Source organism: Aotus nancymaae, unplaced genomic scaffold (assembly GCF_030222135.1).
Source record: "Aotus nancymaae isolate 86718 unplaced genomic scaffold, 86718_ANA_hifiasm-v0.15.2.pri h1tg000022l_1, whole genome shotgun sequence".
NCBI lineage: Eukaryota > Metazoa > Chordata > Mammalia > Primates > Aotidae > Aotus > Aotus nancymaae.
In genome coordinates, this window is record NW_026988435.1 from 31,119,640 (window position 1) to 31,191,728 (window position 72,089).

At 34.8% G+C, this 72,089-nt stretch overlaps 1 long non-coding RNA gene across 1 annotated transcript; it reads left to right on the top strand.

The window, feature by feature from the left end:
* The first annotated feature begins 37,231 nt into the window (after positions 1 to 37,231).
* LOC135276360 (uncharacterized) lies at positions 37,232 to 57,126 on the top strand. The gene is made up of 4 exons (XR_010343902.1): positions 37,232 to 37,533; positions 47,662 to 47,762; positions 56,252 to 56,351; positions 56,485 to 57,126. It is a non-coding gene; the product is annotated as an uncharacterized LOC135276360 (long non-coding RNA).
* The last annotated feature ends 14,963 nt before the right edge of the window (positions 57,127 to 72,089 follow it).

A 72,089-nucleotide genomic window follows, 5' to 3' on the forward strand; every position in this document is an offset into this window, starting at 1 on the left:
ATGTTTAATATGTATGAAATATAAGTAATCAGATGTGTGCATATTCATTCAATAGAATCTTTATTTTTGTTGTTTTAACAGTATTTACAAAAGTGAAAGAAAGAACTATGCAGAGAACAAGTGTTTTTTTTTTCTTCACAATCAGGAATAATGTTTATTTATGAAATCCAAAAGTAATAAAACTGTATGCATTACCTTTTAGAACAAGAATCATAATGGAACCTATGTTGGCACTTATATTTTATTTTGGGAACACTTTACAATCATTACGAGTTTTGGGGATTTTCAGAGGTACTAATGCATTGTCAGTATTCGGTAATTCTGAAAAATAAAAGTACCGACATTAAGTAATATTCACTGACATGTGGTAGATTCTCGGATATGAATGCGATGGTCCTTGAAACATGGAAAGTCTGCTGTCACACTGCATGCCACATCCTGTCAGAATTAGAGTCATACTACAAATCACTTCAATGAGGCTGGAAACCTTTCCAGACAATGGAACACGTAACTTGAAAATGAAGCAAAGAGTTGCTAGATCACTCCTTGGTCATCATCACACTGAAACGACATTTAGTGTTTAACAGTGAAGAACAGGTTAATTTTAAGTGATTAAGTGATTGGAATATAAGGTTACAAAGAAAATAATTTAGTGGCAATATTTAGTAAAAACTTCTCTTTCAACAATAAGTTTTCAAATTTCATAATTTCAAAAGGATATTTAATGAAAAGGTTTCCGCTTATCCTTGCCACAATTTCTTTAGGGGAGATATGTTTAATTTCTCATAGACGCTTTCAGAATATATATATGGTTATATGAGTAAAGTTAAATATACACTCTTAGTTTCTCAATTTTATTACACAATTACAACATATGCTCACCTATATATAATAATATATATAGTTTATGTATTATATTATATAACATATACTTTATGTATTATAGTATGTAACATATACTTTATGTATATGTTATGTATCATATTATGTAATGTATACGTTATGTATTATATAACATATATGTTATAATTATGTTATATAATGTATATTTTACATAAAACATTATATAACATATATTTTATATATAATATAATATATTGTATATATTATATATATTAAAGATATATATACTTTTTTGGAACCTTGCTGATTTCTTTTACTCTGCTATCAAAATATCTTACACATCCTTCTACTTTAATATCCAAAGACTTTTTTCCTGATTAATCATCATAGTCAATATTTATTTAAACAAACACATACATTCATCATGCTCATTTTCTCAGATGATAATTTATTTAAGTAGTTGCTTTTGATGAATAATCACTCTCCAAACCTTGGCTAGGAAAAGAAAATGGCTACAATGAACTTTTCATAGAACAGTTGTGTCTTCAATTTCAGTAGCTATTGCCTAGTCTAGTGTGTGACTGAGCTTTCAGATCTTTGCCAAGCCCCAAAGGTAGAACCAATAGTATAAGGTTTTTCTTTCCTTAATTTTAACTGGTATGATTGATGCTAAGACAATTTAAAATGACTTAGAACATAGATTGACCTTCATAAAGACAAAAGAAAAAGGAATAAAGAGAGAAGGGAAGGTAGAAAAAGAAAAAAGGAACAAAAGAAGGAAGGAAGGAAGAGAGGGAGGGAGGGAAGAAAGAAAGACATGAAGCAAGGAGGAAAAAAGATGGAAGAAAGTAAGAGGAAATGAGGAAGAGAGGAAGAGAGAGAGAAAAAAAGAAAAGAAAGAGAAAGAAAGAAAGAAAAAAGGAGGAAGGAAAAAAGAACTGAAAGAAGGGAGGAAGGGAGGAAGGCAGTGCTGTGGAACATATTTCAGGGGAGTGTGAAAGAATAAAGGGGACCCAGATGAAGCAGTGAGTGCATATGTGCGACAGACAGTGTGTTTTAGTATATCAGTGCCAGACAGTGGAGTTTAGATCCAATGCATTCAATCATCACTAGTGAAGTTTCCTGAACAGAAACACTCAAAGATGAGGTTAGTATTATATTTCAGAATTGATGGAACAAGTTGTATGTAGGGCAGCAGACATGTAATAAGAGAGATGGGTCAGCTGACATTTGCAGTCATCTTGACCTAAGGTGATATGTGTGATGAGAGATGAAAAGTAAGCAGTAGATACTACAATTGGATTTTATGTAAGAGATGAATGAATAAATTAAACAAGATTTTTTTTTTTTTAATTTTACTTTAGGTTCTGGGGTTCATGTACAGGTCATGCAGGGTTGTTGCATAGGTGCATGCAGTATCCAGCATTTCTCCCCATGTTATCCCTCCTCACCCTTTCCACCCCCCACTGTCCCTCCCCTACCACCCCCACTGCCCCCAGTATGTAATGCTACTCTCCCTAAGTCCAAGTGTTCTCATTGTTCGATATCCACCTATGAGTGAGAACATGTAGTGTTTGGTTTTCTGTTCTTGTTTCAGTTTGCTGAGAATGATGGTTTCCAGATTCATCCAAGTCCCTATGAAGGACACGAACTCATTGTTTTTTATGGCTGCATAGTATTCCATGGTGTATATGTGCCATATTTTCTTTGTCCAGTCTATCATTGATGGGCATTTGGGTTGGTTCCAGGTCTTTGCTATTGTAAATATGGCTACAATGAACATATGTGTGCATGTGTCTTTATAGTAGAAGGATTTATAGTTCTTTGGGTATATACCCAGTAATGGGATTGCTGGGTCAAATGGAATTACTGTTTCTAGATCCTTGAGAAATTGCCACACTGTCTTCCACAATGGTTGAACTAATTTACACTCCCACCAGACAGTGTAAGAGTGTTCCTATTTCTCCACATCCTCTCCAGCATCTGTTGTCTACAGATTTTTTAATGATCGCCATTCTAACTGGCATGAGATGTTATCTCAATGTGGTTTTGATTTGCATTTCTCTAATGACCAGTGATGATGGGCATTTTTTCATATGTTTGTTATTCTCACATATGTCTTCTTTTGAAAAGTGTCTGTTCATATCTTTTGCCCACTTTTGAATGGGGTTGTTTGTTTTTTTCTTGTATATCTGTTTTAGTTCTTTGTAGATTCTGGATATTAGCCCTTTATCAGATGGGTAGACTGCAAAAATTTTTTCCCATTCTGTCGGTTGTCTGTTTGCTCTAATGATGGTTTCTTTTGCTGTACAGAAGCTCTGAATTTTACTTAGATCCCATTTGTCTATCTTGGCTTTTGTTGCCATTGCTTTTGGTGTTTTAGTCATGAAGTCCTTGCCTATGCCTATGTCCTGGATGGTTTTGTCTATGTTTTCTTCTAGTGTTTTTATGGTGTTAGGTTTTATGTTTAAAAATCTATCTGGAGTTAATTTTAGTGTAAGGTGACAGGAAGGGGTCCAGTTGCTGCTTTCTGCACATTGCTAGCCAGTTTTCCCAGCACCATTTATTAAACATGGAGTCCTTTCCCCATTGTTTGTTTTTGTCAAGTTTGTCAAAGATCAGATGGTTGTATATGTGTGGTGTTGCTTCTGAGGCCTCTGTTCTGTTCCATTGGTCTATGTCTCTGTTTTGGTACCAGTACCATGCTGTTTTGATTATTGTAGCCTTGTAGTAAAGTTTGAAGTCTGACCATGTGATGCCTCCAGCTTTGTTCTTTTTGCTTAGGATTGTCTTGGCTATGCAGGCTCTCTTGGGATTCCATATGAAGTTTAAAGTGCTTTTTTTTCCAGATCTGTGAAGAAGGTCGTTGGTAGCTTGATAGGGATAGTATTGAATCTATAAATTACTTTGGGCAGTATGGCCATTTTCACAATATTGATTCTTCCTTAGCTCTTCTAGAAAGCAGTGTTTTTGTTTTTATGGAAGTAAAGGGGAACAAGTGATAACAATTGTTAGAAGAATGTTTTTCCTCTATATTAATTTAATTTATAGAGGGAACTCTTTTAAAAAATAATTTATGGTATAATATATTTAGTTAGTCAAGGGAATGATTAAAATAACTAAATATATTTGTCAATAAACTCAAGGAAATTTTTAGGAATCTTTATAGCTCTCTTCACCTCTTTAATCTCTATCAGTAACTTCCTCCTCCAACTACCCAAACTAAGTGTACAATCTATATGGTGCATTTGATGTCACTATGCACATATATATCTTTAAGATAACCTGTTCGACACCTCGTATCACAAAATCCCTAAGTTAGAATCTTAGATATAGAAATTCTGGAACCATCATTGACAAGATTGTCTTGAGAAGTATGATTTGCATCATCTTACCTAACTTTGGTTTTGGCAGTTTTACCTAACTTTTGGTTTTTATTTATGAGTAAGCTTTATGAGGGTAGGGATGTTTTCTTGTGCATTGCTGATTTCTTAGTACCTAAAACAGTACTGGGCACATTGAAGATACACTTTAAATTTAAATATCTCGACATTTCAATATTTCTGGAAGTGGTTCTCTGTATGTTGGAAGTCTAATTAAACAGTAGAACTAAGAGAAAGAAGGCATTATAAACTAAAGAACCACACATGTCTCCATAGAAAACAGTGTTTATTCCATTTTTCTTAATGTCATAGTGAGAAGTCAATGATCTGAATGGTGAGTTCTGTTCTCCCTGCAGGATCAAGCCCTCTGAATATGGTTTATATTTTTTTATGTTTTAAGTTTCTTTCTTTCTTTTGTGCAATGTAAGTTTCAAGTATCATTATTCTCATGTGTTGAATATTAGCAATCCAGTTGCTTGAGTCAATTTAAAAGCATTTAATTTTGTTTTTCTCTCACAGTTTCTGAGCCCACCCAAGTGTACTGCAATCCATCAAGACAGAAAACACTGCATTTTGTGGTCCAGAGTATTTGGAATTGATTTAGCTGTACCTGAATCCAAGTTGATTTGTCTTAAACCTCCCAAACTTAACTGTTGAAGTCTATAGCACGTTAAGCATTTAGGTCGACAGAGTCACAGCCATTCACTGAGCTGGCTCTCATTTTCACTTGGAGTTAGTATTTTTTGATTTGGGATTTGTGAAAAAGCAAAAATATTTGTCAGACACCCACTGCCAGGAATGCTGAATTTGATTTCCTAACTTCTACTGCAGAAAAAAAGTTAATTTTCCCACTTTGAGTTTTTATCCATGAATATTAGGTGATGATGTTTTCCCCAGAGTTATCTTTCCTGCTACCTTCTTTTGGCGAAACTTACATGGAGGTGAGTTTCCTCAATGTGGGCGGAAGGTTAAAGCAATAAGAACTTGCGGTTGCTGACCTTCCTTGAAGCCTGGTTTCTGAATGCATTTAAGTTGATGTGGCATCTTAGCACTCTCTAGGGGTTACAGGAAAACTTCATTCTGTTCCGGAAGCTGCTGTGAGCCAGCAGCTATGAACTTGTGGCCCAACCACAGGGAATCAGGAACTTCTGAGTTAGAGCCCAGACTCCACTGAGCCGCACTGAGTGACCTCAGGCAAGTTACTTAACGTTTGCCTGCTCATTTTCCAGCTGTAAAATGGGAAAAAAAATATATTTGCTCAAGTTAAGCAGTTTGCAAGTTGTTCCTACCATACTGTGGGTTAATTTTTATGTATGTTTTCGGTTTTCATTTTTGCTTTGTTTTTTAATAACAATTTTACGAGGGGAAAGGGGGTGTAATTTTAGTTTTTTTAAAAGATGACATATAAAAATTGCTGTAATTCAAAATGAACTGAAAAGTTGTCAATATATAAAAATATAAATGCATAACTTTTATTGAACTGCACTGTAACACTCAGATATTCCTTGACAATTATAGTGTGACTCCAATGAAGTTAAAGTTTTTTGTCATGTTTTCTGTTATAGCCCCAGAATTTAGAACAGTGCCTACCATATAAGAAATACTCAAAATACTTACTAAATGCATTTAATGAACACAGTAATGAATGAAAAAATAACACTCCAAGAAAACTATAAAAAAAAAAGTTCTTAATTTTAGTATATATAGACATTTTTTCTTAATTAACAATTAGAACCACAGACCGAAAACAAAAAATATATAAAAATTACAACTAACAATTTATGATACTATAGAATTCTTTATTGACTATTTGGCTAGCTAAAAATCAAAAATATCTGGGGCGCCTACAAAGTTTAAGTTAAAACACTGCTGTCCTATACACTTTCGTACCCAAAGAATCATTATTAATACATTCTTTTTTTGAGACGTAGCCTCGCTCTGTTGCCCAGGCTGGAGTGCAGAGGCATGATCTCAGCTCACAGCAATCTCCGCCTTCCAGGTTCAAGTGATTCTCTTGCCTCCTGCCGAGTAGCTGAGACCACAGGAGCATGCCATTACTCCCGGCTACTTTTTTGTATTTTTAGTACAGACGGGGTTTTATCATGTTGGCCAGGATGGTTCGAACTCCTGATCTCAAGTGATCTGCCTGCCTTGGCCTCCCGAAGTGCTGGGATTACAGGTGTGAGCCACTGCGCCCAGCCATTTATTAATAATTTTTAATGTTACATATTATTTCAGGAGATTGAGAGAGAAGAGAAATGTATTTGACAAAAATTCATAAAGAAAAGAGAAATGTATTTGACAAAAATTCATAAAGAATAGTTGCCTTGATGAAATAGATATTTTTGAAACATAAAAAGACTGGGAAATTTTACACAAAAGAACGTGGTAAATTAACCATTGACATAATGCCAAACCAATTTCCTAAAACTCATTTCATTTGGTGACAAAATTCTTTTTTCTCTTATTTTAGAATATTACTTTAGCATTTAAAATAATTTAACATTTTCCCGTTATAGGATTTTAAAAATTTAATTTTTGGAATTTTCTCTTTATTTTTCATCAATTAATGTGGCATCAGACAGAGTTGCTTAAAAAGTAAATAAGAAGTGTGATAGCAGTCTCACTAAACGGCAAGAATAAAGGAAACTGAAAAGAACTTAAATACAAGTTTCTAGCTTTTATTTTACCACAATCTTTGAAGATATTAAAAGGAAAAACAAATGCCTTGTACTAGATTAGTTTTGGGTTGAATAAAATATTGGCTTATTCTTTTACTTGAGGAAAAAGATGACTTTGTCAGGGATTTTACATTTTTTTGTTTCAGTTAAAGAGTTGAAATGCATTGGCAATGACTCGATTATTGAAAATAACTGAACCAAGGTGGGAGCTCATGTTGTATGATGTTGCCATTATTGTTTTTAATGAGAGCAAAGTAATTACCCTCTTTGATGTAGATATCTTTTAGCCATACTCTAAGAGTGAAGATTTCTGTGGAGATTTTTGTTCTGAACATAACTCCAAAAAATTACTCAGTTTCTTGCTAAACTTCTTTCTTTTTGGTGTTCTTTAATGTTCTTCTGAATGCACATAGCAGAAAGCCTCCATTTAGTGCTGAGAGCTTTAATGCCCCTTATCTTCCACTAATCTTTTCTTAATAATGGGAAGGAATGTTTAGAATCGCTAAATCCTTGTAATTACTTTTCTATTGCTGCTGTAACAAATTATTTGTAGAACTTTAACAAGTTCAAATTTATTGTAGTACAGTTCCACAGGTCAGAAGTTTAGGTGGGATCAACTGGATCTTCTACTCTGTGTCTCACAAGACCGATGTCAAGGTGCTGGCATGCCAGGGATTTTATCTGAAAGCTTTGGAAGATAATGCATTTCTAAGCTCATTCTGATTGTAGACAGAATCCAGTTTCTTGTGCTTGTGTGATCAAGGTAGGAGCTTCCTTCCTGGCTGTCAGATGGGGTTTGCATTTAGCTTCTTAGGGCCTCACTCTGATCTTTGCATGGCCCTCGATGACTCAGTCAGCAAAGTGTATCAAATTCTTTTCACACTTAGAATCTCTGGGACTTCTCCTTATCTCTGCCTCCAAACAGAACATTCTTTGCTTTTAAGGTCTCATGTAATTAGATTGTGTTCACTTGGATAATCCAGAATAATCTCCCTATTTTTACATGATTCACTTTAATAGTGTCTACAAAATATTTTCTGCCATTTAATATGATATAGTCACAGGTTTAGGGAGTGATCATCCTTAGGAAGACATTCTGCCCATTGCATTCTTGAATTCACTAATTGTTAGAATTGTTAGAATAAATGTACCAAAAAAAAGTGCCCTAACCTAAAGATGGCAAAATTGAACTTTTTATACAGAACTGTGGAATGCAATAGACAAAAACTCAAGCAACCTAATCTGTAACATAGAGGTTCAAACCCAAGGCCTGTTTTGATTTACTTTTCCAAGATGCTGATACCCAGATGAGGTAATTTGGAAATAATCAGACTTAAGAAAAAAATCCTCTTTAAATTAAATTAAAACCTGAAAACTAGAAAGGATAGGATGTTGCTGAAATCAAGATTATGACCAGCCCAGATGATGATCTTAGTTTCATTGTATGGATTCCAATCTGTTTTCTCCAAATAACGTCTTTACTTTTTCTTTTTTGCTTCTGTGCTTTATAGTTTTGAATACAGCTCATTTGTTTTAATCTTGGACATATTTTATTTTTGTTACTATTGTTGGTGGTGGTTGGTTGATTTTTTAAGTGTGGTTGGTTGGTTAGTTGATTTTTAAGTGTATTATGGTGAGAAATCTTCAGATACTTCCAATTTTTCATGAATATTTTGAAAAAGCACTTCCACTGTTCTGCTTCCAGTTCTTCTCCTCCCAGACGGTTCTTTTTGCTTCTTGAATAAACCAAGCTCATTCCAACACTTGGACATGGTTTCCTTCTTACGGAGGGCGCTTTCCATGATTGTCGTTGGCTGACTCCCTGTTGTGCTTCAGATTCAGTTTGTCTGTCATCATCTACAAATCAACTAGGAATCAACTAATATAAAGTATACCTTCACCTATTCAATGTCATGTTATTCTAGCTCAATTCTTTATTGCATAGAACCTGTTACCAGCTGACATTTGTTTATTTTTCATTGAATATTTTTTCCTATCTCCCCCTCTAGTAATGCAAACGAATGAATGGACGAATAAGTGCAAATGTATCATTGCAGCCCTTCATTTTCAACATTTTTCAAGACAAAATAATATAAATTACCTATAATTCCATATTTCTAGCTACCGATACATTAGAACAAAAGCTCAGAATAAAATTGATTTTGCTTTAATTTATGGATATAATATAAAAATAAGATAGTAACAAGTGTGGCTTTCCAAAACCCACTCTTTGCAAAACGCACTGCCATTTTCCATTGTCTGCCTTCTTTAAATGTCCCCATGGGGTTTTTATTGAAATCCAGTCTCCAAACACTGCCCTGTGTTTGGGGCTTACTTTTGTCCCATTACTCTTTCATCAACAAGGTCGTTGGTAGGAAGCAAACATCTCTATGTGCATTTATCAGTGAATCCCTGGCACAGAATGTTAAACCGCTCTAGGGTTTCAAGTAGCATGATATGTTTTTTCAACCACTGTATAGATTGTCATGTGTCCTGTGAAATACTACAGTGGCTATACTTCAAGTTAATGTCAGAACAAGTTTTAAGAGGAGAGGAGGGTCCTTTTTTCGTACTTTTCACAAACAGCCGTCTGAAAACTGTTACAGAAATTCTGGGAACACTTTTGCATGGCTTATCACCTCGTGTTCACTCTGGCAGACACAGAAGGCCACCCTGTAAGCCACAGGGATGGGTTTTCTGTGGTAATTGCTAAAGCATCATCTTCCTGAAATCTTTTCTTGTTTTTATGACTTCTGCATACACTTTTGATTGATATTTAGGCAATAGTGGAGATATGATATGTTTTTAGGAAGTTAGAGATTCCTTTAGATTTTTTAAAGAAGAAATCCATTATTTTCAGAGCCTTGGAATTCGTTTCCAAAACCTCAGAGTAGGAGGAAAGGGTGTAGCACTGGCTACACTGTAGTTCCTGGTAGAGTGTGGAAGATGGTGTGGTGAGCTTGATTTTCTGTTTCAGAGATTAAAACAATTTTCTGAGGAAAAACATCTTTTCAAAAATCTTTTGGAATATCCAGAGAGATTTCCTTCCAAGTGATTATTCCACAAAGGTAAGGCAGTGATTCGGCCAGATGTACTATTTCTCATTTGAATAAACTTTTGATGGTCTCTACTGAGAGACTCGAGTTTCCAACTTTCTGTACTCTCTGTCCAGTTGTTGTATTAGGGGAATGTATTTTTCAAATATATTCGAGAATATAAGTCCTTCCAAGTACTTCTCTAACAAGTGTTTCTGTAAAACTGAATGGCAATTGTGGCATCCAAAATTAGAAATACGTATCTTTCGCATATCACAATAGCACAAAGTGGAAAGACCTGTTGCCTCCTGAACTCTAGTGCTTTCCTAAAATATGTTTGAACTTCAGATGTGTTTGCTTAAGGGTGTGATGGAACTAGTATTCGTTATTTTGTGGTCGTCATTACTTGAGCACTGTCTGTGCTTTTTTTTTTTCCAAAGGAAGTACATTCTAACCATTGCTTAATATCTGGCAGTCATTTAAGAAATAGAAAGAAACATTTGATTTTTTTTGCATCATTTTCCATCCAAATAATAATATCAAAGCAAAAAAAATACCCAAACACTGGTTATAAAAATATAGAAATTGTGGCAACAGCCAGTTAGTTCCCAGAATGTCTTTCGGTTTCATAAAACTTTCCATAATAATCATGCATTGGAAAATCTTCTGATGCAAACAGGAGTCATAGTCAGGCTAGTATATTAAATGAATCTAATTTATCCTCCCATTTCCAAGAAAGAAAACACATAGTCTGAAATAGGATTCACAGAGCAGTAACAAAAGCAACAAAGATCAGTATATATTCAGTACACAGTAACTGAGGCAAGGACACTGTTATGTTCATGTTTATGTGAAGGAATTGTTGAGTGCCTGAAACATATCAACATGCAGTGCAACTCTGACCTCAGGTAGGATACAACAGAAAAAAATCAGGCAGTGTCCTCAAATTGATTCAGTGCTGGTAAACAGTGCTTCCAAGACTAACCTAAGGTTTCGACAGTGTCATTTCCAGGAAATGCACCCTCACTGGCAATATACCTTCTCTTCACTCTGTGCCATGGATAAATTTTAAACAGGGAAATTTTAGGATTGAGAAATTCTATGCTGTTTTACAGCTTCCTTTCTTAGAGCAACTTTGGGATTTTAAATAAGTACCTTATGAAGTTAAGTAATATGTATTCTGTTTCCAGTACATTCTGTGAATATATGATTATATTAATTTTGGTGATTCGATCTATATTTTACAGTGGTTGTATTTCTTGCTCTCCATAGAGACAAAGCAACATAAGGCCCTTATCACATGTTCAGTGATAGTAATCACTTTAAAATAACTTTTTGTGAAATGATATCCCGCTTGATAACTTCACATATCATATTTTGGATTTCAGACCTTGGCCATATATTCAGTTAATTTAATTTGAATTTAATACAGAGCTGGGATAAGATCCTGCTAAACTAAATACAAGTGAACTCCTTCCCTCTTCAGCCGCTCCTCATTTAAGATAAATATGTCATCTGTTTTCTGTTGGGATCTTGACTAAGACAGTGTTGTTACAAAAGTCAAAATATGGTATGTCTACTATAATTTGTTTTTGTTTTGTTTTGTTTTTGAGACAGAGTCTTACTCCATTACCCAGCCTGGAGTGCAGTAGCACAATCTTGGCTTACTGCAACCTCTGCCTATTGGATTCAAGCTATTCTCATGCCTCAACCTCCTGAGTAGCTGGGATTACAGGCATGTGCCACCATGCCCCACTTTTTTGCATTTTTAGGAGACCTGGGGTTTTGCCATGTTGGCCAGGCTAGTCTTGAGCTCCTGACCTCAGGTGATCTGTGTGCCTAGGCCTCCCGAAGTGTTGGGATTTTAGTACATGTGCTGCCGAAGCAAGCACCCAAAGTGTTGGGATTATAGGCATGACCAACACACCTGGCCACTGTCATTTGAATCAAGATATTTTGCTCTTCTTTGTCCTTCTTCCATCCCACCTCAACTAGACCCCAGAGTCTATTGTTTCCTTCTTTGTGTTTATACATTCTTATCATGTAGCTCTTACCTATAAGAGAGAATATGCAGTATTTGTTTTTTTGTTCCTTGTTAATTTGCTAAGGAAAATGGCCTCCAGCTCCATCTATGTTTCTGCAAAGGAAATGGTCTTGTTCTTTTTTATGGCTGCATAGTATTCCATGTTGTATATCTACCACATTATTCAATTTGTCATTGATGGGCACTTAGGTTGATTCTATGTCTTCTTCATGCCTTTGTGAATAGTGCTGCATTAAACATTCACATGCATGTCTTTATGGTAGAATGATTTATATTCCTCTGTGTATACATCCAATAATGGGGTTGCTGGGTGGACTGGTAATTCTATTTTATAGAACACTAAGGAATTTCCATAGTGCTTTTCACAATGGTTGAACTAATTTATACTCCTCCCACCAACACTATATAAGTGTTCCTTTTTCTCTGCAACCTTGTCAGCATCTGTTATTTTTTGACTTTTTTTTTTTTAAGTTCCAAGATACACGTGCAGACCATGTAAGTTTGTTACATAGGTATACATGTGCCTTGGTGGTATGCTGCACCTATCAAACCACCATCTAGGTTTTAAGTTCCACATGCATTAGCTATTTGTCCTAATGCTCTCCGCCCCTTGCCCCCAATCCCCAACAGGCCTCGATTTGTGTCGTTCCCTTCCCTGTGTCCATGTGTTCTCATTGTTCAACTCCCGCTTAAGAGTGAGAACATGTGGTGTTTGATTTTCTTTTCCTGTGTTAGTTTGCTGAGGACAATGGTTTTCAGCTTCATCCATGTCCCTGAAAAGGACATGGTCTCATTCCTTTTTATGGCTTCCTAGTATTTCACAGTGTGTATGCACCACATTTTCTTTATCCAGTTTCTCATTGATGAGCATTTGGGTTGGTCCTATGTCTTTGTTATTATAAATAGTGCTGCAGTAAACATATGTATGCATGCATGAGTCTTTGTAGCAGAATGATTTATATTCCTTTAGGTATATACCCAGTAATGGGATTGCTATGTCAAATGGTATTTTTGGTTCTAGGTCCTTAAGGAATTACCACTCTGTTTTTCCACAATGGTTGGACTAATTTACATTGCTACCAACAGTGGAAAAGCATTCCTATTTCTCCACAGCCTCACCAGCATCTACTGTTTTTTTGACTTTTTAATAACCACCATTCTGACTGGTGTGAGATAGTATCTCATTGTGGTTTTAAATGATATTTCTCTAATGATCAGTGATGTTGAGGTTTTTTTCATGTGTTTCTTGGCTGCATAAATGTCTTCTTTTGGAAGTATCTGTTCATATCCTTTGCCCACTTTTTGATGAGGTTTTTTTTTTTTTTTTTTTTTTTTGTAAATTTGTTTAAGTTGCTTGTAGAGTCTGCATATTCATTCTTTATCAGATGGGTAGATTGCAAAAATTTCCTCCCATTCTGTAGGTTGCCTGTTTGCTCTGATTGCAGTTGCTTTTGCTGTGTAGAAGCTCTTTAGATTAGTTGGATCCCGTTTGTCAATTATGGCTTTTGTTGCAATTGCTTTTGGCATTTTCTTCAGAAAATCAATGCCCGTGCCTATGTCCTAGGCCTATGCCTAAACCTAATCAATACGACTACATTTTCTTCTAGGGTTTTTAGTGTTTGGGGTTTTATATTTAAGTGTTTAATCCATCTTGAGTTAATTTTTGTATAAGGTTTAAGGAAGGGGTCCAGTTTCAGCTTTCTGCATATGGCTAGCCAGTTTCTCCAGCACCATTATTAAATAGGGAATCCTTTCCTCATTGCTTGCTTTTCATTTGGTTTGTCAAACGTCAGGTGGTTGTAGATATGCGATGTTACTTCTGAGGTCTGCGTTCTGTTCCATTGATCTAAATGTCTGTTTTGATACCAGTACCATGCTGTTTTGGTTACTGTAGCCTTGTAGTAAAATTTGAAGTAAGGTAGTGTGATGCCACCAGCTTTGTTCTTTTTGCTTGAGATAATCTTGGTTATATGAGATCTTGTTTGATTCCATATGTAATTTAAAGTAGTTTTTTTCTAATTTTGCACAGAATATCAATGGTAGTTTGAGGTGAACAGCATTAAATCTATAAATTATTTTGGGTACTATGGCCATTTTTACAATATTGATTCTTCCTATCCATGAGAATGGAATGTTTATCCATTTGTAAGTGTCCTCTGTTTTTCCCTAGAGCAATTGTTTGTAGTTCTCTTTGAAGAGTTCTTTTAGTCCCTTGTTAATTGTATTCCCAGGCATTTTATTCTCTTTGTAGCAATTGTGAATGGGAGTTCATTCATGACTTACGCTCTGCTTGTCTGTTGTTGCATAGAAATGCTTGTAATTTTGCCTTTTTTTTTTTTTTTTTTGCTTCAGTATGTTTTATTAGTGGCTGGTAATGGTTTTTCCTTTCCATATTTAGTGCTTCCTTCAGGAGCTCTTGCAAGGCAGGCCTGGTGGTGATGAAATCCCTCAGCTTTTGCTTGTCTGGAAAGGATTTTATTTCTCCTTCATTTATGTAGTTTAGATTGGCTGGATATGAAATTCTGGGTTGAAAATTATTTCTTTTTAAGAAAGTAAAATATTGGCCCCCACATTCTTCTGGCTTGTAGGGTTTCTGCTGAGAGGTCTGCTGTTAGTCTGATGGGCTTTCCTTTGTAGGTTACCTGGCTTTTCTCTCTGGCTGCCCTTGATATTTTTTCCTTCATTTTGACCTTAGGGAATCTAATGATTATATGTCTTAGAGTTGATCTTCTTGTGGAGTATCTTAGTGGCATTCTTTGTCTTTCCTGAATTTGAATGTTAGCCTGTCTTGCTAGGTTGAGAAAGTTCTCCAGGATAATATCCTGAAGTGTGTTTTCCTACTAGGTTCCATTCTCCTTCTCTCTTTTAGGTACCAATCAAGTGTAGGTTCAGTCTTTTTACATAGTCCCATATTCCTCAAAGGTATTGTTCATTACTTTTCATTTATTTTCCTCTAATCTTGTCTGCATGCATTATTTCAGCAACATTGTTTTCAAACTCTGATATTATTTCTTCTGCTTGATTGTTTGGCTATTGATACTTGTGTATGCTTCAATCTTGTGCATATAGCTAGCCACTTAGCCCAGTACCATTTATTGAATAAAGAGTCTCTTCCCCATTGCTTGTTTTTGTCAGCTTTGTTTTAGATCAAATGATCACAGATATGCAGCCATATTTATGCACTCTCTATTCAGTTCCAATGGTCTATGTGTCTATTTTTCTATCAGTACTGTCTCGTTCTGTAGCTGTGTAGTATTACTTGAAGTCAGGTAACGTGATGCCTCCAGCTTTGTTCTTTTTGCTTAGCACTGCTTTGGCTATTCAGGCTGTTTTTTTGGTTTCATATGTATATTAAAATAGTTTTCCTATTCAGTGAAGAATATTCTTGGTAGTTTGATAGTAATAACATGAATCTCTAAATTGCTTTGAACAGTACAGCCATTTTAGTGATATTGATCATTCCTATCTACAAGCATGGGATTTTTTGTTTGTCTGCATCTTCTCTGATTTTTTTGAACAATGTTTTATATTTCTCACTGTAGACATCTTTCACCTCCCTGGCTAGCTGTGTTCCTGGTATTTTATTATTTTTGTGTATAAGCCACAGATTAATTAATATAGCTGGTTTTGGCTAGTAATGTAAATCTGTAGTGTCAAAGGGGCTCTGATCTAATTACTTTAACACTTTGAAATCAAGAAAAGTATATGGCTTCTATCTTAGGTGAACTATTAGGGTACAATTCCACAGACTGTCAGAAGTACAGAGAGGTGTATGTGAGTGTGTGTGTGTAGGGGTGACACTTTCAGAGAAGTTGGGAACTCACCTGGGTAAAGGGAGATTATACTAATTCTTCATGGTAATCAGTCAATTCCTACTGAGGGGAGCAGGTAATCAGTCAATTCCTATCTAGGAATGGTTTAGGAAAACAGGCTGGATTAACAGTAAAATACTGACTTAATTGCATTCCCTGATGATGGCATCTGGAGCCCTCCTGCTTCTAGTATTTTTCGGAGCTTGAGGTACTTTCCACCTGCTCTTGCCTTCACATTAAGTCTTTGAGGGCTTTTAGGCTATAGTTTCATTATTATTTTGTCTTCTGCTTTCTATGTTCCACAAACTCCTCAGTATTTCCTTTTATGTTCATGACATAGTTACTTGTTTTTCAGCACTATTATAAAATAATTTGTACTACACAATTTTTTTTTGAATTTCAAGATTTCGAGGCATAAATATATATTCAGTCTTCCATCCAAATCCAATCTGAAGTGCATTTAGAGAACATTCTGAAAATCTCTTTGGTAAATAAGTTATATCTCAATATCTTTAGAATTTCCAACTACTAAAATGTAAACTTTATATAAATCATAAAAAATATTTGAGACCAATAGTACTAATGAAAAATATTCTAAGTAGCCATTTTATTTTTTAAATATTATATTAATATCAATATATTAATTTTTTGTGTTTGTGAAATTTATTTGAAGACTCTTTTTGCAAAATGTGCTGTTTCCTGTGATATGTATTATTGATTAAATTAATATTTGCTATTTTTTATTTACCCATATTTGTAGAGTTTTTATAAAATATTACATATTTTGTTATGCATAGGAAACATAAGCATGAGTGTAAAATAGACACAAAAATACTGTTGGCTAATAGTTCTTAAACACTTACAATGTAAAATCATGATGCTGAAGAGTTTGCAAGTTCTTCCTCATTTACTATCACACACTATGAGGTAGAAATTATTACTCTCTTCATTTTGCATATAAAAATTGGCACATTAATGTTTAACAAGTGTTAAACTGTTTATACACAAAGGATAGTGATAATAAAAGGGAAGCACATTTCTTATAAATAAACACAAAAGACTTGGATGTTACAGAATGAGGATTTGCCAAACAAAAAAAATGAATGGAAATAAAAGTTATCTCCAAGGAAAAGGTCAGGGGATCCCCCTTATAGAGGTTCAAGTGCTTATTAACATTTAAATGTGGCTGGATTCAAGACGCCAACAGATTCCTGGAAGTGAAGCTGACCATGGCCACATCATGAGTTCTGATCCTATTTAATAGATGAGCAGGAAGCCACACAAAGCTATTTATTATGGTATTACCATAATACCACATTAAAGGCTGAGTTTAGAATAAAAACTTCAGTGATTTATACACAGCTTAATGCAGCTTATTTTGAGATGTCTTTTCCTTGTTTTAAATGCAAGGGGATAGCTGAGTTTTAGATTAAAACTTGAGTTTCAGAATAAAAACTTCAGTAGTCTATGCACAGCTTAGTGCAACTTATTTTAAAATTTCTCAGCCTTTTTTTTAACATAAGGAAATAGCTACGTTTAAGGTGCATACTATGTTCTACACATCTTAATAGTTTCCATAGTTATGTTGTATCATTCCCAACATTAGTAGAGTAAATTGCAGTAGACTCATTTTACAGGTTGGGAAAGTGAGTCACAAAAAGGATGTAAAAATGTTCCTGGATTACATAAGGGGGGGGGACCAAAATGTGAAATTATCAGACTCTAAACCTTGGCCAGTATGTGTGAGAAGTACTCAAAGTCAGAGCCCTGTTCAATATATTTCTAGGATGTAGTAACGTAAGTTTAGTGTCACTAAGTATTTGATAAATGAACAAAAATGTAGTGTAATGTACAAAATGTATTTTATTTGATAGTAACTAAATTCTTGACAAGTAAAAGAATCAGCTAGTATCAATTGGCTATTATTTCCAGTTTACTTTAAATCATAAACTGCCGTAAATAGGCAGAAAAATTCCTCAAAAGATTTCTAAGGTTATCCAAGTTTGAGAGTAAAAAATTTTACTATTGAAACAAGAAAGAATCAGTGTTCAATCGTATACAGATATTCAAAAGCTTAGATGCTGAATTTTGTTCCCAAATTTGTTTTTGTTTATATTTCCTTTCATCATTGTATTTACCATTTAAATCTCATGTCCTGTAGTAACTTCCTCTTACCATCCTTTCCCCTTAGATATGGAAAATCTTTAATATCATTACATATTTATTTAACCAAATGTCTGTGAATTTTGTGGTGGTGCATACCTGCAAGTTAATTAGCGTCTGGAGAAACACTCTAGACTGAAAGGAATTTCATTTTCGTCAATGGTCTGAGTGGACTAGTTTTCTTTTTCTCCTCCAAGATACACATGCAAAGCTTAAAAACATACGGAAGGAAATTGTACCATGCTTTATTTTATATCCCTAATATCTTGCACTGGAGTCGTATAAGCCAAAGCTCAGAATAATGTCAGGAGAAGATGTGAGCACAGGAACCTTGCATTCTATAGTCATGATGGCCATTATTGCTTAAGGCCACTGAAAGCAATGCACAGGTGAGAAGGAATTTCAAAAGCCTGTTTGCAAATGGCTACGGCCAATAACCAGGTTCTTAGAACTACTTTAGCAACCATGGATTTTACCTTAAAAGGTTAATCTCTTAGCGATTTTTAGATCACACGACTGAAAGTATTGCAAACATTTTTGCTTGTCTGTCTTACATTCCTAATTATACTGCTATTAACTCTGGTATCAACCACTGTTAACGCCAATCATCAACCCCACCATCAACCCCACTACCATCACCACCACCACCACCATCAGCACAAACGTCATCCAAATAACAGCAGCAACACCAATATCGTCATTATTGCTACCATTACCATTTTCAGCACTATAAATTTCACTCCTAATAACATCAGATTCACTGGCACCACCACTGACAATGCAAAACTTACTACCAAGAGTAACAAGTACTTAGACTTTAAAGGCTTCTTTTTTTTTCCCTCTTCTGCCCTGCCATCTCCAAATGTGTAGAATTCAGTCTGTGTTTCATTAAGTCATTAAAATATCAAGTACTATTGTAAGACACAAGGAGTGCCATTGAAAAACATTTATTGCTGTATTAAACAGAGCTGGTTTTCACTACTACTGGTCTAATTTTTATAGAAAAGCTACAAAATCTACTCTATGTGAGACTGGGAGATTTAATCAGCAGCCACAAAACAGCACTCAGTCTAACTTTTAAGCACAGAAATAAACATTGCATATATTCACGTAGTTCAGAGAGCAATGTAAGAATGTGATTTATGTTTAATCATAAAAATCCTTAGGTTTAGTTTGAAGAAATTAACAACATATAAGAGAGGGTTACTAGTATACTAAACTTACTTGTTATTATCATAAACTAGCATTTTTGTGGCAGCTTTAATATTTGAGACTTCTTTTATTTTAATTAGAATATATGTTGAAGGTGGAAAAAGTTAAACTGAACATCAATAATAAACACAAATACCAGATGGAAAGGTGGAAAAAGTTAAACTGAACTTCAATAATAAACACAAATACCAGATGGTTACAACACTATTTGTGAATGTTCATCACTGAAATTTTAAGTAGTTGGAAATATTAGTTTGAGAATAAAAGGCATAAATTAATGCCTTTATTCTTCTAGTAAATTTTAAGAACTGTTTTAAAAAATGTACAGAAAAATTATGAAGATAAGCCAGGGAGTTCTCATAACCCCCAAATCCAGATTCCTCTATTACTCATATCTTATACCAGTATGATGTGTTTGTTACAATTAATGGGCCAATGCTAATACCAATCATTCACTAAAATCTATAATTTGTTTGTTTATGGTGATCTGGGTAGGAATTAAACTTTGTTTATTGTGTGCCATAGGCATAGGTACCAGAAGCTTCAAATTTCTTTCGTGGGTTTGATTTTGTCTTCCCTGTTGTCTCTGAGTTTTGCTAAGAATTCATCCTTATGTAAAGTCTTGTCATGCAGCAACTTCATCTGTAATCCACTGTTGGTAACTTGGATCCTTACTGGTTTTGGGGTAAGGTGTGAGGAGGGTAAGTTTTCTATAATCTGATGATTAAATCTCAGTATTTTAGTTAGTATCTCACCTTCACAATTGTTTCTTGGTGTTTATTTCTCCGTTAGGAGAAATAGGAAGGCTAGAGTGGGCTGGAGTAGGGCAAATACGCTTTCTACAGGATGGATACATTTCCTGTAAAATCCTTTCCCATGGAGAATAGGTTTTTGCTGTCAAAAAATTCTAGATATATATGACAATGGCTCCTTTTTTTTATCCCTTCTTTAGCCACATATGAAGATTTCTTGAGTCTTTACCATAGGAAGCAGGTGGGGTTTCTGGAGATAGAACCTGTGAAAATGTAGGAAACTCCTGAGATTGTGATTTGCAGGAGTTTCTCATTCTCAAACTAGTCTACAGTCAGCCTCTAGGAATTTGTCTTTATTATCATTCACGTGTTCCTACCAGTTTATGGCTACAGATGCGTCTTCCCCCAATAAAGTGATCTTCTTTTTTTTTTTTCTTTTTTTTTTTTTGAGACGGAGTTTCGCTCTTGTTACCCAGGCTGGAGTGCAATGGCGCAGTCTCGGCTCACTGCAACCTCCGCCTCCTGGGTTCGGGCAATTCTCCTGCCTCAGCCTCCCGAGTAGCTGGGATTACAGGCATGCGCCACCACGCCCAGCTAATTTTTTGTATTTTTAGTAGAGACGGGGTTTCACCATGTTGACCAGGATGGTCTTGATCTCTTGACCTCGTGATCCACCCGCCTCGGCCTCCCAAAGTGCTGGGATTACAGGCGTGAGCCACCGCACCCTGCCCGATAAAGTGATCTTAATTGAGACTTTGGATTTCGTATTTCTTTGAATTTCAGGGTAGTGGTTTTCTTGTAATCTTGTTTATCTGATGAGTCCAAGAAAAGTTATTAGTTTTCAGTTTGTTTAGTTTTTTGTGTTGTAAAAATGTAAACAATTTCCAATCTCTTTACATATTGGATTTAACAGTGGAACCACTTTCTTTTTAATATCATTAATTTTGATGGCAAAATATGATAGAGGAGATAAAATAGCATTGCATTGTTCAAATATATTTTCATTATGGTAGTTTTTATACAAGTTTATATTAATAATATTAAATGGACACTAATGTTAAAACTTCATGACTATCAAGTGAATAGACAGAAGACTTTTTAAATGAACACTAAGATATAGTCACATTCCTTACATTAATATGAACTACCTTAGAATTGCTCAAAGATTCAAAAGAAATGCCATATAAACCTTATTACAAATGGAATTCTTCAATGTGAATTATAGAATAATGTGAACTATTATTCTAAATATGGATTTCATAAACCTATGTTTTTTTCTTTTTTTTCATATGTTTAGTTATAAAAAAGTGACATGCCTAACTTTATTTGATAGTGATGGGATCAGTCGAGTTGCCCTTTGCAGTATTACTTTTTTCAGAAAGACATTAGAAAATTATAAATCTACCTGAACAACATGGAGAAACCCCGTCTCTACCCAAAATACAAAACATTGGCCTGGCATGGTAGCACATGCCTGTAATGCCAGCTACTCAGGAGGCTGAGGTAGGAGAATCGCTTGAACCTGGGAAATGGAGGTTGTGGTGAGCTGAGATGGCGCCATTGCACTCCAGCCTAGGCAACAAGAGCAAAACTCCGTCTCAAAAAAAAAAAATTATAAATCTCTGTTTGTATATATGTATATAGACTTTTAGAATGTGGAATAAGTAATTATGTTGCACTGAAGGGAGACTGAATATATTTTTCAAGTTAGAAAATTAGTAAACTATGTATTGTATGTATCAAGATCAGTAGTTAACAAAACACCGGCCTATAGTTTAATCCAACTCACAGCTTTCTATTAGATAATGTTTTACTGAAACATAGCCACCCCATTTATTCACATATTGTTTATGGCTTCTTTCAAAACTGAAAACGCAGAGTTTAGTTGCAATTGAGACCTTGTAGTCTACCAAGCTAGAATATCTATTATTGTTCCCTTTGCAGAAAAAGTTTCTCTATTCGTATTCTACATACATCTTCATTTAACACAATGCACCAGAATTTAAAATTTAAACATAGAATATGTTGATTAATTAACTATTGGAATTTAACGAAAAACATTTAAAACTTCTAAGAGCATATTTATTTTTCTAAAGAATGTGCAGTTATACTTCGGTTTTTATTTAATACTGTTTTCACAACATAGGAAATACTTATACATTGGATCTAATTTTATGATACACTAAAATGTTTTCATCATTGCACATAACTAATTAATCCCAATGGATGTAACGAAAGCAAAGGAAAATACTGATATGACATGTTTAGGGATATCTGGTATTTTATTTTATACAAAAGTTCATAAAATAAAACATCTGAGAACCTTCTTTAGCATTAAATAGGTATTAAATAATATCACACATATTTTTTAATGTATACATATTTATGTATGTATATTTTTAAAATATGTATGTCAAGGGAGTTAGATTTAAGGACTTTGGTTTTATCTAGTACATATCTATTTCTTCTTTATATGTAATAGATGAAATTATTTTCATTGATAAGTTTGCTTTTTTCTTCCTTTCCAAGCACTAGCATGATAAATAAACAAATTCAAAGGGAACTTCTAAATACAGCTTTTCACATGAAATTAAAAAATTAAGTGTGACTCAAATCTGTGCTCATGGGCCATTTAGTCTTTTTCCTGACTTGTAACAAGCTCACATGTGACTCTGGAAACCTGTACTTGTCATGATTTTTTCTTTCCATTAGGTTGGTGGATGCAGTGAAAATTTATTCGTGAAAGTGGGGAAGCAGTTAATAGGCATGGTACGGTCAAGTCATAAACAACACTCTTTCACTGAGACCAAAAGTTTGGTAGTCTGGCTTGACTCTAAATTATACTCAAACAAATCAAGGAACTAAAACAGCAAAATTCCAGTCCTGACTCAGTGTTCACTGGAATTCATAAATGTAACTGAGAACAAGAGCTTTCAAAAAATGTAGACAAGGATGTTTTGGGGATTTCTTTCACTATAAATGTTTCAATCTACTTTTTAAATGATGCTAAAACCTAATATATATTCTGTTTCATTAGATGCAAAGGTACAGTTTACCTTCACATTGCTTGTTCTAAAAGGTATACACATTAAAAAAAAAAAAGCTTTAGTACAAATATGTCAAATTGTTGATTTCTGTTTCAGTTCTCCAACTATCTTCACCAACTTTAAGCATTATATATCTAAGTATAGGTCACTTTTTGGGATAAACACAACTTGAGTTAGTCTGGACCCACACATCCTTCTTGTCCAGGTTCCCAGGTGGCCACTGCCATCTTTCCCAGTCACAATCAAGTTCTTCATTGCCCAAGAGTATATAGAATTTAGTGAAATAAAAAGGTTTTATTTAAATTTGGAGTTCCACCTACCAAAACATATCAGTCCTTTGTGCTCATTCTCTCAAGATTTTTCTCTGTTTCTATTACAGGAGCCATTGAATATTTAGTGCCTTTATGGAATTTCTGTACTTTGACCAACCAGAAGAAGGGCTATTTTTGTTAAAGAATGTTCATCTGAGCCATTCCAAACACGCCATGGAAGCAACTGCCTTTTGAAAGGAACACCCTTGCTTTGACATTTTATAACAATGCTCTATGTAATACTTAAGACTTTTAAAATTTGAGATAATAGAAAATGTAACTCAAACTAGTTTAAACAGTAAAGTGAATTTATTGGCTCATCTACCAGGAGAGTACAGAGGCTTGTGCTTGTTTATTTGATGTTGCTACTCATCAAAGATTCTTCATTTAGTCTACTCCGCTTTTCTCAAACAGCCTCATATTAAGGCTGGGTTCAGTCTTTTCAGGAACGAAATAACCACAGCAGAAGTTACATTTACACCTTGCAGCACTTCAAAAGGTACAAAGAGAGAGGACGCAATTCCAGAAATGTTTTTCCCCATTTCATTAGCTGAGGATTGATAAAGTTCAGTGGCTTCTCATTCATATTACGCCAGTTCGCTCAGTGCTGATACATGCTCCACCATAAGACACAGATGTGAGAAGGAAATGTAAACACTTGAATTAAAAAATGGGGCAATTATCAAGCGAAGGTGTTATGATTGGTAAGGAGATGTGACTGTTCATTTTATGTGTCAACTTGATTGAATCATGTGGTGCTTACATATTGGCCTAAAATCATTTTGGTGCATATCTGTGAAGGTGTTTCTGGATGAGATTAGCATTTGAATCTGTAGACTGAATACAGTTGATGCTTCTCCTTAATGTGTGTGGGCATTGACCAACCAGTTGAGGTTCTGAATAGAGCAAAAGGTAGAGGAAAGGTAGTATCTTTTGATTCTCTGCCTTACTGCTTGAGATGGGACATCAGACTTCTCCTGCCACAGGACTTAAACTATTGGCTCTCCTGGGTCTCAGGCCTTCAAATGGGGACTGAAACTACAACATCATATTTTTTAAGTTTTTAGCTTGCAGATGGCAGATAATGGGATGACTCAAGCTTCATAATCACATGAGCCAAAATCTTATAATGAATCTTATAGTTATGTGTGTACGTGTGTGTTATTTATGTATACACATATGTTTATATAGCTATGTATAGTTTCTTTTATCCTATTGGTTCAGATTTTTTAAAGAATCCTGATGAATACAGGAAGTAATGAGAATGTCCACGGCATTCTAAATCATGAAATGACGCTTAGAACCTAGAGATAAATTTTAACTCTGTTTCTTAATCTTATGAGTCTCTATTTTACCAAATAATCCAGTCAACCAATCAAAGCCATCATCAACTGAAAGATTAAAAAGTTTTTCACTTTCAAGTTATCAAAGGCACTTTCAATCATTCATGGAAAACTCACTTCAGCTAACACATAAATTGGTATGTTTTTCTCACTAAAGTAGAAGAAACCAGGAGGAAATATTTCAGTTTGATTACACAAGGAAAATGGTTTCTGTATGCAGAAACAAACCTCTGAACTTATTTTTAAAAAGATCAATAGTGCAATTCACTCTACTTATTTTGAGCTACTTTATCTGAACACCAAATATTACATTAATGATTAAATTAATGGAAAGCATGATGATCATAATGAAAAATCAATATTAAAATATAGAGACAAATATCTCTTTTATATTTATGGTAGTGGTCTGGGAATCAGTTAAAAAGTTCTATCAAGGAAAGAATGATATTTATCTTCTGTGTTTTCAATAGTGGCATTTTTAGTTTACTCTTAAACAAAATTTTCTAGAAGTCCCTAACCAGTTTTAATTGTTTTTACCTTCTTCACATATGCCTTTCTGAAAAAATAATACCCCATTTGATTGAAGCCCATAGTCATGTTTAAAATTACCCTGTTCTTTGTGTCCATTTATCTATTCATATTTACTGAGAGCCTTCTATTTGACTGGCATTGGATTTTAAATGAGGAAACAAAACAGAAGAAAATGAAATATTTTCTGAGGGAATATAATGTCTAATGATGTATGCCAATGGAAAACTAGGAGAGGAAGGAATAACTTTTGTCCTGGAGCACCACACAACATCATGAAGGAGGTGAGGAGGCCAACTAAGGCAGCTATGGCTAATTAGAGTAAACCATATAGTGAAGTACTTGCGCATAGATGCATGAATCAGCCTGAGCTACATAGAGAAACGGAAAGAGAGAGAATCGCAAGAACTTGGATATGTGTGATTCAGAGAACTACAGAAAGTTAGAAAGGAAAAATGGTTAACTTAAATGAGATAAGATATAGGCCAGATCACAAAAAGCACTGGATCCTATGAAAGATGTTTGGGTTTTAATTGCTAAGAATTTCAAACTGAGAGTGGAAATAATAGATTTATTTCTCATGTTAGAATAGTCCGTCTTTATCATTATGAATGGGAGATTGGCGTAGGAGAAACAGAGAGTGAGGTGCCTGGGGCCTGAAGGAAGGAGATTAAGACGAAGAGGCAATAAGAAGGATCTAGGCTAGAAGCTAAACGCATGATGAAGGGTGAGAATGCTTACAGGAGCACAAAATATTTCCAGGAGGAAGTTGTTTTGATGTGTGGGAAGAGGAAGAAGTTCAGAAACACATCAAGGTATGTCAAGCTATTAGAAACCACTTGCAGGAAAGGCAAGAAGGGCAGGGTTCTCTTAATACTTCTTTTTATTTCTCCTTTTTGTTTTATGCATTGGCACAAGTAGAAAGAGTCCCAGGGCTCTGGGTATTTCTAGTTATACCTCCCACTTCCTACCCACTCTCATAGCTTCACTTTAACAAACTCTCTAAAAATCTAAAGAATTAATTCCATCATGCTCTACTTCTCTATTTATATCAGTGCCACAAGCTCAAGTTTCCCAGATTCTTCTTTGCCTGGAATCCTAACCATTATGCATGGACATGGATCTCTGAAATTCTAAACCACACTGGGCCCTAAGGGAAGTCTTCTACTTCCTCAAGCTTTTATCAAACATGCCCTTTACCCTCTTATTCTAATTGAAATCTTTCTCATTTCTGTGGAACTGCTTTTTTACATTTGTTATTTTTTTCTGTCATTGTCTTTGTAAGACTGGACATAGAGGTGGAGTAAGTTCCCTATTTGCTCTTGATACCATTTTACATCTGTCACGCCTTTCTTTTTCTCAAACTCCCACCTTTGAAACTCATACTCTCAGTCTATGCTACCTATTACAACTCCTTGCTGTAATTATTTACAGGTTTGGGCTCGCATCAAACCCTCATTCCATGATGATTTCTCTACCTGCTTTATTTTCTGCTTTTCAACGTGTTTTATAATATATATACATATATTTGCTATAAATGCCACTTAGAAAATTATTTTATTCTTTAAGACCCCCAGTTCATGACTTACTCTCCTGTAATCACTTTGTTTTCCATTCCAACTCTCATTTCTTATTATAGACTTAGAATATTGTTTATTCAAACAAGAAATTAAAAAAAAAAACAAAATAAAATATTTCCTGGAGGAACATAATGTCTAATAATGAATTATGCCAAAGGATAATTGGATGGATAAAGATGGATCAAAGACTTAGACATGAAGCCATAAAAATTCTAGAAGACAACATTGGAGAAACCCTTCTAGACATTGGCTTAGGCAAAGACTTTATGACTAAGAACACAAAAGCAAATGTAACAAAAACAAAGATAAATAGATGTGATTTAATTAAACTAAAAGTTTTCTGCACAGCAAAACAATCAGCAGAGCTAATAGGCAACCCACAAAGTGGGAGAATCTTCACAATCTATACATCTGACAAAGAACGAATATCCAGAATCTACAAAGAACACAAACAAATCAGCAAGAACAAAATAATCCTATCAAAAAGTGGGCTAAGGACATCAATGGACAATTTCAAAAGAAGATATACAAGTGGCCAATAAGCCTATGGAAAAATTCTCAACATCACTTATTATCAGGGAAAAGCAAATCAAAACCACAATTCAACACCACCTTATTTCTGCAAGAATGTCCATAATCAATGTTGGTGGGAATGCAAACTAGTACAATCACTATGGAAAACAGTGTGGAGCTTCCACAAAGAACTAACAGTAGATCTACTATTTGATCCATAAATCACACTACTAGGTATCTACCAAGAAGAAAGGAAGTCATTATATGAAAAAGATACTTGCACTTGCAAAAATACAGAACCAGTTCAAATGCCCATCAATGAATGAATATATATATATATATAAAAATCCACTTAGAGTAATAATTTCCTAATATATATCTAACCTATCTAATACATATATAATATATAAAATAATCTCCTAATACATATTATGTATATATTAGATATATGTGTGTGTGTGTGTATGTGCATCTGAAATTGACAAATGAGATCTAATTAAAATAAAGAGCTTCTGCACAGCAAAAGAAACTATCACCAGAGTGAACAGGCAACCTACAGAATGGGAGAAAAATTTTGCAATCCATCCATCTGACAAAGGGTTAGTATCTAGAATCTACAAAGAACTGAAACAAACTTAGAAGTAAAAAACAAACAACCCCATCAAAAAGTGGGCAAAGGATAGGAACAGACACTTTTCAAAAGAAGATATTTATGCAGCCAACAAACATATGAAAGAAAGCTTATCATCAGTGGTCATTAGAGAAGTGCAAATCCAAACCACAATGAGATACCATCTAGTGCCAGTTAGAATGGTGATCATTAAAAAGCTGGCAGACAATAGATGCTGGAGAGGATGTGGAGAAATAGGAACACTTTTACACTGTTGGTGAGAGTGCAAATTAGTTCAACCATTATAAAAGAAGGTGTGGTGATTCCTTAAGGATCTAGAACAAAAAATACCATTTGACTCAGCAATCTCATTTCTGGGTATATACCCAAAGGATTATACATCATTCTACTATAAAAGCACATGCACACATATGTTTATTGCAGTACTATCCACAATAGCAAAAACTTGGAACCAACCCAAATGCCCATCAGTGATAGATAGACTGGATGAAGAAAATGTGGCACATATACATCAAAGAATACTATGTAGCTGTAAAAAGGTATGAGTTCATGTCCTTTGCATGGACATGGATGAAACTGGAAACCATCATTCTCAGCAAACTAACACAAGAACGGAAAACCAAACACCACAGTTCTCACTGGTAAGTGGGAGTTGAACAATGAGAACACATGGACACAGGGAGGGGAACATCACACACTGGGGCCTGTCAGGGGTGTGGGACTAGGGGAGAGATAACATTAGGAGAAATACCTAATGTAGATGACAGGCTGATGGTGCAGCAAACCACCATGGCACGTGCATACCTGTAACAAACCTGCACATTCTGTATATGTATCCCAGAACTTAAACTATAATAAAAAATAGATTAATTAATTAATTAAAATAAATAAAAATAAAATAATAAATAATCCAGGGACAAAATTTTTTGTAATAGCATTTAAGCATTGGGGATATAGAACAGTATCTGAAAAAAAGGATCATAAATGATTAGAGATAAAAACAAAAATTTGTGTGATTAAAGCCAAAAGAATTAAGAAAAAGGTTACAAAGAGTCAGTGTTGTGAAATGCCCAAGAGACAAAGTTAGATAAAAGTTTGGATTTACAAAAAGGGGATTCTTGGAGAGCTGATTAAGGCAGGTTTAGAGAAATAATTGGGGCGGAAGCCAAGTTACTATACATGAAGCCAAGTTACAATGGGAAGAAAGGAGATGAAACTGTGAGCACAGATTGCAGGTATATTGTTCTTGGCCATTAAAGGAAGAAAAAGTAGGCGATATACAGAGGAGCAGCTAAAATGGGCACAGAATAAGACATTGAAATTCATCTGGGAAAGGATATCTAAAGACGCTAAGAAAGTTCAATCATTTGAAGATATAGGAGGGGATACTTGATAGGATGGGGTCCAGGAACAGACAAGGTGTCTACAAAATCGACATCAACAAAAACATTTATTTTATTGCAACTGACCAAATGTTCTCTTATTATCAGTTTTATGAAGTTCTTAGTTCTGTGTATTATTAAAATGTCAGTCACTTTCTACAAAACAAAAACAAAAACAAAACCTCTGAAAGCTCCAACCTGATGGGTTTAAACAAAGTAATGAGGAACAAAGGTATCAGCTATATAAAAAATATATGCTTCTTGGCAGGGCACGGTGGCTCATCCCTGTAATCCCAGCACTTTGGGAGGCCGAGGCGGGTGGATCACAAGGTCAAGAGATCAAAACCATCCTGGCCAACACGGTGAAACCCCCTCTCTCCTAAAAAATACAAAAATCAGCTGGGCGTGATGGTGCGCACCTGTAGTCCCAGCTATTCAGGAGGCTGAGGCAGGAGAATTGCTTAAACCTGGGAGGCGGAGGTTGCAGTGAGCCGAGATTGCCCACTGCACTCTAGCCTGGTGCCTGGTGACAGAGCAAGACTTTGTCTCAAAAAAAAAAAAAAAAAAAAAAAAAATATATATATATATATATATATATACACACACACACACATATATATATATATGCTTCTTTACGACTAGTGATAACTAGCAAAACCAGAGGAGGACTCTTATTTCTGCACATTCTCTCCCTGTGGGAAAATTAAAAGAGAAGCCCAAATCATATTAAAAGACTTGCTCAGTGTAATGAGTCATTGTTGGTAGAAACAATGGTGGTCGTTGGCCTTCCTCCCCAGTAGATGCTGTGACTAAGTGAACGTATTCTCATGGAAAGCTAATTTTAGAACCTGCTGAGAATACAACTGCACCTAGATGGATTATAGTTGCGAGTGTATCCGTGAACGCACATAGAATTTAATCAAATCCATAAAAATACTGATGATATAAAACTGGGGAAAAGTTGGAATGTTTCACTAGCAGGCAATGAATAGTCTCTTGGTAAAGAATAAAAACTTACCTTACTAATAACCATGAGAAAGCTCCTAGGTGTTGAAATTATGTCTCAATAATGAAGTACTAAAGCCAGTTCTTTGCACAAAAGAGAAGTAGAGGTACAAAGGAGACAAAAGGCAAACATCTTCTAAAATTTGCAGGTCTTGGACAATAGTACAAATAGTGTACCACATACCATATGTACGCATATTTGAAATATTTGTTACTAGTCATTCCCTAGGTCAGTTAATCTTAAGCTTGGTCATACATTTGAATCATATGAAGAGTGTTTTAAAAGGCCTATCCTGAACCTTTCAACTCTCTGAGACTTAAATGTATTTATTTGGTGCAGTAGTTAGTATTTTATTATCAACTCCTAAGTTGATGATAATGTGCACCAGGGTAACAAAATTCTTCAAAGAATAATTATAAATGCCCTGGCATGTGGTCTACTATAAGGATGACACTCACCTAACTTCACTCTGTGGAATATTAGAACACCATGAATCAGTCTCTCATATTTCTGTTTTGGGCCAGAGGGTACATTTGGCTGCTTTTTAAATTCATTAAAAAACTGTGTGGGAGGAAGACTGCAAATCTACGGAGTGAATAAATACATGTCCAAAGAGGCAGTTTTTTGAAAGGTCAAGAGGCACTTGAAAACACCTTGAAACATACATACAAATTATCTATTTTCTGAATGAATCTTGATGTGATTAGTTTCCTCTGAACTAGAGATCACAAAGATAAATATTTCCTGGATCTAAATTTTCCAGGGCAACTAAATAATCTACCAAAATAACGTGAGTATTTTGAATAGATAATTTCCTGTTCAGTTTAAGTTTACTTAAACAAGCGTGAGGAATCATTTATAGTTACTATCGAGGATAAGTCTGCAGCTAAGTAGTAAAGAAAATATTCTATAGGTAATTCTTACCACAAACATTTTACAAAATGTAGTAATAAATGCGCTCTTTATTTGGAGGCAAACTTGTAGATTTAGCAGAGAAACTTCAAGAATGACAATGTTTTCAATTCCTTCTTTCTGATATAACTGAGATAACACACTTCTAGAAAGCCTAAGAAATAGTTTTTATTTGGTGCTAATTTTTTTCTTAATCTTAGCGTTATAAATCTATAGTAAAATGGGATGATTTATTCAAATTAGCAAAGAGTTAATTCACCGATATTAGGGTCTAAATTTTTTATGAAAATTTTTAAGACAAATTACAAAAATGCATTAGTAACCTGTGCAAAAGCACTTGAGTATTTGCTTTTCTTTAATACAGGGCATAATATTATTTTGAGTTATTTATATATTTACTTATTTCAGCTATTTATATACTTATATATATTTATTTAGTGACATCCTGCAGTCACTAAACTCCGAGAAGTTTACTTGCTAGAGAAGTATGCATTTCAGAAACGCATTCGTTAGGAAAATCTTGGCTTCAAATGAAACATTATTTTCTGATAGAACACATTTTTTCGGCTATTGATAGCCATATATTCTTAAAGCACAGTAGTTTTATACATTTATACATCTTATATCAAGCTTTATTTTTATATTTTTTGTACTATTTACTCACTTTAAAAATATTTTTACTCTTAAGTTTACATAATGGAGAAGACACCACTAATCATCAGGCAAATGCAAATCAAAATTGCGGTGAGGAATACTCTCATGCCAAACAGGATAGCTATTCTCAAAAGGACAAAGAATAACAAATGCTCAAATGCTCATGAGGATATTGAGAAATGGGAAACTCATACATGTTGTTGGTGGGAATGTAAACTAGTATAGCCACTATGGAGAATAGTTAAATACTCCTTTGAAAACTACCCATAGGACTTCCATATGATCCAGCAATACCACTACTTGACATTTATTCAAAAGAAAGGAAGTATATTGAAAAGACATCTATACATTCATGTTTATTGCAACACTATTCACAACAGCTAAGATATGGAATCTACCTAGGTGGCCAGCATCAGATAAATGGATTTTAAAGTGTGGTATATATATGCAATGGAATACTATTCAACCACAAAGAAATAAACTCTTGTCATTTGCAGCAACATGGATGAAACTGGAAGGCATTATGTTAAATAAAATAAGCCATGTTCCCACTAGTGTGTAGAAGCTAAAAAAAAAAAAGTAAAAGTTGGCCTCATAGAAGCAAAAAGTGTAACAGAGGATATTAGAAGCCAGACAATGTAGAGAAAAGAGGGATAGGGACAGATTTATTAAAGAATATAAAATTACAGCTAGATAAGAAATAATTTTTAGTGTTTTATAATACCATAAAATAGCTACAGTTAACAATAATATATTCCATAGTTTCAAATAGTTAGAATAATAATAATTAGTGTTCCCAACACAAAGAAATAATAAATGTTTGGGATGACAGATATGCCAATTACTCTGATCTGTCTATCTGAATATGGTGATCTGTAATGACATGTATCACAACATGGCTATTTAGCTCATAAATATGTAAGATTATTATATTTCAAATTAAAAATATATATTTAATAAGTGTTACAATGTTCAAAATGAAAGAAACACTACAATGCCTTCAGAGATAGATCTTTCACAGTTCTATTCTTAATACAAATAAACACTGGTACTTTTCAGATAAGAGGATGCAAGGCAACCAAAAACAAAACAATATCATGCAAATACATTGAGATACCTGCCACTATTTAGTACACATCAAAATATTTAAAAAAGCTCATTGTTAGTGTATATGTTCTTTCTCGAAGTAAATTGAAATACTATTTGAATTAGCTTAGCCAAAAGAACAAATTTTAATGATAATGAGCTATTTTCCAAAAATGAGACTAAGAAAGTAATAAATAATAATTTACTGTGTATCCCATAAATGTGTACAATTATTACATATCAATTTAAAATGTTTGAAAAAGAAAAAATATCAGATTACTCAAAATTAAAGAAACAACATAATGCCTTCAGGGAACATAATAAGGGGATCTTGTTTTTACAAGGACTCTCTTTAGGTCAGGGTGTCTCAAACTTAGCACTATTGACATTCCAAGATGGATAATTCTTTGTGGTGGAAAGTTGTCCATGTAGGAGTTTTAGCAGCATCCCTGGCATTTACCCACTGGATACCAGGAGCACTTTCACTTAGTTGTGATAGCCAAAAACTCCCTGAAGGCACAATTGCCCCTCGTTAAAAACTGCTGCTATAGATACACACACAGCTTTTCAGGTATTAGATGCATATAGACATTAGATGCAGACAATTACGTATGAAGATGGAGACATAGTATAGGTAAGTACTACTTGCTTCTCATCATGACTTTCTTTTCAAAGTGATAAATGTGAACATTGAGTCACAATTTAAACTGGACATAAAACAGTTTTAGACATTTTTCTCATGCCTTGTTCAAAAATCCCAGAACTAATTGATTCTTTTTGGTTCACTTGTCTCCCCAAGATAAATCAGCTTTACTCAGAGTATGTGGAGTAATAAAAATACAATAAATCTTAACAAAATACATAAGGATAGTGTTGTGAGAGGAATAATTACAACAAAGAGTTAGTGCTGCCCCCCCAAAACAGAAGATTACAAACAACCTAAATAAAGTGGAATAGGGAACTCTATTAAAGAATTTAATACAGGGGATTTTCCTGAAGAGAAAGCAATGTGAAAGGGCTTCACCAACCTCCTAGAAAAATTAACAAAAATAAATACATAGGTTGATGTCCAGCATATCACCTCAAAGTATCAACTAAAAAATTTCAAAAGACAAGACAGTTTACCTACAAAATAATGAATATTAATTTATATTATTAATCTCAGAGTAGCTCAAAATATAATAAAATGGAGGTTTAATTTTCTGTGGGAAATAGTTTTCAACCTATAATATCTATCAATCAATGAAAATAACTGTGAATTAAAGATATTTTAAGAACTCAAAAATTTCATCCCACTTCATCCAGTTTAAGGATTTAACAGTGAATTTATTTGTAAAAATAAGCAGTAAAAGAAAACATGAGGAAGGAATAATGGATTCAACGAAGTAGAAAAGCAAAGGGAAGACACAGAAGAACAATTGTGCTGAAAACTTAAAGTGTAACAAATCCAAACTAAAACAGGACATAGCCTGCAAAGCAAAACCTTTGAGAAAAGTATCTTTCATGTGAGGGTAGAAATAATATTTTAGATAATATTGAAAATATGACAATATAATGTTTAAGAAAAATAAAGATCATCACTAGCTCTAAAGAAAACAATACAGGAGGATGTGAGGCCTGTAGAAAGCAATTTAAAAGGAGTCATAATGTTAAGCTGTTGCTGGAAAATTCATAGAAATATATTTCCCAATATTCTCCTTTAACTGGCCAAGAATTTGTAAATTTGAAACTACAGAAAACAAACCCATGAATTTTGCAATGAATATTTTTCTAACCATAATATTCTTTAAAAAAAAGTCAATTTTTCTCTTTTTGGTTCAGATTGGTTGAATAATAATTTACATATATTAAAATTTACCTTTTTTATAAATGTACAGTGCAATGAGGTTGATAAATGTATACAGTACTGGAACCAATACAACAAATAAGCTATGGAATATTTGCTTCATCTCAAAAAGTTCGTTCATGTGGACATGTGGGTTTGTATGGTTCCCCTCGCAATCACTGATTTCATTTCCATTCTGTTATTTTTTCAGAATGTCATATCAACGCAGTGATACAGTGGACAGTCTTTTCTTGTATATCTTTTTCACTAGAATACTGTCTTGGGATTTATCCTTGTAATTAAATATATCAGAAGTGTGTTTCTTTTTTATCACTGATAAGTATTTCATTTTATGGATGTACAAGTTTTTTTGAAGTATTCATCACTTGATATGTACTTAATTTATTTTCATGTTTTTGGTAATGTATCTCTCAGGTTCCCAGTGGAAGACAGAAACCTCACAGTAATTTCAACAGGGGAATGTTAATATAAAAATTGTTACCATGGGAATTAAAGCAATGGAAGCAAGGTTAGGAAAAAAGGAAACAGGGCTTGATGACTTGGGAAATTCTCAGCCTATCCAGATTGCAAAGGCACTACAATTAGGAGATTCATCATCAAGAAAGCCTGTTCTGGAGAGAAAGCCAAGGTGTGGCTGGACAACCTTTTGCTAGTACTTTGGAAAGATCAAAAGATCAGAGTATTCAGTTACACTCATGGCCTTTTGAAATGATTAGACAAGTGACTCATGGTTCCCTTCAGTCCTCCAAGCAGAAGCCAGGAATAGAGATGGTATTATAAAAGAAAGATTTGTGGATGAGTCTCTTGTCTAGTGGAGAGAATCCCTGAAACAAACAAGGGACATTTGCAAATTTCTTAAGAATGTTGTGCCAGAAGACATACTCCATGTCAGCTTGAACAGAACAAAATGATGGTAGGCTATTGAATTTCCCAAATTCTACATGTAGAAAACAAAATGATAAAACTACTCAGCTGCAAACACGTAGAGTCTCTACAATAGCCGCAGAGCCAGGAAACACAGAGAATAATTCTCGGGCCTTAAAATCCAATGTCGAATGCAAAAATAGATTTTGAAATGGCTTAGGCCTGGTCATTCCTTTTGTGAATTAGATATCTAGTCATGTTATCTAATGCCTATCTCACCATAGTATTTCAGGAGCCAATATTATGTTTTATAGTTTCACAGATCCCCCGATGGAGAAGAATTTTGCCCCAGAGTGGACAATACTGAAAGGCTCACCCATGACTAACTTAGATAAATTAAATGATAAGATTTGGGCCTTCCATGATAATGAGACCTATATCTTCATCCCTGGAGCCTGTGAATATGTTACATGTAAAGTAGGAGACTTTAGGGATATTAAGTTAAGGATTTGGAGATAAAGAGATTATTCTGGATTATTTGGGTAGACCCAATGTAATCATGAAGGTCCTATAAAAGGGAGGCAGGAGAGTGAGAATCAGAATAGACAATGTGATTGAAGATTGGAACTGAGAGAGAGTGATTAGCAGATATTTGCTGTTGGCTTTGAAAATATGAGATAGGCCACTTCTGAAAGCCAAGAGTGAAGAAAGTGTCTAGAAGCTAGAAAAGGCAAGGAAACAAATTTTTCTGTAAAACTTTTAAGAGGAGTGCAGTTCTACATATCAACTTTAGACTTCCAGCCCCCAGAACTGCATGAGAATGCATTTGTATTGTTTTAAGACACTAAGTTGTGGCATCCCCTTCCTAACTCCACCCTTACCACCACAGCCACCTTTTCCCTCTCCCACTCTCCTACCTTGGAGTAGAAAGAATAAAGGAAAAATAAACAGAAACCAGAAATTTTAATGCAATATGGAAAATTTATTATATGGAGTTTTCAGAAACTTGAAACAATTAGTGTTTCAATACAGGGTTTTATCAGAGTTCTTAGATTGATGCCCCATTGGTGTCTTTATTTCATTGGAAAGACGTAAACGGAGTGTACATTGGACCACACAGGCAGTGGATTAAACTGGTGAGTGTCATTCGGGGCTCTATGTCCCATTCTGCAATGTAAGGAACCTCCATGTTAGAAGAAGGTTAAGTAATGCTCTCAGCTTTACCAGTCTGGCTAAAAGTCATAGTAGGAGAGAGACCCAGGCAAGGTATCCTTTTGGAAAAGACTTGAAGAGGAGGCTTTCTCACAGCAAAAGTCTCCAGGTCAATACAGGCAAATTTGTATTGTTTTAAACCACCAACCTTGTGGCAATATTTTACAATAGCAATAGGGTGCTAATATACCATATATTCTATTAATCTAGTGTGAAAGCAAAATTAAAAAATAGGGTGCTAATATATCATCCATACTATTAATCCAGTGTGAAAGCAAATTAAAAATAATCTCAGATATAGACAGATCCAAAAATTGATTTTATGTACTCTTTTTCCAGTAGGATCTTGAAGGGTATGTCTTCCAAACGGAGCAGAGCTCCAAAGAAGAACACATGGTATCCCAGTAACCACATGTACAACACAGGAGATAGGCAAGTTTCTTATTCTTGTAGGATACCATTTCCTTTGGCTTATTACAAAACAACAGGATGTCACAACTTTATCAAAGTCTATTTATTTGTCTACTAAAAGGTCATGACTATAAATTTCCAACTAGAACATCTGAAAAGCAACGTATGGAATTCTGACAAAAACCCAAGAAGAGATCCTATGAAGTGTGACATTGATTTACACGTCCTGCTTATAGAACAAGAAAAATAAGAACAAGAGTAAGAACAGCAACAACATTTGCAGCGAGTCTGCTCTCTGCTCTCTGTCTATCAATGAGCTAAATTATTAACACATACACATAAAATGGGTTTGATACATTTAGTTATTAATCACATGTATAGATTTACAAAAGTGACATAACATGTCAATGCCATTATATTATTGACAAAAGAGATTAAATGAGAATTGATGTATTTCTAGTTATAATTTAGGCTACCGTGCCAGTTTCATATTAGACACCATCAACTCTTATCATATGGGGAAAAAAAATCCCGTTTTACTTAAAAAAGTAAGAAAAAAAAAACAGAATTAATCACAAAATCAAACAATATCCCCATTTGCCTAGCTAAACTCTCATGAGTGTTACAGTCATTTTAAACATTTAAAATAAGACCACTCACCTGGAGGTAAAGGGCCATAGCATATTTACTTGTCATGAAAAAAGTTTTTCTTATACATAATGCCTAAAGAGTATGGAATTTGATTTCCTTTTTCACAGCTGGAAAGGCTCAGTAACCAATTCACTTTTTGTAGTGCAATATCATCTTGTTTTAGGCAGTGCCAGAAAATAAATGAAAAACAACTGGGCAAAATATATGGTTTTAAATGAATGTAAACCGTGTGCGTGGGTTTCATATCAAATTCCAATTAGAGTCGTTTGAAGTAAGCATCCTGACTTCTGTGGTAGTTGTCTTGAGACTTTCATCTAATATTTTAAAAGAAAACTGAGTTAGGACAGTATATTCTATGCAAAATGTTTAAGGGAACTGACCTCAATAAGATGATGGATGCTAATAAGTGGATGGATAAATTCATTTTGTTTTCAAGGAGATAAAATATTTTTAAAATTATTTATTACTGTTTTGGAGCAATTAGAGAGGCAAAAGTGCAATTGCAAGTAATACTAAGAACATCAGAGTGTCACATGAAGTAGGTTGATTATAATAAAGGTGTTCTGGAAAGTTATAAAAGAGCTGCTGCTTTTGCTCCCAAAGAGCTAAAATATTTAATGAATTAGAAAGAAAACACGTTAGTTAAGTGTTAATTTCACTCAATTGTTTATTCTTAATTTCAATTTCCAGGGGGAAATTATTACTTGGTTTACACAGCAGGATTTTTTTTAACCATACAGAACTATCAGGAAATTATTTCTTAGAAGTAACGTTTAGACTACTAGTAGAAGGTGGCAGATTGAGGGTAGGAATTTACCTCCTTCCCTTCCAATATCCTGTGGAAATGAAGAAAAACTCATTTTAAGGTATGTAAATACAAAACATAGTTCTGGAAAGCAAGAAAGTGTGCTATTAATTCACTGCAGTAATTTTGAGGACTTTCCAGAGCATAACACTGATATTGGATTAAAGGAGCAACTGAGTAGAACCAGCGTAATCCAAAACAAACACATGATCACCGTATTGAAGAGAGTCATCCTTCCCAACTCTACTCCAGAGAAATTAAACTCTAAGTGAACATTCATGAAGAACAGGGAATGGTCCTAGGGACATTTAAATGCAGAACCACCTATAGAAGACCTTAGGCTAATGTAACTCCCCCTCCTGATCACCAGCTATACAGATGAGTGAGATATTCCTTTGTAGGCTACTTTACTGATCTCTTACCATCGACCCAAGCTTTATATTACAGCTCCATAGGGCTGGATAATATGCTGTTTATTATTCTCTATCATCTGTCAACTTGATTTAAACTTTCCTTATTACTTAAATATCATCTATCTTTTGATGACTTCCATTTTTCAAGTTTTCAGCTTATGGCTAGATTTGAAGTCAACTTATAGCTAGATTTGCCTACTGACATGCCTACTTTGATGTTTCAGCACTTCTGCAGTGACCACTCATTGGTCAGGGTTCATTCACCCATTTTGTAGTAACAATCCCTCAATCGCCCTTGAGAGAATCAGTAGTTTTCCAGTCTTTCCATGTGGTTCAAATTAGGTTGATTTCTTTATCTGCTCCAAACATCAACCTATATTCCAGATTTAGCCAATCACATGAATCAATTCTGATCAATGAGAGACAAATAAGTGTTATTTGCAAAAGGTATTCGAAACAAAAGAAAACATTACTGGAGTGGACAAGTGAAAACAATATAAACACGGATTTTAAAGGACACATGCATACACACACACATGTGGGCACATACAGACATAGGGCACAGTGCAGAGATACGAAGACAAAATTGTTACAAAACTATTTGAACTTCATCTTCTAATATCTTCCTCATATCACCACATTTTTGTCACCTTTAAGATGTTGCCATGTAGTTGCATTTCGCTTTACCAGGAATGCTCTGTGACCTTGATCTTTGCCTAGCTTTTTCCTTCTCAAACTTCAGGTCTCAGATTAAATACTAACCCAAGAGAGATTTTGCTTAACTTTCACTCCAAATGGCACCATCAGTATTCTCTATAAAGACTAGGCAAGATGTGGCTGCTAAGTCACTGTGTAGTGGTTTCATTAGTTTATTTTTATTATCTGTCTTTTCCTTTGAAATTGAAGCTCCCAGTCAGCAGGAACCAAGTCTGTGCTGTTTCCTGTTATATTCCTAGAAGTTAGATTAGTGACTGGCACATAGTGTGCTCAATATATGTGTGTGTGTGTGTGTGTGTGTGTATTGCTCAATGTGTCACTATATGTGTGTGTGTGTGTGTATATATACACACACACAGAGAGAGAGAGAGAGTGAGTGAGAGACGGAGTTTTGCCCTTGTTGCTCAGGCTGGAGTGCAAAATGGCATGATCTCTGCTCACCACAACCTCCGCCTCCTGGATTCAAGTGACTCTCTTGCTTCAGCTTCCCAGGTAGTTGGGATTACAGGCATGCACCACCATACCTGGCTAATTTTGTATTTTTGGTAGAGAAAGGATTTCTCCATATTGGTCAGGCTGGTCTCAAACTCCCAACCTCAGGTGATCTGCCTGTCTCGGCCTCCCAAAGTGCTGGGATTACACGTGTGAGCCACATGCCCGGCCTCACTAAATATTTTTGAATGAATGAATGAAAACAATAATTGTGTAACTACCAAAACTTGGGAAGTTGAAGAAAGAGTAATGAAATTATAAATATACTAAATTCCTCATCTTACATAAAAAGGACTTAATAAAAACTGCATAAAACTGGTAAATTTTTAAAGAAGGTATAATTATATCGATGTTAGGATAGCAATCAGCAGAATAATTTATACAGAAACTTAACAAATGTAGAACTTGATTAATCATAGTGTGTTAGTCTGCATAGTCTGGTATTTTTTAATATGCATGACTAAGGGTGAAGGTAAAGAAAGGAAGTTTTTAAAATTAACTAGATATGCTCCTGCTTTATTTATTGACTTTTTCACATGTATTTACTTTTTTCACAAGTTTTAACTACTATAAATTACAATAATCTTCATATCAATTTAGTTTAATTTGCACAATAAATTCAACTCATTACTAAAATCTTAAGTATTCCCTATATTATAAATTGATAAGCTTGTTTTACAATATAAATGAAAATTATTTAAAATATCTTACTAAAATTCTAAAAATGTGTTTCATAAAAGTTGGATAATAAATCAGTATAAAGTACAGACGTATTTTATGTCACTGTTTTCAAGACACTAGCATATCTAGGGATGATCAATACTTTGGTCCTTCTCTAAGAGAGAAGAAAACAGAAAAAATCTGACATTCATTTATCAGGTACCTGTACATGGCCCTCTGGTATGTCCTTGTCCTTCATAAATTCCCACAACAACCCTGAGAGAAAATTTTGTAGTGAAAGGGACATTCAGATATTGGGAAACTATTCTAAGTTTCTACACTTAAACATGTGACAAAACTAGGATTACACTTTTTTTATTCAGGCCTATTCTATTTCCCTAAAGCATACTGTTTTTATTACAAAAACATGAACATTTTGAAAATTTGTATTTAAAAGCATAATATGCTCACTCACTTTAATGTTTATTTTCATTTTATACTATTTCTGTTTGTCATTAAAATATGTGATGCTTCTTTATATTTATGTTGACCTAATATAAATGTATATTTTGGAGAAAACACCTTTTATACTTATTAGGTAGGTATGTATGTATTTATCCAATTTATTTGGAGTGAAGTTGAACACATTCCTTAATACTTTTTTCAGTGAAAAATATATAACTGTCTTCAATGGTAAAAAGGTGAAAAAAACAAAAATGGTTTTGAAACACAATGTTTCAACAAACTTTAAAAATAAAATTTACTTTGGGCAATGATATATCTTGATTGTGTGATATAGACAGATATTTTTGAAGATGGATTTGGCTTTGGTAAAGGGAAATTCATTCATAATATTTAAAATTGAGTCATTATAACTGATTATTTAAAACTAATTTGACTTTTTACTTATGCCAACACTCAGATACTGAAGAAAGCTCAGCAACATTGCGCAATATCAATTATTTCCTACTCTGTGCATAAACAGTATTTTTTCCATTTGCAGGATTTGCAAATTTCCAAATGCTGGATTTGGATATAGTCATACTCCACTAACTAAAAACAGTTCTGAGTTTTTCATGAGCCCTATAGCAATTCTTACATTGGAAGATGTATATTGACCACTGATGGTGTGGCTCTGTGTCCCCACCCAAATCTCATCTTTAATTGTAATCACCATGTTTTGAGGGAACAACCCGTAATCTTCACATGTGGAGGGAGGAAGGTGATTGGCTCACAGGACCATTTCCCCCATGCTGTTCTCATTATAGTCAGTGAGTTCTCATGAGATCTGATGGTTTTATGAGTGGCTAGTATTTCCCTTGCTTACAATTCTGTCTCCTACTGCCATGTGAAGAAGGTCCTCGCTTCCCCTTCCCCTTCTGCCATAATTGTGAGTTTCCTGAGGCCTCTACAGCCATGTGGAGCTGTGAGTCAATTAAACTTCTTTCTTTTATAAATTACCTAGTCTCTGGTGTGAGAACAAACTAATACAACCATATAATCAAAAAATCAAATATGAAGGTCATGTTGACCTGGATTGTTTACCAAAAGCAAAAGAAAGGTATAAATTAATCTGTCTCCTTTACGTTTGTCCCCTAAGAATGATGTGGTTTTGAGATTTCCTCAAGGAAAACATCCATGTCATATTAATAATGAAAACTTATGTCTCAGTAAATTTAAATTATTATGTTTATTTAAATATTTAGATAACATTGCTTCATATCACTGTAAGGCCAGTTGCCTCGCTGGGGGCTCGGACACACCCCCTCCCCTCACGGGGAGTTCGAACGCACCTCCTCCCCTCGCGGGGACCTCGGACACGCCCCCTCCCTCGCGGGGACCTCAGACACGCCTCCTCCCTTGCCGGGAGCTTGGACATGCCTCTTTCCCTTGCCGGGAGCTCGGACACGTCTCCCCCCCCACCACCAGGAGCCCGGGAAAAAAGCCCCATCAGAACCTACCTGTTACCATCTTGTCCCATCCAGGCTCCACTCCCTGCCTACTATTTTGTCCTATCTGGGCCCCCACTCCTTTCCATCCGGGTCCCATTCCCCTCCATTTTGTTTCATCCGGGTCCCACTCCCCTCCATTTTGTCCCACTCACCTTGGGCACAGCCAATCAGACGCCTCCACTCCCTATAAAACCCCGTGCCTGAGAGGAGTCCGTGCGACTTCTCCGGCCCCTCCTGTCTGGAACGCACAACCTCACCCGGGAGCCTGAATAAATTCCCTTACATTGGATTATTTTCCTGCTGACCTCAGTTTCTTCATTTTAAACGTGGCAGAACCCAAGAACAAACCTTACAATCACTAGTTAATATCATTCAAAGTTTATTGATATTTAATTTCATATGTGCTTGTCTGCAATAATTTGGAAAAGCTTCTTTCAAATTTGACAATCTTCAAGTTTAAAATTAGAGGTAAAGCAAATTTTTGTGTAACTACGTAAAAATTATTTTTTTTTACATAAAAAATAAAGCCTGTGTGTGTGTGTGTGTGTGTGTGTGTGTGTGTTTGCTTGAATTATGAGGACTTTTGACATTTATCTTTTACAAAAAAATTTATATTATTTAATTTTTGGTTTAGATTCTGGGATTTATTGCCTCAAAATATTTACATTGAGTTTGCTATGTAATTATCCTTTATGTTAGAGATATGGTTTGGAAGTCAGAAAAAGAAATCAAGGAGAGTAGAGGACAACATGTATTCAGTTTGTGTTCTCTCTTTATAAATAAGCAATTGAACACTAAGTACCTACAAAATATTTCTATAATTTGCATCCTGTATTAGTCTGTTCTCACACTGCTAATAAAAACATACCCAAGACTGGGTAATTTATAAAGGAAAGAGGTTTAATTGACTCATAGTTCCACATGGCTGGGGAGACCTCACCATCATGGTGGAAAGTGAATGAGGAGCAAAGTCATGTCTTACACAGCTGCAGAGAAGAGAGTTCATGCAGGTAAACTCCCATTGATAAAACCATCAGATCTTGTGAGACTTATTCACTATCAGGAGAACAGTACGGAGGAGATGGCCCCCATGATTCAATTATCTCCACCTGGTCCAGTCCTTGACACGTGGAGATTATTACAATTCAAGGTGAGATTTGAGTGGAGACACAGAGTCAAACCAGATTAGGTGTTCAAAGTAAATGGTCCCTGAGAAACTCCAAGAAAACCATTGATTAGCATTAAGTACTTATTATTGAAATAAAAAAAAGCTATCCTTTTATAATTAAATAAATATTTAATGTCTCTGTTTATGTAGAAATATATACTATGTTGTAAATTTATGTGCAGGAATTTTTAAAAAAATATTTCAATTAATTTTATACTTGAAATTTTAAATTATAGTCTTAAAGCTGAAATAGGTAAATAGGTACTGAAAGTCATTATGTTGATTTATGCTGAGTGTGTGTTCCAGTTACCAACTATTGCATGACAAATAAAAGCAAACTTAGCAGTGTAAAGAATGACTTCTTCATTAGGTACACAGATTATGTAGGTCAAGAATTCAGTGTGCCAGCAGGAATGGCTTGTTGTTTCTGATTCGTGGTATCTGGAGACTTAACAGGGAAGATGTCAATGGCTAGGAGTAACTGCAACTTAGAATAATCTGAAGACTTTTCATATACACGACTGACAAAACTGGATTAGGAGGATTCGAAGACCAGGCTCGGCTGGGGCTGTCAACTGAGGATCCTACCCTGGCTCCTATCACAAATTCCATGTGGTGTGGACCTACTTGAAGCATGTCACATTACAATAGTTGGTCTTCCTATATGGAAGCTTAAGGCTGTACTGTGGTCGGAATTCTTGTATCTCCTCATAATTTGTATGCTGAAATTCTCAATTTCAAGGTGATGGTTTACGATATGGGCCTTTTGGAGGTTGACTAGGTCATGAAAGAGGACCCCTCAGAAATGTGATTTGTGCCTGTACAAAAGAGGCTCAAGGGAGTTCTTTTCCCCTTCCCCCATGTGAGGATATAGCAAAAGGACATCATCTATGAATAAAGTAACAGGCCCTCAACAGACAGGATCTGCTGGCATCTTGATTATGGACTTTCCAGCCTTTATAATCATGAGGAATACATTTCTATTGTTTATAAGCTGCCCAGTTTATGTTAATTTGTTATAGAAGCCTGAATGGACTAAGACAGGCTTCTGAATAAAGTGTTTCAGTGAATACAGCAGAAGTCTCATGGCATTTGATGACATAGCCTAGGAAGTCAAATAGTATCTTCTGCTACATTTTATTGGTTATGACAGTCAATTCAAGGGAGAAGGATACATCTCTACCTCTTGCTGGAAAAACATCAAAGAATTTGTGGCCAGGTTTTAAAATACAGAGTGTGCCTTCTGTTCACAAATGATTTGCTTTCCCTCCACATGCAAATTTACTTCTTTCCAAGACCACTCCCACCTAGTCTCATTTCATTTCAGTATCATCAGGTTCAGACTCAATGTTTGAAATCTCAATCTCAATCAAGTCCAGGTATAATTGCTCTTGATGCACAAAGGAAACAATGTATCTTCCTCTCCCCACACCCAGCATGCAATAGTGAGAGAGTCAAGGACAATGTAATAGAAAAAACCTATCAGAATAATTGCATTTAATGTAAAGTTATTCAGTTATTTCTGCTATATGCAAATTCCAATGATTATATTTTAATGTGACCAATTTTGAAATGTAATTTTAAGTATTTCATGCCTATAAATATCTACTCATCATCCAAGTTGGCACATTATCAATAAGATGTCATTATTTCAAAGTGGCAAAGGAAGATATTCTAAAACTGTGCTCAATTTCCCAGAAACAAGAAGATGAAGACAACAACTAGATGATCAAACAGTTTTAGAAATATTTCCAATGGCTTGACAATACAAGACATGTGTGGAAGAAAAAACATGCTGAAGCTTGAATTGTGTCTTCTGGGCAGTAAAATCAGCAGTGACTAATTGCCACAGGATATTGGGAATTGCAGGTGCCAGGTTGTTTCACAAAAATGGGGAAAAAATAAAACTACTAATCTCAGACACTTTGCCTCACAAAATAAAAGCTAATTCCTTTCATCTTAAATATTATAATCATCACAATTTATCCCGAGGTAAAAAAAAATAATGCTATGCAGTGATTATGGGATGATAAAAATAATAGTAGGTATATGCTACAATACAAAGCCTTTGGTAGAAAGCATTCTAATCTGGAAATCAATGACACAAAGGCAAAATATTGCAATTCTGAGCAGGCAATAAAGAAATACTTTTTACTGTTCTTTAGTTCCAGGAATAGTAACAATAGAAATAGGGTGATTATGTAGATTAAGTCAATCAAGATTTTTTTTACAGTGAGATTGTATAAGTACTTGGAATATACAGAAAGTAAATTACAAGGAAGATTAAACTTCATGGCCTGGAGCTTGTGAGAATTCTCTATTGTCTCCAGTCAGGTGTTTGAATTAAACCAATCCCATCTCTGTTCCAGTTCTGCTATCTAGAAGTCAATAAATTTTTAGTCTAAATTTTAAAGTTACAGTATCAGACTGCATTTGATAATACAGGACATTTAAACTCTGTCCCATTTCCAGTATTTTACATTCCTCCATTGCTATACTTACAACATCTTTCTTGAGTACCTCTATCTGATTTGGCTTGGTGTATATTTCACTGGCATACTCACCTGCTCACATGATGATTCTAATAACACGGTCTCCAAAGAATGGACAGGAATTCTTGGAAAAAGGGTGTGCTCCTAAAAATTTAGTAGAATTTTCTTCCTGGGATTGCCCTGGCAAAAGGAGGTAAGAAAGGGGATTCCCTGACAGTGTATGGGAATTTCCACTGCATTTCCTCACAAGTGCAGGAAAATCAGAAACTTCTAACAGTCATTCAAGTGTAGAGATGAGTAAGGGGAATATAACAGTTCACCAATATTAAAAAAAAGAGGCATCTTATATAGTTCATAGGACCTAGCAGTAATCAAGTCAAAAAATAAGCACATAAATAACTTGACTCTATCTACTTATCTATCTATCTATCTATCTATGTAAACTTTTTAATTCCAGAGAACAGAAACTGATTTGTTTTTTTGTTTGTTTTCTCCCTGGAAACATTAATGGCATTGGAATGTACTATGGTTTAGGCAACTAAGACATTTCTGAAAAGGAATTGCTTAAATGAAATTACAGTAAATTATTTGTTAAAGGGAAATTTAAAATGAATTATATTCTATGAAGTAAATAATTCAGCTCTCCTATGATGGTTTTAAATCAATATTTGGTTTTATATCTTAGGTTTTCTGGTAGTAAAACAATTTGATTAGAGAAATGATAGATAGATAGCTGTCATTAAACAATACAATATTTCAAATAAAATTCCACACAGTGAATATTAGCAGATTTTACATAATATGAATTTTTCAAACATAATTTTATGAACATTAAAACTAAAGATAAAGTGGTAAGTATTGTAGTTCATGACATTCTTTCCAAAACATGCCTTACTACACTGTAAGCACACACACTAAATACTCACTGTTGTAACTTAAGGTGATAGCTGAACACAAACACAAGAAAGAGTTTTGAGACAATTCCAAAAGTACCTAAATAAGCAATATTTACATACTATGGCCCAGAGAACAGATATTAACAAAAATTATCCTCCCTCAGGCCACTGTCTAGACCACAGGAAACCTGGTCAACAACATATGGGATGTCACCAGATTCAGACTCAGAAGTTTCCATAACGCTGTGGCCAACTGCTAGACACAGTGAGTCATGGCTGGCCCAGTAACCAAACTCTCATCACACACAGACTGTTTAGATAGTGATGGAACTAACATCAAACAAAATCAGGCCAAATAACATCTTAAGGTTCTAAAAAATGATTTTTGATTCAGCAGAGCTTCTAAATTCAGCAGAATCCAGAAAGTTTTGCCAGAGCAAGAAAAGTATAATGAATTAGAAACAAGTTACTTTTCACAACTCAGATTGCTTTGAAAAAGAAATGATTAGATAAAAGAATTTAATCTAGACAGTTACAGGTAGTCACATCCATGTCAATATTTGTATCTCTGTCTGTATAGTAAGTTTGATATCAGTGTACGTCTGTCAGTGAATAACAGTACCTATCTCAAATTAAATTAAATTAAATTAAAAATAAATGAGATACTACAATTAAAGTTCATTAGCATGTTAGTTGTGTAAACAGGCATATGTAAGCACAGGTGTGCACACACTATTTTACTGGGTCCTTATATTTCTTGGAAAAAATTACATTTATATTTACCGAAGTAGCAGAGTTATAAAACATAGCAATATGCTATTTCACATACAGAAATAGGCATGTCTAGGAAGGCACACTAGATCAAAAACTGATATATAAGATGGAGTTTAGAAATCAACTGTAATTATATCTCTGGAAAATTCAGGCACTTTAGGGAAATCTAGCTCCTGCCAGCTTTATTTGTATGCTTTGATTTATCTTAAAGTAATGTCATGCCTCATGCCAGTGACTGATTCAACACACAACATTCTCCAAATCACAGGAGTCGTTTCAGTAAGGACAGATATGTCACCTTGCCCAGCCAGGGACAAGTGAGGAATCAGTGTTTAGGAATATGGGTAAATGCGTTTTGTTGTTATTGTAGTTTCAGGGACTTTTCTCTCTTTTTCTGATGTTTCTTTTTTAAGAGAGTTCCAAGGAAGTAAGTTTTCCCTTTTGCACACTACAATTGCACAGTATTATTATATATATGCCTGCACCTGTTACCAGCCTGAGAATAAAACTGCCTTATTGAAAAATGCAGTGAAAAGAATTTTATAGATGGAGCCAGTGGCTTGGCCATGCCTGGACTCTTATCACTGTGAACTTAAACCAAAAATTATTATATTAGAGTATCCCAGCCTCTTTTACCCTAAATGTATTCAATTAAATACTATAAGCTCATGATCCCACTTGACTTTATTCTCTTCAATTACATCCTTTTGTATCTCAAATGTATCCTACTCTTGTTAGTTATTTTTTAAGTTTCCCAAATACCTCACCTGCATGTTATAACTGATCCAACTCTGTAAAGAAAATGCAAATTTATTTTGAAGCATATTGATACTGAATATGTTTTATTTAAATAATAAAGGAATAGATACATAAATACTACTTTATCAGATTTAAAAGCTTATTTACATATTTGTACATATTTTACATTTGTATATACTTTAACAGAAAGGTAAATAGGATGGTTCTGAATATAGTTTGTTATTAAAACTACTTTGTGGCCGGGCGCGGTGGCTCACACCTGTAATCCCAGCACTTTGGGAGGCCGAGGCGGGTGGATCACGAGGTCAAGAGATCGAGACCATCCTGGTCAACATGGTGAAACCCCGTCTCTACTAAAGATACAAAAAATTAGCTGAGCATGGTGGCGTGTGCCTGTAATCCCAGCTACTCGGGAGACTGAGGCAGGAGAATTGCCTGAACCCAGGAGGCGGAGGTTGCGGTGAGCCGAGATTTCGCCATTGCACTCCAGCCTGGGTAACAAGAGCGAAACTCTGTCTCAAGAAAGAAAAAAAAAAACTACTTTGTAAGGTTGGAATTATGGACCATTTTTACACCAGTTATGGCTTAGCAGTAGGGTTCTTACAGATCACTGATCAAGAGGAAAATATCAAAATATAATACATTCATCAGCTATTGAGGAAATCTATTAAGTGTTAGATTCCTATAATAGTTTCCCACATACAGGTTGGTGAAAGTGAAAGAAAACTAAAAATCAACACACAAACCAACTTAGGAGAGTTTCTGCGGTCAGGGTGAAAAACTTTAGGGGACAGAGTGAAAGACAATGAAACTATACTGTTTTCTACTGCGAACCATGCCTACTGTGGAGAGAAAGTCCTGCATTATACTGTGAACAACATAGTTGAGTTCGATTCTTCCAAAGACTCATCATGCTCTTTCTGTTGCTGAAGGATAGAAATCAGGAGTGGTTAGACTAATGGTTAACAAAATGGCTTTATGATTTGTTGTTGTTGTTGTTGTTGTCGTGATATACAAAAGAAAAGCATAAACTTTATTTTAAAGAAGAATGAAACAATAGGATTTAAGGGTTAGAAGCTCAAACATAAGAGAGGAAATGGAGGCCTACCTGAATGTGGATATATTGCAGCTCGTGGAATGAGAGTTGATGGAACAGGGGTTGAATAAAGACTGTCCAGAATATTCAGTGGTAAGTAATGGAAGGCAAATACTTAGGACAGATACATCATCTATTCAATCTTAAGTAGAAGCTTGTTTTATTTTATTTTATTTTATTGTTCCTTGTATTAGTTCATTTTCACACTGCTCTGAAGAACTACTTGAAACTGGGTAATTTATGAAAAAAAGTTTTATTTGACTCACAGTTCTGCAGGCTTAACAGGAAACGTGACTGGGATGCCTTAGGAAACTTACAATCATGAAAGAAGGCAAAGGGAAAGCAGGGAGCTTCTTTACCTTGTGGAAGGAGAAAGCAAGAGAGTGAGGGAGGATGTGCCACACACTTTTAAACCACCAGAGATTGTAAGAACTCACTCACTATCATGAGAACAACAAGGGGGAAATCTGCCCCCATAATTGTCACCTCCCACCAGACCCCCTCCTCCAATTTCACATGGGGGAAGAATTTTGGCAGAGACACAAATCCAAACCATATCAATCTTGCTTTTACATAATCTGGGAAACCTTTGTTACACAGACTTTCAGTAAAACTTTGCCTCATATATCACCAATGTGTTCAGGGCACAATGGGAAGAAAAATATTTCAAGATAGTGTTTTGAAAGGGAAGAACAAGTTCAAAATAAATGAATCGGATATAGATACTAGTCAGGAGAAAATGAACACACTGGACAAACCTGGAAATATCGAGGAGGCTTTTTACACATGGGGTGGTGATGATGTTTCATGAGTTGGATGAGTTGGATGATATGAGTTAGATGAGTTGATGAACTGGGTGATGTTTCGTGAGTTGGATGAGTAGAGAATAAACATAGCAGATCTAAGGAAATGGGAACACACTGCCTGGTAATTATGCACATACAGCAGCTATAAAATATAGTTTATCCAGTGGGAAATAAGATTATTTAAATGTAAATATTCTCTAAAAGGCACATTACTTACCTGAAGTTTTTCTGCTTTGAACGTATGTGTTCTTGGTTGCAATTATTGGTTGAGTCACATAGTTTATGTATACATGTATATATGGGGTTTGAAATGAGAAAATAATAAAGATAAGACATGTATATAAATTATCTTCTGTATACAATAAAACTAAATATATTCCATTATACAACTCTTATATACATCTAATGTGAAACAATACAAAAATGTTGTAACTTAATGCACTCACTACTCACCATAGAGATGATGAGAATCCTAATCTAGAAGAACCAATAGAAAAATAAACTAGTAGTGCATTATACTCATCTTCTCTTTTTGATATCATATCCTCTGTTAATTCTTACACTTTATAGCATTATCATCGCATGTCATCTGCAAAGCTTATAGTTTCCACTGTAACTATAACATAGTTTGATTTTAGAGTTGTAAAGCACATACATCATTTTAAGTAGAGTATTTACGCAGATTTATTTCTCTCTACTATGACATGCAAAATGTCAACAGCATGCTTTCCTGACTAACCTGGGAGTAGCTTTTGTTTTTCTCTTTGTCCCCGCAAAGCACTTGGTCAGATAAGTCAGACACTGGTGTTCCATGAAGTACCTAGTTGGGGAGTATATTAGTTTGTTCTCACGCTGCTAATAAATACATAATTGAGAATGGGAAATTTATAATGAAAAAGAGGTTTAATGAACTCACAATTCAACATGGCTGGGGCAGCCTCAATCATGGCAGAAAATGAAGGAGGAACAAGGGCACGTCTTATATGACAGTAGGCAAGAGAGTGTGTGCATGGGAACTGCCTTTTATAAAACCTTCATATCCCATGATTCAATTATCTCTTACCATGTCCCTCCCACAACATGTGGGGATTTTGGGAGCTACAATTCAAGATGAGACTTGGGTGAGGACACAGTCAAACCAAATCATATCAGGGAGTATATTTAATTTTACCTGACCTGACTAAAGTTTTCCTCTCCTTTTGTTACCTAAGCTGGATGTGTATTTATTTTTTCTTGTTGTTCTATGACACTGATGAACCACATTCTTAAATAATAGTAATTGACTAGTATTAGTTTAAGAATACTGTTGTTTTCTTATTATACATTCAATATATTGTAGGCTGCACACATGCTATATTTAAATTATATTTTTTCTCCTCCCCTTAAAAAAAAAATGCGATAAAAATACAAGTGCCTTTATTTGCCAAAGTAAATTTCTTGCAAAAAAATGACAATCTATCTTTAACCTTTCTATGGCATTTTATTTTTAAAAGTGGTTGATGAACTAATATCAGAAGATACTCAATAAACATATATAAATGAATGGAAGAAAATTAATATCATAGTGAACCATAGGGTGTTGTTGCATGTTCCCCTCTACTATAGCTGACTTAACGGTGATTTCTTTTTTTTGAATAGTTTTCAGTGTAACCAAAAGGTCTGTAAATTATAGCCAAGGTCTGTAAATTATAAACTTCACTCAATTAATTTCTGTTGTTTCTTCACAAGATATCTAGCTTTGGAATTTTATTGAAATCTATATTACTAAAATATATTTGCAAAGGTGAGCTATAAAAAATATATTGATGATTTCATTTCATTGAAGTTTTTTAGAATACACAATGAAACTTCTAGTGTATCTTAAAATGTTGTACTAAGTTGACCAATATATGTTGCATCCAACAGCAGTACTGGAACAAACAAATTAACAGACAAATATATTTACAAAGCCAAGATTTAGACTCTTATTTTGTTAACTTCAGATCCTTCTGGAGGATCACTGAAAATATATGTAATTATTTCAAATAATATTATCTCTTAGCCTTGCAAGAAATACAGTAGGCTCTTTTTTTTTTTTTTTTTTCTTTTTTTTTCTCTGTCACTTAGGCTGGAGTGCAGTAGTGTGATATGGGCTCACTGTAACCTCTTCTTTCCAGGTTCAAGCGATTCTTCTGCCTCAACCTCCTGAGTAGCTGTTACAGGCACCCGCCACCATGCTTAGCTAATTTTTGTATTTTTAGTAGAGATGGGATTTTTCCATGTTGACCAAGCTGGTCTTGAACCCCTGACCTCAGGTGATCCACCCATTTCAGCCTCCCTAAGTTCTGGGATTACAGGTGCAAGCCACCATGTCCTGCTACAGTAGCCCTTCATATCTGCAATTTAACTTTCTGTCCTTTCAGTTATCTATGAGCAGCTAACTATAGTTCAAAAACATTAAATAGAAAATTCCAGAAATAAACAATTACAAAGTTTTAAATTGCATGTCATTCTGAATAGCATGATGAAATCGTGTGCTGTCCCTCTCCTTCTTGCCCTGGATGTGAATCATCCCTGCATTCGGCAGATCCATGCTCCAGACACTCCCAGCCTGTCACTTAATAGCCTTTTTCAGGTATCAGATTGACTGTTGCAGTAACACAACCTTGTGTTCAAGTCACCCTTGTTTTATGTAACAATGGTTCCAAAGGTCAAGAGCAGTGATGCTGGCATATTGTTATAATTGTTCTATTTTATTATTGTTGTTGTTACTCTCTTACTGTGCTTAATTTACAAATAAACTTTGATATGTATACATAGGAAAAAAATAGTGTATATAGGATTTGGTAATTTTGGTGGTGTCAGGCACCAAAAGGTGTCTTTTAATACATCCCGCTAAGACAAGTGAGGACTCCTGTAACAAAATTTGTTTTCTATTTACATCACTCCCATTTTAGGAGACAGGTGGAAGTGGAGAATGGCAAGAAGGAACATATTCTACATTTGAAAAAGTATTTTACACAATTCTGCCCAGACTATAAGCACACTTCCCAGGAACTCTTGTTTTTAAACAAGTGAAAAAAAAATAGTGACAGTAATGGAGGTGAATGATGGAATAAACACACCATGGATACATAGCTGAGGGTCTTCTCTACCAAATTATGCTGAGATTGCCTATGTTGATGGACTTAGAAGTACCAACTTCAGTTAAAGCACCTACATTAATCAGCCACATTCCCTCTGAACTAGGGCCTAAACTTAGAAAAATGTGAAGACAAGTAGGACTGCACAAGAAGCAAGAAAAACAAAATATGATTTCTAACTTTTCCATTCCTTCATGTTGGAAATAAAAAATTATAAATCATTATTATTGATGCCAGATTTGGTTTAAAGAGGTAATGTTTATGTTAATCAAAATAGATTTATAAAGCTTTCAACACTGCAGCTTGGCCTTAGAACCTTTCCTGAGATACCTCCTTTTTCTTGTTAAAGTAGATGGCACACACATATATATATGCAAATGAAAAATCAACTTTGGTTATAAAACAAAAAATAAGATTCAACAAGCTCAGCTTAAATTATTAGCTCAGTACAGGTGAGTTGACAGTAGCTATCATTAAATTCAGACCAGCCCACCATTGTAAGAAAGACAGGGATAGTTATGCAGTATCTGCAAGGCATTTTGAAACCATTACATAAAAATGTGTGCTTGGAATACTATGCTATATAGTAAGCATTATGAGAGTATGCCCACTTTTACCCTGAGGAGTGTAATTAAGTGAAATGCTCAAATGAATAGTTTGCAGTGACATGTATTATCCTCCGATGCTGGCTCAAAAGAAGCTCTGAGTCTGTGCTATAGCATTCGCTTCAACCTATCTTTAACATACATTATGTTCCCTTAAGCCTCTGGGGATGATTCAATGGAAATGTGTTGCTTGCCTCAGTTAACATTCTCTTATGTCAGCCACAAACTTTCTATTGTTTTTGCACAGATTCTCACTTTTCCTAATTGAAGTATAAGACCCTTAAAATGAAGAAGAAACAACTAATTGAACACTGCAGGTGATTTTGTCTAAGTGTTCAAAGCTGCCTCAATTTGACTTCTGCACAGTTACTACTTTAAGGAGTAAGCTGAGAACATGAAATTGCATGTCTTCAAACAGTGTAATGACATCTATAATTCCATAATAGTTTGGCTAAAATCACTGCAGGATGCGTAGCACAAAATTAATCTTATACAATGAGGGCATATTGACATTTTCAGGTCAACTTAGGCTAATGAATTTCTTGCATTATTCGATGTGGAGGTTACAATTGAATTCTAAGCAGTATGGTTCCTTTTATTAATAATATAATTCCTAAGCCCATAAATTTGGGGATGAAATATATCACTGAAACATCAAAGATATTCCTTTATAAAAGTAAACTCATATCAGACCTACTCAGAAACCCAGTTAATTTATAAGAATGTGTGAATCCTACGTTGGTGTTAAATGGAGACTAGGAAGGGTGGAGTGAAAGGAGAGTGAATGATGAGAAATTACCTAGGGGGTACAGTGTATGTTATTCAGGTAATGGATGCATTGAAAGCTCTGATTTTATCACAGTGCCATAATCCATGTAACAAAATTATCTTGTACCTCACAAATTTGTACAAAAAAACAGTGTTATATGCAGCAAGCAACAGCAGTGAAATAAATAAGAATTATAAATCCCAAATTTTTTCAGCATTTCAACTAATATTTTAGGAGTTCAAAAATATTGTAATATATTGTTTAAAAGTTTAGATTAATTTATATAAAAATGTATCTCTATGATAACATTTACTCTCTTAATATTATGAGTTTAAGAAAGTAAAATATGGGTAAGACCAATCATGTGATAAAAATCTGGACTATTAAAAAAAAAGAAAAACATGACAGTACCAAATCTATTTTTCTGGTACAAATAATTTGATTATAATTTACTTCCAACACAGTAAAATAATAATTTAAGGGAAAGATGCTTTACTTTTTAAATTTAGGTGTCTTTATTTAAAGTTCATTAAAATTTCTTGTATGCTTCCAGAATGTATTATATTTACAAGTGACCATGTGTCTAAACATCTGGTTAAATACTGTTATTGTTTCACTATTAGTATTTTCTTGAGTTTTATTTAAATGACTTTCTTCATCGTTTTTCATAAATATGTGTAATCCTTTCCTGCGAGAGCATTACAGTGTTCATGCAGTTGAACTCAAATGTAGCCATATGACAAGCTAGCTTTACACAGTAAAGTGTGAATGGAAATGACATGCTCACCTTATTCTTGTGAATTGACACCTGTCATTGTTCCAGAGAGAGTACTCTACATGTGCTCTAGTGAAGATGATGAAGTCAGAACTATACCTGAGCTGTGATGAACATGGAAAGTGAGTTGGAGAGTTGTACTTTTTTGGTAAGAGCCAGTTACTTGAACATCATGGGCAAATGATTTCTCTGCTCACTTTCTGTCATTTCTAGCTCCAGCTGCTGTTTACCAGATATTTCTCAAATTTTCTCGTCCCACTGCTGTCATATTTTTTTTCCAGAAACCTGCGCCTGAGAACTTGCTTATGGATCATTTTGTTTGTAATGCCAGGAAATGGAATAGAGGACTGGGAAGAGTGAGAGAAGAAAACAAAGCCAGTAGGAGAGTATGTTATGAGCTGTGAGTAATTAGGACTTGATTCCACTGATTGCCTTTGAAGTATCTGAGAATTTGCCTCCAGAGTTGTCCACCTGAAAATGATAGAAAGGAGAATATTTATCTATTGAATCTTCTCTTCATCTTGCACTGGTCAAGAGTTGTCCTATGGGATATTAAGACAGTTGCACTTTCAGGTTTGCAGCAGTGTGGGAACTAAAGCATCCAAAAAGCCCTGAGGCAGGAAGCAAGCTGAGGCAAGGTGTTGGTGATGATGGTACCTGGATGAAACTGACTTTAGCAGCAATAGTTGCTGAATAATTTTTTCATTTAATCTAAGTTGCCACATTCATCAGTATAAAATTGTTAATGATATTCTTTTAGAACGTGGAGGGTGATAGGAAGGAGAGGAGCAGAAAAAATAACTATTGGGTATGAGGCTTAATACCTGGGTTTTGAAATAATCTGTACAACAAACCTCCATGAAACAAATTTACCTGTATAACACGCCTTCACATGTCCCCCCAAATCTGAAATAAAAGTTAAAAACAACAAAGCAAGCTAAGAATCTCTATTTCTTCTCTTGCATGCCTGATATTGGCAATGTGTCTTCTCATCACATTTTTCATGATCAAGTCTGCAGGGGAAAATTTTGTCAATCTTTTCATATAATTCACATTTTATTTTGTTAATTTCTTAAATTAAATTTTCATTTTCTTTTTTAATTTATGTCTTCTTATATTATTCTTTCCTATGACTTTTGGTTTGATTTGTTCCGTTTTCCTAATCTTTTAGTGGGGAAGTTTCAATTATTTGTTTTTAGCAATTGTACTTTAATAGTATTATGAGTGATTATATATAAAATAAGTTAGTGTATAAACTAATATTTAAATATTTAAATTATATATTTATATGTACAAAAGAATTATAGAGCTATAAATTCCCTTTAAATACTTTATTAGCTGTATTTTACAAATTTTATGTGGTTTCTATTAATATTCATTTTGAAATATATTTAATTCTCCTCATGTTTTCTTTTTATTTTCAGTGTTGCTAGAATTTATTGTATACTTATTATATATAAAATACTTTGTATTTATTCATTCAACAGATTTTTTTTTACTTTTCTTTTTAATATACTTTAAGTTCTGGGGCACATGTGCAGAACTTGCAGGATCGTTGCATAGGTACACACATGCCATGATGGTTAGCTGCCTCCATCCCCCTGTCACCTATATCAGGCATTTTTCCCAAGGTAATCCCTCCCCAACTTCTCCACCCCCGACTGTCCCTCCCCTACTGTCCCACCCCCCACCAGACCCCAGTGTGTGATGTTCCCTTCCTGGTGTTCATGTGTTCTCGTGTTCTCATTGTTCAACACCCACCTCTGAATGAGAACATGTGGTGTTTGGTTTTCTGTTCTTTTTTCAGTTTGCTGAGAATGATAGTTTCCAGCTTCATCAATGTCCCTGCAAAGGACATGAACTCATCCTTTTTTATGGCTGCATAGTATTCCATGGTATGTATGTGCCACATTTTCTTTATCCATTCTATCATTGATGGGCATTTCAGTTGGTTCCACGTCTTTGCTATTGTAAACAGTGTCACAATGAACATATGTGTGCCTGTGTCTTTATAATAGAACAATTTATAATCTTTGGGGCATATATCCAGTAATGAGATTGCTGGGTCAAATGATATTTCTATTTCTAGATCCTTGAGGAATTGCCACACTGTCTTCCACAATGGTTGAACTAATTTACACTCCCCCACCAACAGTGTAAATGTGTTAATTTTAGATAGTATAAAACTTGGTTTTGTTTTTGAATTCATTTTGAAAATATGAATTTTACTTCGATTAATTCATTAACAATTAATGTAACTATTGATATGGTTATGTTGTGGGTAATATCTTGTTTTCTGCTTTTTTCTCTGTCTTAACTTGGTTCCTTTTTTCTTTTTTTTTTTTCTTTTTTAGGACTGAGTCTTGTTCTGTCTCCCAGGCTGGAGTGTGATGGTGCAATCTCGGCTCATGGCAACCTCTACCTCCCAGGTTGTAGTGATTCTCCTGCCTCAGCCTCCCTAGTAGCTGGGATTACAGGCACCTGCCACCATGTGTGGCTAATTTTTTGTATGTTTAGTAAAGATGGGGCTTCGCCATATTGGCCAGGGTGATATTGAACTTCTTACCTTAGGTGATCTGCCCGCCTCAGCCTCCCAAAGTGCTGGGATTACAGGCATGAGCCATCACACCTGGTTGGTTCCTTTTTCTTGTAATTTTTTTTACTTGAACAAAATTTTAGATATTACTTATATTTTCCTGTTGGATTTTTAGCTACTTTACTTTCTATCATTACTTTTCTCAGTGCCATAGGCATTATAATGTGTATCCTTAACTCTTTATAGTTTAATAATGTGCAACATTGCTTAGAATATCAAACTCTTCTGCATGTAATTTCATAACACCCTCTTTAAGTTATGGTTATTGTAAGGCCAGCTGCCTCGCCCGGAGCTAAATGGACACGCTTATCTCTCCCCGTGCCGGCTTCTCCATGCTGGCTCCCCCACACTCACTCCTATCAGGCCACTCTATGCTGGCTCCCCACACCCACTCCTATCTGGTCTCTCTATGCAGGCTCCACACACCCACTCCTGCATTCCTCACTCTACCCCTTCAAAATTTAAAAAGCCCGCCAAAGATGTGTCCAATGGCAGCTTAACATTGACCTCCCCAGCCAGTCAGCCCACCGGTAGTCCCACCTGGCAACCAATGGCAGCTCACCCCATCAGCACCTTGACTCCCCCTCACCAATGAAACTGTCTGCTCTTTGTTTCCCTAGTAATCAATCTGTCTTTGTTTCCCTAGTAATCAATCAAACCCCCTCATCAATAAAACTCACCAATGAAACTGTCTGCTCTTTGTTTCCCTAAAGACCAATCAACTACCTCCATTCCCTATAAAACCCCACGCCCTGAGAAGCCCAGTGCGACTTCTCTGGCCTCTTCCTGGACCACAGAACCTCGCCCAAGAGCTGAATAAATTGGATTCTCATTTTCTCACACTGGCCTCAGTTTCCTCATTTTTACTCGGCAATATACCTTACAGTTATATTAAATATACATGCATATAAATCTAAAAGCAGCTATATATATATATATTCTTTTACACACACATATATTCTTCAACAGTTATATGATTTCTCTAAAAATTATAAAGAAAATGGCCAAAAAGATAACTTTTTCATTTACCCAGATATTTTCTGATTCAGATGTTATTTTCTTGTTTTTTTTGAGAATATGTCTTTTCTTTGCTATCATTTTCTCTCAGCCTAAAGAATTTCCCTTAACATTTCTTGTAAGGCAGGTATGTTGGTGATGATGTACCCTTAATTATTTTATGTGACAATATTTATATTTTACCTTCACTATTGAAAGATGTTTTGCTGAGTATAGAATTCTGGGTTGACAATTTGTGTGTGTGTGTGTGTGTGTGTGTGTGCATTTTCAACACTGTAAAGATGTTATTTCTATTTTTTCTTTTCTCCATAAATTCTGGTAATAAATTAACCATTAATTAGAATCTTGTCTCTGGCATGTAACATATTGATTTTCTCTTGTCACTTTCCAGATATATACTTTATCTCTGGCTTTCAAATATTTGACAGCAATTCACCTAACTTTTAGCTTAATTTTTACTTGATATCTATCAAGCATCTTATATCTGCAAATATATATCTATCATAAAACTTGGAAAATATAAAACAGTTTCTTAAATAATTTTTCTCAATTTTCTTTCCTTCTACTATTATAATTACACATGTATTGAATTGTTTGATATCAAGATCATCTAACAAGCCCCTAAGTCTCTGTTCATCTTTGAAAATGTTTTTCTTACTGTTTTACATCTTATATAAATTTAATTGATTTATCTTACTTTCCTCTCTCATACTTACTCAGTTATCAGTTCCAATCTAGGAAAATTCCTTTACTTCAGAAATTTTATTTTTAGTTCTAGAATTACTAATTAATTCATTTTTATTGTTTATTTTTCCCCATTTGGCATACCTATTGTGGCACAGAACCAGTTTCCAGGATGAAGCAGAAAACCAGGAATATATACAAAGGGAACTTTGAGAGAAAAGACAAAATGCGTTTTTACAGAGGTGGTTATGTAATATTTGTGGATAGTTTTGCCCATGTATTTGGCTATGATAACTTAGGGCAACTTGAATGTAATAGTAAAATATTATGGAAATGCTATGAAACATTTGTTACTAGGTAACATAGTTCACTAACATAACTATTGTTAGTTCTTGGAAGGTGGCCATGTTATGAGCTTATACTCAATTATCTAATTCATAAAGAATCTTAATTAAAAAGGAACTTTGGGGAGTGTTCTCTAGATATGTTTAATGCCATCATGGGACTACTGAAATAATTTTCCTGTTATCATAATATTATGGAAAGGTACAGAAGCCTAACAAGGGACTACTGAAATAATTTTACTGTTATCATAATATTATGGAAAGGTACAGAAGTCTAACTAGAAAAGGTAGAGAAGTGTTTATGTAAGTGCTTAAGAGATGTTCACACAATGAAGCGTTGCATACATATTACACATAGCAACAGATAAAGTATAGCAGTATTTAATGTGTTCCTTAGTAAACAGTGACAGGTAAGATTAGGTTGACATATGTTTATTGCTAATTGAAGAATTTTAACTATTGAAATACCTTAATAATAAAAACAATATTGCAATTCAGTTATGTAAAAACATTTTTGGTCTTATATTAGATATACTGGTAATGTTCTGGAACAATGCATGAAAACATACATATACATCCTTGTTTCTATACAGAACAGTGCATTCAAACAGCATTTTACCTGATAAGTTATCTCATTTTCCTCAACATAGAATTAAGCCAAAACACTCTGTGCAGCCATCATAGAATTTTCATAAGCTAAAGCTCCTGTACATCCATCATGGAAGGATGTCCCATATACATAAGCAGTATCTGATTATGCAGAATTCTGAAAAGTTCAAAATGTATTTGAAATAATTTGGAGAGAAAGGGATTCTAAAGTGAGTTTGTTGACTACTTCAGTTAAGACAGCAAAAAATATCACAGTATAAGCATACATACAATAACAAAAATTAGAACAATAAAGATGAAAAGACAAAATCATTCTAGACAGGAAAGGGTATTCTGTCAAGCTAGTTCCCAATTCTTCTTCTTTTCTTTTCTTTTTTGAAAATATTAAATTGACAAATAAAGCATACATTTATTATGTATAACCTGTTTTGAAATATATAGAGAGTGAAATGGCTAAATTTAGCCAATTAACATATGGATTACCTCACATACTTATTTTTTTGTGGTGAGAATACTTAAAATCTACTCTTTCAGCAATTTCCATAATGTAATATTATATTATGATAAACTATAGTCACCACGTTGTACCATAGATTTTCCAACTATTTTCTACCAAATTTTATTTATCCTTAGGTCATTGAGTTTTACTTTTATTTTCTTTATTTCACTCAACTTTTAAGGATTCCTTACTTTCCTTCATTGACTTCTGGTCTACAGTGTAATAAAGAACATTTTCCCATTAGTAAAAATAAAGGTAAATTGTGATAATTGTCATTATAATATTATATGTTTTTTTTTTTTTTTTTTTTTTTTTTTAAGAGAGAGAGAGAATAGGAAGGAGGAAAAAGGAGGAGAAAGAGAGAGAGAATGGGGAGGACGGAGAAGGAAAAGAAAGAGGGAGAGAGAATGGGAGTATTGCTTTCTTGCCCAGGCTAGAATGCAATTTAGTAATGGGTATTGAAAACCTCTTTTATACTGATAACTATACTTAATGATGTAGTCAGGAAGGAATAAGGGAAGAAGATAACAAACAAACAGCCAACCAATATTTAATTTAAACCTATGAAATGCTATGCGATTACTGAGGAGTGATTTACTTCCAATTATATAGTCACCTTTGGAATAGGTGTGAGGTGGTAATGTATGTTTTGTGTATTTGAAGTGGAGAGTTCTATAAATGTTTATTAAGTTTACTTGTTCCGGGTCTGAGTTCAAGTTCTGAATATCCTTGTTAATTTTCTATCTCATTGATCTATAGAATCGTTAGCTCTTCTTGTTGCATTGATCCTTTTGCCATTATGTAATGTCATTCCTCGCCTCTTTTGATCTTTGTTGCTTTAAAGTCTACTTTATCAGAGGCGAGAATTGCATCTACTGCTTTTTGTTTATTAGTTTATTTTTACTCTCTGTTTGATTGGTAAATCTTCCTCCTTCTCTCTGAGTCTTTGTGTATTGTTGCATGTAAGATGGGCCCGGATGCAGCATACCGATGGGTTTTGGCTTTTTATCCAATTAAAATATATATAAGTTTAATACCGGCGTTTGATGCTAGCTGGCTGTTTTGCCCATTAGTTGATGTAAATTTTTTATTGTGTTAAAGTTCTTTGCTTTTTGATATATTTTTGGAAAGGCTGATATTGGTTGTTCCTTTATATGTGTAGTGCTTCTTTCAGAAGCTCTTGTAAAGCAGGCCTGGTGGTGGTGAACTCTCTAAGTACTTGTTTGTTTGCAAAAGATTTAATTTTTCCTTTGCTCATAAAGCTTAGTTTGGCTGGATAGGAAATTCTGGGTTGAAAGTTCTTTTCTTTAAGGATGTTAAATATTGGTCCCCACTCTTTTCTGGCTTGTAGGGTTTCTGCTGAGAGATCTGCTGTAAGTCTGATAGGTTTCCCTTTATGGGTAACCTGACCTTTCTCTCTGGCTGCCCTTAGTATTTTCTCCTTCATTTCAACCCTAATAAATTTGGCAATTATGTGCCTTGGGGTTGGTCTTCTTGAAGAATATCTTTGTGGTGTTCTCTGTATTACCTGGAGTTGAATATTACCCTGCCTTGCTAGGTTGGGAAAATTTTCCTGAATGATATCCTGAAGAGTATTTTCCAACTTGGATTCATTCTCTTCATCACATTCAGGTACACCTATCAAACGTAAATTAGGTCTTTTCACATAGTCCCATATTTCCTGGAGACTTTGCTCATTCCTTTTCATCCTTTTTTCTGCATTCTTGTCTTCTCGTTTCATTTCACTGAGCTGGTCCTCGACTTCTGATATCCTTCCTTCTGCTTGATCAATACGACTGTTTAAACTTGTGCATGCTTCGCGAAGTTCTCGTGTTGTGTTTTTCAGCTCCATCAATTCACTTATATTCTTCTCTAAATTGTCCATTCTCATTAACATTTCGTCAAACCTTTTTTCAAGGTTCTTAGTTTCTTTGCTTTGGGTTAGAACAAGTTCTTTTAATTCACAGAAGTTTCTTATCACCCACGTTTTGAAACCTGCTTCTGTTATTGGAACACACGTGTAATCTATTAAGCCTTGTTCCATTACTGATGAGGAATTGCAATCCCCTGTAGAGGGAGAGGCATTCTGATTTTGAGTATTCTCTACCTTTTTATGCTGGTTTCTTCCCTTCATTATATATTTGTCCGTCTGTCGTCTTTATAATTACCGACTTTCTAACTGGGTCTCTGACGTCCAACTTGTTGATTCCCTGCGCCGAAATCTGAGCAATCCACTGAGCCGGCCAAAACAGCGGTGTTAAGATTGATGGTGCTTTTCTGCCCGGGAATCTCCGGACTCTGCACCAAGAACTGGCGTGCTAAGGCACCAGCAAAACCGCCACGTCGGCCACAAGAGTCGCCCTGGCGACCCGTGGAGCTCCTCCACTGGGAATCTCCTGGTCCGTGAGCAACTAATATTCGTCTGAAAGTGTGGCATCCTCTCGTTCTTTGCGCTTTCACTGGGAGGTACGTGCCTGAGCTGCTAATCATCAGCCATCTTGGATCTCCTGCATTACTTTTTAATGTATAATATTATATGTTAGGCTTCTTCTATAGCAAATAATTAAGATTCATCTTTACTAAATTAATACCCCATCACCAAAAAGTTTTGTTTGTGTTTTTCGGGGAAGCAGTTACTTATTTCATTAACTTAGAGGGTCAGAGAGTCAATTTCAGTTCTAACTCTTCCTAATAATTCAACTGATATCAGAAAATCCTTACTCTGCTCTCCACTGTTTTTTAAAAATTTTTTTAGTCAAATTTTATTTGTTACTAAAAATAGCTACAAAATTTGTATGAATAAGACTTCAAAAGCACAGAAAATAAAAGTAAAACTGGAAAAATTGAATTATGTCAAACTAAAATGCTTTTGCACATAAAAGAAGAAAATCAAAAGAATAAAGAGAAAATTATTGAATCAAACAAAATATTTGCAAACTGTTTCTCAGACAAGGGATCAATACGCAGAATGTTCAAGGAACTTAATACAAAAAATTATTTTTAAATAGGCATGAATAGATATCTCATTTTAATATGAGCTGAATAGATATCTCTCAAAAGAAGACAAGCAAATGGCCAACAGATATTTTTTAAGAGCTCAAAATTACTAATCATCAGAGAAATGCATATCGAGACCACAATATTTTCTGACACTAGTTAGAATGACTGTTATCAAAAGCCAGAAATTACAAATGCTGGAGAGAATGTGGAGAAGGGTAAATTCTTATATGCTGTTGCTGGGAATGCAAATTAGAATGGGCATTATGGAAAACAGTATGGAAGTTCCTCAAAAAATTAAAAATAGGGCTACCATAAGATCCAGCAACTTCACTACAGGGCATATTTCTGAAGACAACAAAATCAGTATGACAAAGAGCTACCTGCACTCGAATTTTTACTGTAGCACTATTCACAATGGCCAATATATTCAATCAACCTAAGTGTCTATCAACAGATGAATGAATAAAGAAAATGTGCTATCTATACACAATGGAATATTATTCAGCCATTAAAAAGAAATCATGTCATTTGGAGCAACACAAAGGAGCTTGGAGAACAGTATGCTAAATAAAATGAGACAAGCACAGAAAGATAAATACACCTGTGTTTTACCCATATGTGGAAGCTACAATGTTGATCTCAGAGAGATAAAGAGCAAAATAGTGGTTACTAGAGGCTAGCAAGTGTGTGGGAAGGAGAGATGGTGAGAGATTGGTTAACATACACAAAATTGTAGCTTTAAAGGAGGAATAAGTTCTAGTTTTCTATAGCACTGTAGGATGAGTATAATTAACAATAATTTGTTGAACATTTTCAAATATCAAGAAGAGCAGATATTAAATGTTCCCAACACAAAGAAATTATAGATGTTTGAGATGATGGTGATACTTATTACCCTGATTTGATTATGTATATATGCATCAAAATGTCACATTGTGCCTGCAAAAAGTATAGTTGTTATGAGTCCACTAAAAATAATAATAAAGACAGGCCAGGTGTAGTGGCTCATGCCTGTTATCTTGGCACTTTGGAAGGCCAAAGAGGGTGGATCACTTGAAGTCAGGAGTTTGAGACCAGCCTGGCCAACATGGTGAAACCCCATCTCTACTAAAAATACAAAAACTAGCTGGGTGTGGTGACACATGTCTGTAGTCCCAGCTACTTGGGGAGCTGAGGCAGGAGAATGCCTTGAACCTGAGAGGCAGAGGTTGCAATGAGCCAAGGTTGCACCACTGCACTTCAGCCTGGGCTGTTAACAGAGTGAGACTCCATCACAAATAATAATAATAATAATAACAAAAAATAAATTAAAGGAAAAATTAGCATATTAAAAAGTAATAAATTTTATTTAAAGTAACCCTATATATCATTTTCATGCATGAAAGCAATAGTCAGTCTGAAAATGTTCTAAACCAAAAGACAATATTTTTGTAGTATTTTATTAAAAATGGATTAACATCAAGGAGTAAAATTTAAAAGCAACAAGAATAAACAAATATATGGTAAAATGAAGGTAGTAAGGTTGGGCACAGTGGCTCATGCCTGTAATCCCAGCACTTTGGGAAGCTGAAGCAGGAGGATCTCTTGAGTCCAGGAATTCAAGAATAGCCTGGGCAACATGATGAGACCCCAACTCTACAGAAAATAAAAAATTAGCTGAGTATGGTGGTGAGTGCCTGTGGTCGCAGCTAATCGAAAGGCTGAGGTGGGAGGATTCTTTGAGCCTGGGTGGTTGAGGCTCTAGTGAGACGTAATCACACCACTGCACTGGAGCCTGGGCAACAGAGTGAAACCGTGTCTCAAAACAACCCAAAAAAAGGTATAAGTAGTAAATAAAAGTACAAAAGTTATAAATTATGAGCATAAAATAAATATATTTTAAAAATTATTTGAGAGATTAAGAACAATAACTAGGAAATCATTTGAAAATTGTGAACATTAGGGATGACTTTACATATTTGCAGGAAGAAATCCTGTTACATGTGTTTATACCTTAATAAGAAAATGCTGGTTTATATATATATCGGTTGCAATGATCATAATAAGAGGCATTGCTTTTTAAAACTGTCTTTATTACATTCAGAGTTTTGCTTACAGTTAGATCAAGATATTTTCTGTAGGGTGCTCAGATACTTAACGAAAGAACAAGTAAAGAGATGAATATATGTAAAAACTGTAGACAAAACAAACAAAAACCATTCAGATTACATCAAGTGTCTCAAAGAGCCATTTCAGAGCCAAACAAAAAGTTGGGAGCTCCAAATAGTCTCTGGACAGGGCCAGAGGGAAATTCCTCTTTGCTACTTAAATAAATTTATGCTTAGGACTCAAGAGGCCCCAAGAAAGTGTGAGTGGAGGCCGCCAGAACCCCTGAAGAAGTGGTGACTGAGAATCCAGGCTGAGTTATTCTTTCCCTGATCTTAGTCCTATCTGCCCCTTCTCCTCATATCTAGCTTGGATCATGCTTCCCCACAGATATCAGTGTGGACTTTAAAAATATGCCTAAATGCCATATTTGGTTAAGAATTAGTCTCAAAGGCCTGTTACAGAAATACAAAGAACAAAAACACATTTGTGTGATCAGAAAATTCATCTGATGGTCATGAACCCTTTTGTGTTTTACATTTTGTTTTATATATATATATTTTTTTCAAGACAGGGTCTTGCAGTGTCTCCCAGGCTGTAATACAGCAGTGCAATCATAGTTCACTGCAGCTTCAAACTCCTGGTATCAAGTGATCCTCCCGCCTTGTCCTCCCAAAGTGCAGGATTACAAATTTGAGCCACTGTGTCTGGCCTCATGAATTCTTATTATTCAAATCTGTTTAAATTATTTTTCACCAGACAGATTTGTGAGAAGGGAAAGTTGAGTAGCTAATGGGTAGGGAAGGAGAGCTGGGAGAGACACAGGCAGACACTGAGTAACGAAAAAGCTTTTGTAGTAACCTTGATCCAAGTCCTTGACCAAAAATAACAACTAGGTTCTAGTCTCATCTTACTCCTCATCACCTCTATGATTTCAGGTAAAGCAATCATCAATCTCAAGCTTTAATTTTCTCATCTCGCAAAAAAAAAAAAAGAGGCAATATTTTGAAATAACGCATGTGGACATGCTTTGTTGTTTCAAATGCTCCAAGGTTGATGTTAGTGTTATTATCAAATGTTTATTAATGTCAACCAAAGCTGGCTCCCAGTTTTATAATGGCAATATGATAATCAATAAACCCTAGCCAGACTCGAGCTGTTTACAAGCTGTGTGGAAGATTAAAGGATCAAACTATAGCAGGAGCATTGTTGTAATTATTACCATTATGTCAGCTAAGCAGGCAAAAACATTTTAATTTTACTTAAATTGCTACAATGAGATTCGAAAGAACACATTTTTGGAAAGGATAATATTAGAAACATATAAAAACCATTTTCCTGGAGTTGACTAAAATAAATGTTTAACTGGCTCTCTATGATATGAATTATTACTTCATAGACTTTTACTAAGTCAGTAAGCCAGTTACAAACTCTATTACTGAAGCCAGTCTCCTCTTAAGTTTTTCTTCTCACTATCTGAGTGAACCTACATAAAGTCTTCAGCAATATAGACTTCAGCGTCTTTGTCTACACTTTGACTCTGTTGGATTAAATGCCTCTGGTGTTATTATTCTATGATTCTCTCACTCTTTATTTTGCATGGCTAAACTTAGACCAATCACATAGAGAGAGGAATAACATGGGATTTTCCAGTAGATCTGATATCCTAAATAAAGTCTTTAGGATGACCACCCTTCATGATTATAGTGCTGCATCTGTGATGAAACAATTTTGTAATTAACTTGGAATTCTTAATCACATTTTCAAAATAACACATGTATTAGTTTATTTTCACACTGCTATAAAGAAATACCCAAGTCTAGGTAATTTATAAAGGAAAGAGGTTTAATTGATTCACAGCTCTGCATGACTTGCCGAAGTCTCAGGAAACTCACAATTTTGGTGGAAGGCAGCTCTTCATAAGGCAGAAGGAGAGAGAAGTGTGTGAGTGCAGGAAAAGCTACCATTTATAAAACCATCAAATCTTGTGAGAATTCACTCACTATCATGAGAACGACATAGGGGAAACTGCCCCCATAAATCAATCCCTTCTCTCTCTCGACACGTGCGGATTGCATTTTAAGATACGATTTGGGTGCTGACACGAAGCCTAACCATATCAACGTACTTCAATTTTATAATGTCTTATCTTTTCTTACTTATTACACATGTGCAAGAAGTAATTATCAATTCTATGAAAGGCAGATTTAATCCTTAGGGACAGGAAGCAGATTGGGGCCAAACAAATCTTTTGGAGGTGATGAAAATGTTCTATGTCTTGACTATATTTGTGATAACACAGGTGTATGTATTTATTTAATCTCATCATACTATCCATTTGAAACAGTTGTATTTCCTTTTATGCTATTTATACCTCAATCAAGTTGATTTAAAGAAGAAATAATACACCTAGGATTTTCATTGTTGTCATCGCGTTATCTTTCTTCTGATCTCTTCTCTGTCACATGATTAATTATAAAAATAAGAAATAAAATTCAATATCTTCATCCATCCTCATAGTTGCCTATTAGAGTGTAGGCTATCCTTAATATATTTATCTACTCTCTCAACTTTTGATTAAAATATTTTGATATTTAGTTTTTTGTTCAATTTACTTAATGAGCATATTACTATGAGAATGTATAAGTCATTTTATCACCTTTGTCTTCCCCATATATCTATGCAAAAGTTAAATATATGTAAACCAATAATGTTCCAGGAGCATACCTGGTATGCTTTTGGTGTTTAATAAATGTTGGTTGAATGAATGAACAAACAATACTGTCCTGCCTATAGCCACATCACTATTTTCTTGAACAACACAAATTTGAAAAAGTTAAAGTTTTGCATTCAATGGTGATGGAGCAAGTATATCTATTATTAAACGAAGGTATAAACTGAAACAAAAACTTTTTATAAAAATAACTAGATATATAATATCTATAATAGCTAGTAATCCTAATAGCTGTGTAACTCCAGGATGCATTTCTGTCAGATGATCTAACTTTGTTTGATTTAGTGTCTTATTCATAAATCCATCCCTTGGGATTATTTTATCTAGATATTTCTTTGTATAACATCAATTTCTTTGATCCTTTTCCATTCAGGCACTCTTTTAATAGTTATCTCCTCAAATTACATTGGGATTTGTGAATCCCCTTTTAATATTTCAAAAAAAAATCCTCAAATTTATTTCTAACCCATAACAATTAATCCCCCAATTTCTGTGAAAGGATTTATGAATAAGCAGAGACATTTAGTTATGTATAACTCCCAGACATTAAACTTTGCTGTGGATTTCAACGGTTTTTCTTGTGTCTTATGTTTTCATGATAATCATTGAGCCCTTCGCTGTCCAAATGCTGTGATACCCTTAAGGAGAAATGTTTTCCTGTGGTTTTTAATAAAGGGCAGAGCAAATCTTGGTTTATGAAGATTGAGAAGTATAATCACCCTATTTAACGTTAATCCCAACTTCCTGTCTAACTCGCTTTCAAAGGAATTTAGCTTTAAATTTTAATTTTTTTAGAAAATATAAATGGAGAATTAAGATAAACAGTAATTATAAAAATTTTATAATCACAAATTGAGAGAATTTCTATAATAATAATAAATTTATTGATATAATGTTAGCATTCCATTTATTATGATCTAAAATAGTAGCAAGTAATGAATATAATGCAGGGTCACTTGAAAATCATATTTGCAATAATGCATACATTTAATATATAGAAACACCTTTCTTAATGCTAATAGATAACATTTCTTGACTATTTACCATTATCAAGTACTATTCTTAATGTTTTAAATTCAGTCTTCACAATAATCCCAAATATTAGATATTATTTCAAATGCTATTTCATAGGAAAATGAAACCCAAATAAGTTAAAGTCAGCTACCTGTTGTGTAACTAGAAGTCATAGAGCTGAGATTTTTAATTCCAGACAATCTGGACCAGAACCCTTGCTTTTAATCAATATGTTAAACGACCTCAAAATAATACTATAACTTTTAAATCATGCATTTGGAATCATTAAATGCATCATCAAAAAGCAAGTGGATTGCTTGAGTAAAATTTTTCAAAAATTGAAGAAAAACTGAAAGAGATTTTATTTTTCCCACCAGAAAGAAGAAAAGAGCTTTAAAAGATAGGAAAAATAATACTGTTATTTTTCATTAAAAGGTATATTATCAATTACCACCAATATTCCTTCCTCAAATGTTAAGTAGATAATGAGGACTGGAACTCTTTATCTCTAAAGGATGACCTGAAACTGTGGAAAAGGAGGATGCATTAGAACACACAATCAAAGCATCATTTTCAGATACCTGAGTCTATCTTCTCATGGATACAATGACCTAGGTACCATCATAATGCCCATATCCTACTGGCTCCTCAATTAATTTTCTTGCTCTTCAGAAACCCTGGCAGTGGCTCCTCCTAGATTGTTCATAAGCCCCACAGCCCCTGGCACAGCTTCCTTGGAAAAGTTGTCAAGCATCTTTGATATCCAGTGACTACACTGATCCCGGTTCTAAGACATTCTCATGGTCAGCCATCAAGTTACTGGGATGCCATAATTAGTCTGAGAAAATAATTGTCAGAACCAGACCATCAATTCTATATTTAAGCCTTGACTCCAAGTAGATCTTATGGCTATAGTGCTGTTTACTAAGAAGATCTCAAAGAATCTAGAACTGACATAGTGAATTCTTTTGGCACAACGTCGAATAGAATTTCTCTCCTGACTCCATGTGCGTTTGTCACAACCAAAGTGCTTGAGAAGGGAACTACTGTAGGAAACCCATGCAACACCATCAAAGGCAACCAGTGGTTGCAAAAGCCACCTATGCGACTGTGATCTCTGGAAATACCAGCTCAAGGCTTTTTATCTGAGTCGATCTGATGTAGCCTCACTGACCTTCTTTATTTTCAGTTGTGATCTGGATTAGATGACAATTCCAGTGATTGGTTTAGACCTATATAGTTAGCTGACATTTGTTCAGTATGTCAAGGAGTCTGTATGTCTACTTCCTACACACCTGCTAGGT